The following is a 72,089-nucleotide window of genomic DNA, read 5'->3' as shown; positions in this document are numbered from 1 at the left end:
TCTTCCTAAGCCTGGCCCCCCAGGAATGTTTAACTCTCAAGCTAGTCTATGTTCTGCCCCCAGCAATTAGTCAAAAATACCATTAAATATTTCTACCAATTAATGGCTTGAATGACTTCTGCTTCAGGTCAGCTGATCTTGGCTGTGACATCTGTACTTGCAGGTCTCTCCAAATTACGAGATGGAAGTTTGCCCTGTGACTTCCATTCTTTGATGGATCTAAGAAAATTCATTGATTTTTGGTTTGTTCAACATTTTTCTTGTTGTAAAGATTGGAGTAACAGCTCTTTACATGTTGGAACTAAACCAGAAGTAAAGTATTGATAAAAATTCTCAGGGCCTCATGCTTTTTTTTTGTAGGGTAGTTTCTTGAAAACTTTCTTTCATTCTTTTATGAAAATGTGTCTGTTTAAGGTTTCTCTCTTACAGGGGTCAATATGGGAAAGAGTATTTTCCTAAGAAACTATCTGTGTTTTCTGGACTTCCAAATTTATTTGCATAGTTTTCAAGTTAGTGACATTTTTTAAAATTTCCTGTTTAATTTTTTATTTTATGTTTTCTCATTTTTTATTAGATCAACTAATGGTTTACCTATTTCATTTATTTTTTTAAGAACATGCATTATTAAATTGTTAGTTCTACTTATTTTATGTTTCTGACATTAATTTTTGTTTTTATCTTTACTGTTTTATTCCATCTGCTTTCTTTCAGCTAATGTTGTTAGATTTTTCTTAAGGTAACCTTTTCTACATCTTATGTGAATGCTCATGATCTCTCTATTCAAATCAATAGAGGGGACATTAGCAAATCTGTTATTGTGAAGTCCTTCTTATTCTATTCCTATGACTACCTTCTCACCCTGAAATAATTGCTATCTTGATTTTTAAATTCTATTTACCAAGGTATAATTTGTATGCAATAAAATTCAGCAACTTAAAGTGTGTAATTTGATGAGTTTTGACAAATGTGTACGGTAATCACCACCATAAACACGATATGAAGATTCCCATTACCCCAAATGTTCTCTCATGCATGCTTGCAGTCAATTCCCTCTCCCCAGTTTCAGCCTCTGATAACTGTTGATCTACTTTCCATCACTATAGTTTTGCCTTTTCTAATACTGCAAATAAATGAAATCATAAATTATTGTCTCTTATGTCTGATTTCTTTCACTTAACTTAATGCTTTTGAGCTTCATTGATGTTGAATGAATGAGTACTTTCATTGTTGAGAAGTATTCCACTGTACAGGTATATCAGCTTCGTCTGTTCTTTCACCAACTGATAGAAATCTGAGCTTCATATTTTGGGACATTATGAATAAACTTGATACGATATTGAGTGCAAGTCTTTGTGTGGACATTTGTTTTCATTTCTCCTGGGTACATATTAAGGAGTGAGAATTCTCAATGGTATATGTTTACCTTTATAGGAAACCATCAACTGTTTTCTAAAGTAGCCATACCATTTTGCATTCCACCCAGTGTGATTTTTCCAATTGTACCATGTTCTAGTCAGCACTTGGTATTGTCAATATTTTTAATGTGAGCCGTTCTTGTATATGTATAGTCGTATCTCATTGCTGTTTTAATGCATTTCCCTGGTGGCTAATGGTGTCGAACATCTTTTTATGTGCTTATTTGTCATTGTTATCTCTTCTTTGATAGTGGATCTGTTCAAATCTTTTGCTCATTTAAAAAAATTGACTGGTTTGTGTTCCTTTTTTGAGTTGTACAAGTTATTTTTATATATTCTGGGTACAAATCCTTTGTCAGATATATATTTTACAAATATTTTCTGACTTCAAGTACTTTAAAGGCCAAAAGTTTTAAAATTTTGATGAAGATTTTTTCACCAAGGTATTAGTTTATGTTTTATGCTTTTTATGACTTGTTACAAAAATGTTGCATAACTCAAGATATATTAACATTTAAACATCAATCAATATAATTTACCATATTTACAAACCAAATATGTAAATATATATGTATACACACATATATAATAATCTCAATAAACACAGAAAAAGTATTTGATAAAATTCTTGTTTTCTTTTAGCTTTTTCTCCTATGTTTTCTTCTAGAAATTTTATAAGTTTAACTCTTATATATGTCTATGATCCATTTCAAGTTAAATTTTGCATTTGATATGGTGTGAGGTAAAGGTTAAGCTTCCAATTGTTCTAGCAATATTTGTTGAAAAGACTACCTTTTCCCTCATTCAATTACTTTGGGCACCCTTACTGAAAGTCAACTGACTGTATATGTATAGATTTATTTCTAAACTCTCTGTTTTGCTTAATTGATCTATATACATCCATCTTCATTCCAATACCACATAGTCTTGACTACTTTAGCTTCAGAGTAAGCCTTGAAATCAGGTTGTTCATTTCTTCTACAAAATTGTTTTGACTATTCAGGGGCTTTTGCCTCTTCATATATACTTCAGAATCAACTTATTAAATTCTTAAAAAAAGAAAAAAAAAACCCAACTGGGATGTTGATTGGATTTGTGTTAAATCAATAGACCAATTTGAAGAGAACTGACATTTTAACACTCTTACAGCTTCCAGTTCTTGACCACAGAATAGCTCTCCATTCGCTTAGGTCCTCTTTAATTTCTCTCAGTAAAATTCTGTAATTTTCAGTGTACAAATATTTTACTAAATTTAATCCTAAGTAGTTCATATTTTAAATTATTGTAAATGGTATTTTTATTTTAATGTCCCCTTTTTCATTGCTAATATGTAGAAATACAATTGATTTTTTAAATTCCGATTTTTAAAAATCCCAAATGACTTTGTGTCCTGTAACTTTGTGAATCTTGCTTCTTGTTTCTAGTAGCTTTTTTGGTATTTCTTATGATTTTCTGCATAGATCAGCATATCATCTACAAATAAAAGTCTTAATTCCTCCTTTCCACTGGCTAGGACCTCTAGTACAAAGTTGAGTAGAACTGATGAGATTGGAAATCCTTGGCTTGTTCCTGATCTTAGGAGTTACACTCAGTTTTCAACCTTGAATATAACGTTAGCTATAGGTTTTTCTTAGCTGACAGGTAGGTCCAGGAAGTCTGCTTCTATTTCCAGTTTGTTAAGAGCTTTTACATGAATGGATATTGAATTTTATCAAATGATTGTTCTGATTTTTTTAATCATCAGATCTCTTTTAGTCCATAAATATAGTGAATTACACAAATTAACTTCCTAGTGTCACACCAACTTTGTATTTCCATTATAAATCCCATTTGGTCATGATGTATCATCCTTCGTATACACTGCTGGATTTGATTTGCAAAAATGTTTAAGGAATTTTTGTGTTTATGTTTATAAGAGATATTGGTTTATAGTTTTTTTTAATGTTTTGTCAAGTTTTGGTTCCAGGGTAATTCAAGCTTCATAAAATGAGTTTTTGGAAATAGGCCTGTAGATTTGTTACTATTTTTTTCTTAAGGGTTTGGTATAACTATCCAAATCAGAACCACATTATCAATACTGTTCCTATGTAGACCTTTCTTAGAACATTTGTCTGCCTCTCTTCCAATGTTGAAATAACTGCTTTCATGGTTGTTGCATTTATTTTTATTCTTTATACACACACACAGACAGACACATTCTTATTGCTTAATTTTGCTGTTATTTGATCTTTATAAAAAGGGCATAAAAACTATGGACATAGTTAAAAAAAAAAAAATCAGTGGTTGCCAGGGGTTGAGCAGAGGGGAGAAATTAATAGGTGGGGCACAGGACTTTCAGGGCAGTGAAAGTACTCTGCACAGCACTGTAGTGATGGATACATGGCATTATACATTCGTCCAAAGCCAGAGTGTACAGCGTCAGTGATGACTCCTAATGTAACCTGAGGACGTTAGGTGATTATGTGTTACTGTAAGATCATCAGTTGTACCACATGTACTGCTCTGGGATGCTGATGACGGGAAAGACTATGCATGAGGAGGGACAGGGGTATATGGAAAATCTCTGTAACTTTCCCTTATTTTTGCTGTAAACCTAAAACGTCCCTAAAGAATAAGTCTTTAATAAGAAAAAGAAAAAGTGATGGGAGGGGCATACATCTGGTGTTTGCTTTTGCTTAAATATCATCAAATTCTCTCATATTATTGTGTGGAGTTGCAGTGTTTATTTTTCACACTGTACAGTAGTCCATGGGGTGAAAACACTACAGTTTGCTTATTCATTTTCCCACCATAAAACATTTTGCCTATTACAAACAATACTGCTAGGAATGTTCTTGTAACATGGCCCCTGGTGCACAAGTGTTTCAGGGCATATCGCTAGGAATGGAATATCTGAGTCATAGGGTGTGAGAAACGGTTCCCAAAATGGTTGTATTGATTTTTTTAATTGAAGTAGTTGATTTCCAACATTGTGCTAGTTCCTGAGGTACAGCATAGTGATTGTCATGTATGTATATTCTTTTTCATACTCCTTTGCCTTCTAGGTTATTAAACTCCCACCAGAAGTATCTAAACTTTCTATTTGTCCTGTCAACACTTGGAATGAGTTTTTGCCCGTCTAGTAGGTGTAAACAGTACCTCATTGTTTTCTTAATTAACATTTATTTATTTGCCAATGATGGGGAACATATTGTCAGATTAGAAGCCTGCATTTTATTTTATGGAAATGCCAGTTCATGTCTGATACCCATTTTTCTATTGGGTTATATTTTTTATGTTGTTTTATTGTATATATTCTGGATTCTAACATTTTGCCATTTGGCTATGTTACAAATATCTTCACCCAGATTATATAACTTGTCTTTTCTTTTCCTTTATGATGTTTTCTGATAACAGATTTTTTTTTTTTTAATTTTAAGGTAACTAAATTTAGAAATTCTTTCTTTTCTGGTTAGCAGGTTTTGTGTTTTAAGAAATGTTTCTTTCCACTGAGTTCATAAAGATTCTTCTATATTTCTTCTAAAATTTTTCTGATTCTATGTTTCACTTTGAAATTTTTATGTGGATCCATATTTAAGTATTTAATCTACTAGGAATTGATTTTTTGTGTGTAGAGTATGTAGGAGCTCATACTCCATTATTTTCCATATGAGCAGCTAATCATTCCAATTTGTTTACTGAATAAGCCACCATCTCCCCTACAGTAAGAAAGACCTACTCTCTTATAAATCAAGAGTGTATATACTCATGGGTATTTCTTAGATTTCCATTACGATTTGTCTGTCTTCATAAAGAACAGACTATTTTAGCTATCTACTCTAATTTATACTAAGTATTGATATCTCATTGATATCTACCTTAGAGTGCTTTTCACAAGTGTTTTGGCATTTCTCTAACCTTTAATTTTCCATGTATATTTTAGAAGCCGCCTCCCACTGATCTTTGTGGAAAGAGATAATACAGCACAAAGACATCTGAGGGTGCATCTCCGATGACTGCAAAATCATGGACAGGAAATGGGCAGTTGAGGGGCAATGAAAATCATTTAAGCTCATATTCCAGTTGAAAGTAATGACCTTGGAAGAAAAAAATGACATATTAGAAGGGAACTGCTAATTTCAGAAACAAGTTGAAAAACAGGTTCTATTTTCCTGGACCATGGCTTATAATAATAGAGGGATGGATTCTTGGCAAGAGACAGAACAGGAAGGGAGAATTTGGCAGGTAGTTCAAAAACGGACCGAGAGGGTTTCACATTAACATTTGATGAGGAGGGAGAAAAAGATTCAGATAAAACTGACAACTCAACATGAAGGAGAAACTCAGGTGTTAAGACGGCACGAACAACAGCAGTGAAAGTTCCCAGCCGACCTCAGGAGGAAAAAGGGGAGAAAGATGTGGCAGCAAAACGTATGAGCTCGGATATGGGCTAAGCATAGATAATAAAGGAGGCCGAATATGATAATTTGTATCAAAAGGAAATCATGCTTTTAAAAAGAAGAATTTGGCTTTTTAAAAAATGACTCCAGGCTAGCATGTGCTCTCTGCCATTGTGAGGACGTGCGTCCTGTGACTGTGTCCACTGTCCAAAAGAAGGACTACTAATTGAAGGGTGGAAAAAATGCGACATATAGTAGAATTATTTACATCTTTGGGGACGTTTGTAAAGCAGAGCAGACGCTTTCAGATGAGGCTTAAAGAACAGAGAAATGGAACTATAACACTGTGAAAGCATTTAAGGATGTGCAGGACATTTTGCAAATACAGATTAGAAAACTAACACAATGAGATACTTAATAGCAGGGGAGAAAGAAATCTGTCTGCACAGCAGGAAGACTAACAGTCCAAAAGCAAAGAACCTGGTAAATTCTTTCCTTCCCAAAGAAGGGAAAAGAAGTAACTGGAGGAAATGACGCTCCAGGTGCAACCCTAGTGTACAAGGGTAGTGAGGATGGCAGTAGCTTACATTTATTGAGCCTTTAACATCTTTGGTGGAAGTAATAAAAGCTTTAATAAAAGTTACAAAAGTTAACATTTATTGAGCGCTCACTATTTGTCAAGCATTTCTTCCTTTAATCCTCTCACAATCCTATGAAACTACGCCCATTTTATAGATGAGGAAACTGAGGGTTAATGAGGTGAACGAGTTCAAGGTTACTTAGCTAGCAATAAAGGACCTGAGAACCCAACCTAGGCTGACTTTTCTCCAATGCCCGTATTGTTAACCAGGCCTCGTAAGGTTGGGGAAAGGTAACCATGCCATTTTAAAGACCATACAGTTAGGAAAGAAAATTCCAGGAAGAATCAGCCACAAACATGACACCTGAGGAAAGTGAGTCTCATAAAATAAACAGAAAAGAGCAAACGAGCCTGCAGCTAATGACTCCAGAAGACAGGACATCTCTCAAGGGACTTGGAAGATTATTTTAAAAAAATATTTTAATTAATGTGGTCATAACTCATTCAACTTGCTGTGCATGAGTGCACAAACATGCCAAAACTAATACAAGGAATTTAACGATTCGGCGGCTCAGGGAACTCGGCTGTGACACAGATGAGCAGGAGAGTTGGAACATAAGGCCCCCAAAGACCAGTGTCAGAAAAAGGTGAGATGGCAGGAGGCTTGAGGACAACAAAGGTCTTTATTTCATTTGTGTTCAGAGCAGGAAGAACGAGAAAACGCCTCGGCCGACTGCTTGCGGCAGGTGGTGTAATATTACTAGAAGCCAACGTGGGCTCATTAAGAACAAGTCTCATCGAACTCCCATTTGCTTTTTTGATGGGATTACCAAACAGGTACTGTAAGGTAGCTTGATCTGAGCAAAACATCTCATCTAAGCTCTCATGACACTCCCGTGGGCCAGATGGGGAAACCCAAGGTGGACCCCTAACTCACCCACAGGGCAACTAAGCCAAAGAACCTACGTCGGCTATGCCTGTCTGAAGGCCGGGTGTGCCTCAGTGTCCTGCCCTCTTAATACCTGAAGATGAAACTCGATCGGAGAGGGCACGTTATCACACTCACTGATAACCTGAAGCCAGCAGAGACGCCTGATTTGTTAAATAACCGATGCCAAGTAGCAGAATTATCGGGCAGGCTGAGGCTAGCAAGTCTGATTACAGCTGTGTAAATAGCTTGGGACTAGTTAGTACAGGAGGTGAGAGGTTTGACTTTACGGTCAAAGAGGACGGGGAATATTAATTCACAGAACAAGGAATGGATGAGAACAGAGCCCTCCAAAAGCCTGCGGGCGTTGGTTGTATTCATAGAAATAGAGTGTCGAAATTCAAGAAAAAAGTATTTTCACCCCATCGGTAGTGCCCATTCTATTTGGAGAATTTTTTTTTTTTTTTTTTTTTTTTTTTTTTTAGTTCAAAGAAACAAATATTAAAGGATTTTTAACAAATAAAAGGAATCGTTGAGAGCGAAAGTCAACTGTGAGATCTTGGGATCAGAAAACAGATTACATTAAAAAAAAAATGGTAAAAGAAGTGGAAATGATCAGCTCTGAAAAAGAGTAGGGATTCCGTTGCTGAAAAAGCTGAGTTCCTTGGAAAGTCCATCCTTCCGCTCTGTCGCATTGCCCTGTGTATCATCTTTGTAGTATTTATCACCAGCTGAAATCCCCCTGCTTCTTTACTGTCTGTTTCCCCTTCCTACGCTGGTAAAATTCACAAGACTGGGGCCCGTGCCTGATGGCTCACTGCTTCGTCTGCGGCACCTACATCAGCGCCTGACACGGGGTAGACGCCGAGAGAAGGGACAGAATCGTCTCGGAGGGTCTCCCTCAGGTCAGGTGTGTGGGGACAAACTGGTCTCTCAGGACTGTCCTTCGGCAGGGGCTGCGGGGAGGGGCAGTTCTTTAGAAGCAGCTCCAGGGATGAAGGCCCCAAACATCTCACTATATGCAGAGGGACATGTAGCTTGAGGCCAGAGTTTTGGCTGACACTGCCGAGGCTTTAGACCTGTCTGAACACGTCCAGGGAAACGGCGGGACACGCTGAATGGAAGTCAAATTTGTACTGTCTAAAAAGCCTGCTGGGAAACAAACAAATAAACAAACAACCTCAGGCGTGCCCCCACAGTGACTTTCAATTTGTCTGGGTGGATCTGGTGATTTGGTCGAGTAGTCAGTCAAAAGTCTACTTGTTCTTGAGAATTTGGAGAAACTGGATGCCCCCCACGTTGCCAGTGGCAGTGTACGGTGGTGCAGCCGTCCTAGAAAACCATTTGGCAGTTTCTTACAGCACTAAACCTGCACCTACCACACAACCTAGCCACCGCGCCACTGGGCGCTTGCCCCAGAGAAGGGAGATTTTATAGTCACATAAAAATCTATAAAGAGCAGTTTTGTTAGTAATAATCGAAAACTGGAAACATCCCAGATGTCCTCCAGCAGGTGACTGGATAAACAAACCGTGGCACATCTGTCCCATGGAATACGAAAGGAATGAAGTATTAATAAATAAAACGACTTTGATGAATCTCCAGATAACTGGGGCAGATGCCGAGTGAAAAAAGCCGATTCCAAAAGGGCACACACTGTATGAATCCATGTAGATAATATTCTCGAAATGACAAGGTTATAGACTTGAAGAACAGATTTATGATTGCTGGGGGTAGAGGATGTGGGAAGGAGGTGGAGGTAGCTACGAAGGAGCCATGTGAAGCATTCTTGTGGTGGAGGACACGGAATTGCGCTGTGCCCGGCTGTGTCCAGGACAGTGCTGGCTGGAATACTGCAATGCTGCTTTGCAAGATGGGGGCAACCGGGTAGGTGGTACACAGGATCTCTCAATACCATTTATGACAACTACACATGAATCTATAATCACCCCAGAATAAAAATTTAATTAAAAAATAGAAACGTTTATTTGCAGGTTGGGGAGGTGGGATGGTGGGGAGGGGAGTGGGAGGGAAGTGTGCAATCCTGCTAAGCCTCCCGGGAAAGAGCTCATCCTAGATATAAAGTAAGAACCTGGTGCTAGGATCCTGACCTTCCAGATGTGCGATCCAAGAGGGCGAGAACTGTGTCTGCCTTGCTTGTCACTGGACCGCTTGTGCCTGCAGCTCTATGACCTGACACGTCACAGGGCTTACGAGAGGGTTCCCCTCTCTCCTAATAAGAGCAATGAAGAGGGAGCACTGTTCCCTACTCGGCCGCAGAACCCCAAATATCCTTGACAACCCAAGGACTTGAAATGGATACTAATAGAAACTGCTGGGCCTGGTGGAGTCGCAAGAAAGAGCACTGCTCCAGAGGGGCAGTGACAGTATTGGGGTGGGTCCTGCTCCATGGCCCAGGATGCTGTTTCCTTCACAGGGCCCGGACAGAATGGGGACAGTCACCAGCAGTGAAACTTCTATAAGTGGCCTTGCTCCTGAACGCAAATGGAAAACCTCTCAGGGATTCACAGAGCTTATCAAGGTGGAATTTGCAAGACACTGAAGTCTCACATACACGGGTGGGAGCCAGAATCAGGTAACTTGGACTTTTTTTTAAAAAATGACATAACCTTATATCACATTGGTCCTGATTTGCACTAGGGAGCTGGATTTGGGATCAGAAGACCTCAACCCCAAGCTTCAGGTTTAATTTCTTAAACTGGCATACTAATGTCTGCTCTGCCTACTTTATAAATCTATTACTTTGAGAATTATATAAAACGATATATATGAGAAAGCTTTTAAAACTGTCAGGCACTGTATGCGTGCACTTTTTGGCATCATTATTTTAAGAGTGCCTCATCATCCCTTCCGTAACTTCTTAGCATCTCATCTTCTAGAGGCTGCAGAATTTCTTAGCCCCCTTTTCTGCCCCCTATAAAATACCGTGGTGTTTTAGGTCCTGTGTGACCTGGGACTATTTGAAGGGTGCATCTATGGTGCTCCTTGTCTTTCCGACATTATCTAAGAGTCTTCCCTGGACCAGACCTCCTGCACTTCCCTGCACCCCTGCCCAGGGCTCTGCTGAGGGTGTGGTCATGGACACTGGCTAAATGTGGAGGGAGAGGAGCTAATTACCCAGGGGCCAGGAATTAGGAAATGTGTTCCAGGATTAGGCTTCTGATTGTCTGATTTATTAAATTTTATGAGACTCCTAACCTGGAAATTAAGGGGTGGTTGTGAATCCTGGAAACCAGGGAGCTGAGAGCCGGGAAGTTAGAGTCCCTCTATCTGGCCCCACCCACTCAATGACCCGGAGTCCACTCCTTTCTGGGCTTCTGCTGTGGTTTGGACTGGTACCTTCTGCTCCAGCTGGGAGAACAGAGCCAGCTCCTCAGTCATGCTTAACGTAAACAGGGGAAGAGCAAAAAGAGATACCCGTGCCCTGTATTCCAGCAGCTCTGGGAAAGAGTTAGCTCCAAGGAAAATCGGAAGATGCACCGATTCAGTCATGGATTGACTCAACCACTTAGAAGCTGCGTGACTCTGGCTTCAAGCTCCTCTTTTGAAACAGGGATATCTTGATCAGTGGGAGCTTTTTGTTTGTTTGTTTAAAAAAAAAAAAAACCTGTTGTGAATTATGAAGCATACAAATGCAAAGATTTGTATAGCCGAGGGTCCGCCGACCCCCAGTAAGGGAGGATCAGCTATAACTGGCTACTGGGATGAACCTTCCACTTAGAAACTCTCACCTGAAAAAAGGTCTTGTTTGTTTCCATGTCAAGAGAACTTTCAGACACACATGGGAAGTCCTAAGCTTTTGTTTGTTGCACGGAAGCTTCTAAATTGGAGTGAAGGAAAATTATTGCAACACATGAAGAGACAGATCATTTTATAGACATTAAAAGAAGCATAAGTAATTATACTAAGGGAAGTAAGTCAGACAGAGAAAGGCAAATATCATGGCATCTAAAAAAATGAGACAAATGAACTTATTTACAAAACAGAAAGAGACTCACAGACATAGAAAACAAATTTATGGTTACCAACGGGGAAAGGAGGGGAGGGATAAATTAGGAATTTGGAATTAGCAGAAACAAACTACTCTATATATAAAATAGATAAACAACAAGGTCCTACTGTACAGCACAGGGAACTATGTTCAATAGCTTGTAATAACCTATTTAATGGAGAAGAATCTGACAAAGAATATTTGTATATGTGTATACATGTATGTATGACTGAATCACTATGCTGTACAGCAGAAACTAACACAACATTGTAAATCAAATATACTTCAATTTAGAAAAAAAGAAGAAGAAGAAAAGGGCAAACCAAGTAAAGGCAAACCTCAGTTTTCCAGACGCTGGGAGGAGGACGAGAACAGTGCAGTCCCCACAAGGCCAGGTGTGTGAGTGAACCATGGCAACCAGAAGCAGGAGGAAGAGAGCTGAGAACAGAATGCAAAGCACCCAGCGTCCCCAGGTAGCCTAGCTCCGCTGCAGGCTGGAGTTTCTCCATTCCTGCTTTATTTTTTTTTTTTAATTGAAGTATAGTCAGTTACAGTGTGTCAGTTTCTGCGGTGCAGCGTAATGTCCCAGTCATGCATGTACATCCATGTCCCAGTCATGCATGTACATCCATCGGATCGTTTTCATATTCTTCTTCATTAAAGGTTACTACAAGATACTGAATACAGTTCCCTGTGCCATACAGAAGAAATTTGTTTTTTTAATCTATTTTTATATATGGTGGTTAATATTTGCAAATCTCAAACTCCCAAATTTACCCTTTCCCATGCCTTTTCCCCCAGTAACCGTAAGATTGTTTACTATGTGTACAAGTCTGTTTCTGTTTTGTAGATGAGTTCATTAGTGTCCTTTTTTCTTTCTATCTTTTTTTTTTAAGATTCCACATATGAGCGATCTCATATGGCATTTTTCTTTCTCTTTCTGGCTTGCTTCACTTAGAATGACGATCTCCAGGTCCATGCATGTTGCTGCAAATGGCATTATTTCATTCTTCTTTTTTTTTTTTTAATCGCTGGGTAGTGTTCCATTGTATAAATATACCACGACTCATTCATTCGTTCTCCAGATGCCAGAAGTACAGACCTGAGTAAGACGAGGTCTCTGACCCTGAGGCGTTCCCAGCAAGACGGTGTCGCTACAGAGCAGTCTCGTGAGAAGCAGGGAGAGAGCCGCCCTGAAGAAGAGAGCGCATGTTCGCTGCAGGCTGGCCGAACCCTCTGCTCACGCGCTTCTCCGGCTGCCGGCTAGAATGGGTCCCACAAGGGAAACTGAATGTCCTAGGCAGGGCCTGCGATGACTCACCTGGACGCAAGGGCAGACATGCAGATTTGGGGGTTCCTAAATCACTGTTCCTTGAGAAACAGGCCACTGGGTCTTTGAGGCAGGGTCCCCCAACATATTAAGGAATCTGGAGGTCGTGACCCCTTGCCAAGGTGGAGAGCAGACGCCGGCTGGGACTTCTGAGGCCCCGCGTCAATTAGATGTTTTCTCTTCTGGGCTCCCACGGCCCTGGGCCCCCAGCTCTGCTCAGCATTTCTTACGCCGCATAGAAGCATCCTTACTGCATTGTGGGCTCCTCCAGGGAAGGAACAAATAGGGTGTGGTGGTTAGGCACCGGGGTTCACACCCAGACTGGGCCCCTTAAAGACTCTGATTTTGCCAGGAGGATGGAATTAGGTAACACCTGTAAAAAATTGGAGGTGATAAGAATGACTGACTGATTCACCCAAGAGATATTTTTTCTTTTTCCCTTTTTTGGCTTTTAATAGAGAATGAAAGAATGATCGAGAAAAACATGATCTCCAGCCCTCCGGCACCTGTGATGATGGCTTCCGGAGTGTCTTGCCTCTGCCGATAACCGCAGACACTCGTCCTCCCAGGAGCAGTTGGCGTTGCCCACGTCCAGGCACCCGATGACCGTGCAGGTTTGTAAACACCCGTCACGGGAAGTGCGTTCTCCGCTCTTTCTAGACACAAACTGCAGGCCGTGTGGGGCCTGGGAAGTCTGTTTCCTGGCACAGGTGCTGAGGTCTGAGAGAAGCGCCCAGGACCTGGACCGGCAGGGCTGCAGTCGCCATGCGGGAGTGAACACACACACACACACACACACACACACCATAAATATACGCACCGATGGACACACCACACCGCACACATACAGAGACATATGCACAGCCCCACACACAGAGATACCCCACAGACACGTACACACTGCAATCCACACACCACATATACAAACACATAGAGACACACACACACATCCACACCACACCCATCACAAAACCCTCCACACACCTCACCACCACACACAAACACAGAGACACTCACATACACCACACACACACACCATGTACACCACACATATGCACAGACACAAATATATATACCACAAATATATACACACCCAAATACACGTACCATACCACAGCATAAACATACACCACGTATACACACAGACACACACACAGATCACACAAGCTCTTATGTATAATACATACCCCACAGCACGCATGCACACACATGCACGGTGCACACACGTACCACATACGTATACGCATGCCTGGATATACTCGGCTTCTCGGTGAGCACCTCACTGAGGTATAGCCTTATCGTACAAGATTTAGAAGAACGGTTATTGGACTGAGCGTGGGAGGTATGTATACAAAACAGCATCGGGAATGGAAAAAAGTAGCGAAATCAGTATGTACGCCATCTGCTGAAATGCGTGCACGTTATTTATAAAGACGGGAAGACAATGTAATCAATGCAAATGATTGATGTTTGATAGCCTTTGGATCGTTTTCTGCGAAGGTTTTTAGTTGAAAAGTAAAACTTTTCCAGTGACTGCTGCTTAGCCGGACACGTTCACCATGTGGCCCCTGGCTTGTTTCCACGGGACAGGGTCTGCTAGGCTGCTGGCCCACATCCTTCTGTTTGGAATGTGCCAGTAGTTAGGAGGACAGCCCCCCAGGCCCCCTGCAGAGTCTGGTTGATAACCCGACACCCCCTCCCTCTTGTCCTTCCAGGCTCCCTCCCAGCCCCACCCTTCTCGCCTCAGACGACAAACAGGGAAGTTCAGGGATCTGGTGCTGACCTCGGGGAGACACCAGTTTCCCATAGTCCTGACCTCTTCCAGAGCTACAGTTTATCTCTGTGGGCCTAGGGGGCGCTGGGGCCCAGGAATTGAAAAACGTCAGCGGTTCCCTTCAGTATCTCTAAGACCCAGTTGGGAGGGGCTAGAAGGCAGTTAAGGGACTGCAGATGAGAAAGGTGGCTGAGGGCTGTCGAGGAGGAGGGGATGGGCTGGCTGTAAGTGTACCTCCAAGATCCATTGTCTCGTTGATGTTCGAATCTAAAAGGGATCATACAGACCACCAGGTATAATCCTTTCATTTCTCAGATGCAGAATCCAAGGCCAGAAGAGTGAGTGATACGTTTAAGAATTAAAACTAATTAGAAGTGACTCCATCATAACAACTGTAGAATTCTTCTCTGATGGAACAAATGGTTACGATTTCTTATCTTCCTGGTCCACAGCACTGTTCCACTGAGTCAATGTATGGGCCAAGATATTCTGAATATGAGATTTTATTAGAGAAGCTAACCAATTAAATATACTTTACTTTAGACTTTTCTTTTTTTTTAGATGAATGTAGCAGAAAATTATATAAAAGTCACACAAATCAGCTGTTTGGTGCAGACTTGCTTTAATATAGTTCAAAATACAAAAATCCAGATTCAAAAATAAAATGTGATGACATTCTCCAGGAGCATCCATGTTGCTGCAAATGGCGTTATGTTGTCGGTTTTTATGGCTAGAAAGAGAAAGAAAAATACCATATGAGATCGCTCATATGTGGAATCTAAAACAAACAAACAAAGCACAAATACAAAACAGAAGCAGACTCATAGACATAGAATACAAACTTGTGGTTGCCAAGGGGGCGGAGGGTGGGAAGGAATAGACAGGATTTCAACATTGTAGAATAGATAAACAAGATTATACCGTACAGCACAGGGAAATATACACAAGATCGTATGGTAGCTCACAGAGAAAAAAATGTGACAATGAATATACATATGTTCACGTATAACTGAAAAATTGTGCTCTACACTGGAATTTGACACAACATTGTAAAATGATTATGAATCAATAGAAATGTTAAAAAAATAAATAAAATGTGATTGCTTTATTACAAAATGTATCATTTAGTGTGTTTTGTTGTTGTTGTTGCTGAGTTTTTTTTTTTTTTTTTTTTTTAATTTTGTTTAGTTGAAGACTCACAGATGTAGAGAACAGATTCATGGTCACCAGAGGGTAAAGGGGGCGGGAAGGTATAAGTCGGGAGTTCAAACTTTGCACCTCTGGGGGAAGTGATGGAAATGTTAGTTATCTTGATTGTGGCTGTGGTTTCGTAGGTGTGTACATTTATCAAAATTCATCAAATTGTACATCTGAAATATGTGTAGTTTACTCTACAGAAATTATACCACAATAAAGTTGTTTAAGAAATTTTTGTTTAGTTGAAGTGTAGTCGGTTTAAGATGTTGTGTCAATTTCTTGTGTACAGCATAATATTTCAGTCATACATGTACACACATATATTCTTTTTCATATTATTTTTCGTTATAGATTACTACAAGATTTTTTTTTTTTTTTTTGGATAGGAAGTTTCCACTACATATCTCAACACTAAAGTTTTCCAGGAAAAAAGAGATGTAACTCAAGAAGAATGATGATTAATTTATGTGCAGTTTTGGCATCCTATCCTGATAATTCTCAAGGGTGTGTTTTTACTAGTTTGCAGAACAACAAGAAACAGAGAAGATAGTGGAGAGGTGATAGGGCCAGAGGTCTAATCCTGCCACTGATCCCAAGGCCTTGCATGAGGCTCTGAGCCTTTGTGAGCTCCAAGCACCCCCAGCAAAACAACAGGCTGGGACCAGACGAACTCTGTGGGTTCTTCTTAGGCTGCAAAGCAGAGCACGAGTGTGGTCAGACTAAGAGTCAAACCACCTGGGGCTGGTTCATCTCGCTACCTTCTCCAGACTGCAGTTCTCCTTAGAGTATAAAATGCCTGCAACCCACCACGTGAGGCTGTTTGAAGGTTGAATGAGAAGACACACACAGAGTACTTACACGCTGCCTACCACATTACGGGTGCTCAGCAACTTCCGTGTTATCCTCACCTCCAACTTAGCCTCTCTGTCATTGGATAACCATATTAATTTTACAAAGAATTCACGGCATCTATCTGCCCTAGGGTAACAGCTTAGGGATGTGGTAGTGGAGGACGTGACCTTGTTCTTCCACAGAATGCCTTCTGCTATCAGTGTGGGAGGGACGGAATCCAGATGGATGGAGGGGACCCTGCACCCACTCCCTTGCACTGTGGCAGCATCTTGGAGCAGGTTTTTTTGCCAAACTGTGGTTTGGCTTGATTTGTTTTGCCTTCTCCTCATTGAATTTTGATCATCTGCTCTTTACAGATGGGTTCTTTTTTTTTCTTATTTTTTGAGATTCATTTTTTTCATCTGCCATTTCACTTGCGCTATTATTTCCTGATTAGGTCATTTCCCCAAACTCCCCTCTCTTTCATCCGGCTAATCCTCCAGGGCTCAGCTTTTCCTCCAGGGCTCAGCTTTCTTCATGGAAATTTTTCTGAACCATCACCACCCCTGCTATTTGCTTTCATAGCCCCCTGTGCTGCTTCTTCCTGACCCCAAGATTACAGTTACATAATTTATTTGTGTCATACTAGTCTGTCTCCCTTACCAGGCTCCAAGCACCAAGGAAGCAGCAACCTGCTCTATTTTATTCCCTGATCTGTCCCCACCAGTGTAGTGCTTAGCATAGAGCAAAGTTTCCATGAATGTGTACCGCGTGGACGGATGGATGAATGAAGGAGTGAATGAATCCCTGAAGCCAGCTCTTGTGACCAGCTCACTAGTGTCAGTCCTGCCCTTTGCTTTTTCCATATTTAGTTTCATCTTCGCTCTTTGCAGGATTGCTTCACAGCTTCTCCTACACTTAAAAAAAGAATTGATTTACTACTACTACAAAAAAAAAAAAAATCAACCAGAAAGCCCCAATGGATCATGATTTTAAAGAAATGTAATCTTGCTCAGGTTGTAGCTTAAACACACATCTACAAGACCCCCCATGTTCTCTAGCTGGGCATTTAAATCTACTCTGAGATGTCCATGTAATTATCAAGAGAAGCAGAAGGGCTGAAGGACCTTACTGATGACAGAGCCCATTTTAGATTCCACTGTGACAATTTTTCCAGCCCAACCATTTGCTACTAAAGATTCCAGGTGTGCCATCTTGGGCGCCTCGCCTTCGTCTCTGGCATTTCCAACTCTCATCAGGCCCCCAGGCAATCAAATGAGCAGGTGAGCAGGTAGGAGCTCCATAAAGGTAGGTGTGTATTTGAGTCAACTCAGTATTTCCTCCTGATGACCATGACCCTCAGGGCTACAAGGACGCTTGAGTCACGGAGAGTGAAGTCAAGGTGGGGGCAGAGTAGGGAGGCCAAATAGTGGGCTCTTCCTGAGACGTGACTCACTCCGCTATTCTTAATTTTCTCTTTCTGTTTCTCCCCTTAACGCAACAGCGACACGCAGGAGTCGCCTTCCTCTCCCAGTCCGGCTGAGTCAAAATTGGGTTGAGCAACCCCAGGCGGCTGTCGGGGAAGAAGCATTTTCCACCATAACTTTCTGGAGTGCTGCTGTGTTGGGGTCAGCCCTCAGGCTTCCTGACAATGCAGCTTTGTTCCCGTTTCCTCCCCATCCCTGATCCAGCGCTGGGACGATTGTGCTGCACAGCGGAGAGGCCCCCAGCTCAAACTCCCAGAGGTAAGCTGTCATTATGAGGGAAACAATAGGCCAGGCTGTGCTGGGGAGGCTGCATATTCAAGGACGCCATGTTTAATGTCCCTGCTTCCATGAATAGTCTTCGAGATGAATAGCTTCAAGATTCCCAGGATTTCTATTTCTTTTTTTGTTTCTTTAAATAACATACAGGGTCCCCCTCCCTCCCCACTTCAGCCTAAATAGTGCCCATTTCAAGGATTCAGACCTGCCTGGGTGTGTGTCACAGAAGGGTGGGCAGGGGGCACTTTGGGAGGGATTCATGTGGCAGGGGTGGGGATGGGTATCTCAGACATCAGCTGGTCCCTCCTCTGGCTCCAGGGAATGAGAAGCCACAAGCTGAAGCTACAACGGCCAGTTTCCAAAATTGGAGGTGATGTGAAAAGCATGATTTTGAGGCCAGGGTAACGAAGGGTAACAGACAGTGGGAGGGAGGAGCATTCTGCTTGCTTGCTTCTGGGATGACACCGTGGCGTTTCAGTCACACTGAGGTCTTCTCAGACTGTAACAGCTCACTGGTCTACACGGCTTTGGGGGGCACTGGGTTGCGGGCCGGGAGCAGCACCTGCACAGAATCGGCAGTCATGCCAGGGCACTGGGAACTGTGGTGCTGAGGGGTCCTCCAGGGGTTTCTCCGGCACCGAACGTCTGTAAGAGTACATGTGAGAAGAGGAGGCGGCCACCAGATCGGGTGTGGGAGCACGTGCGCACATGCAAAAGATGCCTGGGGGTTCCAGAAATAAACCTGGGGGGAGAGACCTAGCTCACAGAGGGGATGGAGGGAGGAGTCAGTGAAACAGCAATGAGTATGGTGGTTATGACCTGTTTGGTTTTTTGTTTGTTTTTTATTAAAGTATAGTTGATGTACAATATTATATTAGTTTCAGGTGGACAACATGGTGATTTAACATTTTTGTAGATTATACTCCATTTAAAGTTATTACGGAGGGGGAGGTATAGCTCAGTGGCAGAGTGCTATGCTTAGCATGCACGAGGTCCTGGGTTCAATCCCAGTACCACCGTTAAAGCAATAAATAAGCAAGTAAACCTAATTACCTGCCCCCCTAAAAAGACTGTTAAAAATAATAAAATTATTACAAAATATCTTCTGTAGTATTTTACCTTATCCTGCCCGTCCCCTCTTCCCCCCCTCTGGTAACCACTACTTTGTTCTCCGTGAGTCTGTTTCTCTTTTGTTATATTCACTAGTTTGCTTTATTTTTTAGATTCTACATATAAGTGATATCATACAGTATTTGTCTTTCTTTGTCTGACTTATTTCACTTAGCATGATACCCTCCAACTCCATCAATGTTGTTGCAAATGGCAAGATTTCATTTTTTATGGCTGAGTAGTATTCCATTGTGTGTGTGCATGCGTGCGTGTGTGTGTGTGTGTGTGTGTGTGTGTATGCTATGTCTTCTTTATCCATTAATTTGTTGATGAACACTTAGGTTGCTTCCATATCTTAGCTATTGTAAATAGTGCTGCTGTGAACACTGGGGTGTATGTATCTTTTCAAATAGTATTTTGATTTTCTTTAGATATATACCCAGGAGTGGAATTGGTGGATCATATGGTAGTTCTATTTTCAGTTTTTTGAGGAACCTCCATACTGTTTTCCATAGTAGCTGCACCAATTTACAGTCCCATCGACAGTGTACAAAGGTTCGCTTTTCTCCACATCCTCAACAACATTTGTTATTTGTGGTCTTTTCGGCAATAACCATTCTGACAAGTGTGAGGTGACATCTCATTGTTGTTTTGATTTGCATGTCCCTGGTGATTAGCAATGTTGAGCATCTTTCCATGTGCCTGTTGGCCATCTGTGTGACCCTATTTAGACTCATAGTTGGATATAGCATAGCATGGGGAGAGCACAGGTTACAACAGAATTATAAATGTCAGTGCTGGGAAGAATCTTAGAGATTGGCCAAAAATTCATCATGATATCATAAATGGCAAGAGATCACCTTTTTACAGCTGTGTCGTGTCCCACTGTATATATACACAGAGGACACTGAGGGTATTGGGCTAAGTGAAATAAGTCAGATGGAGAAAAACCAATACTATATTATTTCACTTACATGTGGAATACAAAAAACAAATAGAAAAAAAATGAACAAACCAAACAAAAACAAACACATAGATACAGAGAACAGAGTGGTGGTTACCAGGGGGTCAGGGGGGAGACAGGCAAAATAGATAAAGGAGATCAACTGTATGGTGATGGATGGACACTAAATTTTTGGTGGTGAGCACGCTGTAGGGTATAACGAAGTAGACATATAATGTTCTACACTTGAAACTTATGTGATGTTATAAACCAACATTGCATCAATAAAATAAATAAATAAACCAGAAGAAGTTGGGGGGCAACATGAGGAGCCTTTGTGGTGATGGCAATGTTCTGTGCCTGGACTGTATCCATGTCAATATCCTGGTTGTGAAATTTTACGACAGTTTTACAAGGCGTTGCCATTGGGGGAAGCTGGGTGGAGGGTACGTAGGATCCACTATATCATTTCTTGCAACTGCATGTGAATCTACAATCATCCCAAAATAAAAAATTTAACTTACAAAAAAAGTAAAAGTCCTCATGACACAGGTGATGAAAATGAGGCCCAGAGAGGTTAAGCTACTTGCCCTTGTTGCACAGCCAGTTAACAGGGCAGCCAGGGGCAGACCTAGTCCTCCCAAGTCCCAGCCCATGACACTCGAGGGACTCTTGACATTCGAGAAATGTGTGTAGGGTATTGAGGGCTGTTGCTCTGCCTACAGGAAGGAAGTGTGTTTTGGTTACTTTGAGAAAACTCCAGGGTGCCTTTGGTCAGTGGAACTTGTGGTGAAGGATTCTGTGTGGGAGCACATGTTTCCAAAAGCCCTGCGGGGTGGAGTTCTGCTAGCACTTAGGACAAAAAGGTGCTGTCTCGACTGTGGCTTGGGAAGGTCAGAAGGAAAAAGGTGTAGCCTCGTAGAAACAGAACATAAGCTGCATCTCAGGGTGCTCAGTCTGTTCATCTAACTATACCCACATCCTTGAGGACAGATGTTTTCCTGTTCAATACCAGATCAGCCTACAGGGTCTAGATCCACCCACTAGGGCAATAAGACAGTATTTTGCATCAGTGAGGGTTTTGTTTTTTTATATCAAAATTCTCTCTTCCGCGGTTTCAGGCCATTTACTTTTGATTTGTCCTGAGCAGATCAGGAGCAATGGTACTGCTGTTCTGTATTTCTCTGTGAAATCCGGTCCCCCCTCAGTCTGCCCGAGGTGAAACAGGCTAACTCCTTTATCCACTGGCTCTTTGGAACGTGGGACGAAGTGAGTCTCTGGTTATGGAATGTTCCAGAAGCTGAGAAGAAGATTCAACTTTCTACACCTCACAGCGTTCATTTTCAGTGGTTCACCTACCTTACAGTATTAAGAGAGTCTGCTAAATTTAGCTCACCCAGAGCCCTCAGGAGGTGTATTCTGACTTAGCAAAGGTGTATGTTACACTGCTGGGTAATTTAAAACTTAATTTTAAAAAATGCACGCACACCTTTAACTTAAAAATACACATATGATATATTTTAAAAAACCCACAAAATTAAAGCATAGCTCTTTCCTCTGGATGGGGAAATTTCGATGTAGAGTAAACAAACGGCCATCTGAGCCAATTTTAGGGTTATGCAGACGCCCTGTCTCTCTGTTCCTTTCAGCATTCTTGTGAATGAGCCCCAGTTGTCCCCGACACAGTTATATTCTCTTTCTTTCCCTGCCACTCCATCGATGCACCCCTTAGTCCCCACACCTCCCTTCTCCTTTTGCCATCACAAGTGCTCATAATAGAACCGCACAGAGTCATTCTAGTGACTCCTTCGTCACGGCCTCACACCAAGGCTGCGTCTGCAAAGTCAGAGCAGTCTGCTGCGAGAGGCGGGTGCTGTATGCGGGAGACCCACTCTTCGGAGTCATCATTTGATTGTGCATTGAGCCAGCAGTGCTTAAGGGAAGAATGAACCTTCACTGGGTTTCTGGTCCAGCTCCATCCCCCACCCAGTGCAGCCCGTGACACTCTGGGATCCACTCACATACAAATCATTCTCTTGGGCCTGTCTATACATTCCAAGACTCCTGCTTAATCTCCCTAGCAAAAGAGTCAATCTGAAGAATGTCTATGTCTTCCCCCAAAACTCCCGTAAGAAATCTTGCTCTAAAGGAAGTTCCAGATACCAATGGCTATAACACGCAGGGTGAGATGAAGCCAGCAAGACGAAATGTAATAGAGTTTGGGGAAGTCTCCGGAGATTTAAAACAACAAAAACAACAGCTCTGATAAAGGCATCATGAAAAGATTGAGGGTCAAGTGTTGTGATGAAGGCAGATGGGGTGGTACCTGCCCAGGGTCCCACAGCAAGTTGTAAGAGATCTCACAACCACCCCGTGTCTTTCTAAAGAGCAGGATTGTCAGCAGCAGGGCACAGTTATGTCACTGATCAAGTTCCACAAGGCTGGGATGACCCAATGGACATGACCCCATGGCCATTCCCTGCTCTAGGCTAATCCAGGGAGATAGCTCACGGCTTGGGAGAGGGACAGATTTATGGATCTTTTACCTCTGGACTCCTTTCCTGATCCTGAACTGAGATCTTGTCCTCTACACAGTTTTTTGGTCAAAAATACATCAACCAGTAGCAGGTAGATGGAATGACTCTCTGTTAGAGAAAGAAGATTTCAACTGCCAGAATAAGGAATCCAAAAGATGTGGATTCCAAAAGTACCAAGACAAGAATGATGACATTTTTTTGTCTCTCATTTGGAGGGAAAAAAAGTGAACCTCACTGGAAGGTTAACAAATCTCTCACATTTATTTTGTTTTTATTCCAGTTTTCCCAATTTGTCCCCAGTCCGATTCCTCCATGAAGTCTGTATCTTCCAATTAAAATGGAATTGTAGCAGCCTGCTCTGAGAACCTGCGGTACTTCTGTGTACTTTATAATGCTTTACTATGTCAGCCTGCTCCACCAAAGTGGAAGCTTCTGTGTCACTGTCTCAAGAGCGTTCAGCCATTAGAAGACCAGTCAGTGGGAGATACGGGCAAGTAATTCATGAAACTTCCTGGGGACGAGTAGGCAAGTCTTCCTCACTGTCCTGCCCTTTCTGTTTTACACTCGGCGCTTTGACCACTGCTAACGCCCGTCCTGTGGTCCAGAAAGTGGAACCCACTGAGGTTGCGTAGGAGGAGGGCTCTGTTGAACAAGAGATGTACATAACAAAACCTCAAGTGAACTGTCTAGAAAGAAGCACGCTGGGGAAGAAGACCCAATGAAGAGTACCAGGAAGCTTTTTGGGATTTCTCATATTTTTTCAGGATGCGGCAGAGTTTTAGAACTATAAGGCATCAGTCCTAGGTTTCCCTCTACATGACTTACCCTTTTTCCAGAGGCCACCCTGTCTCCTTTAGTACATCTACTATTCGAATGGGGACCAATGGTTCTTGTCCTTACCTATTTATTCAAGGTTAACAGATTGGTCTGCACCGCTGTCATTAACACCCTCATCTCTGTAACTAGCACTGTGATCACCACCACCCGCGAACGTCTGGGGCCTCACAGTCTACAACGTGTCTGCCTGTTCACGCTCATTCCGTGCTCACAGCAGCCCTCCGAGAACAGGTCTGCTGCTGGCGTCGTCAGCACTGAAGTCACCGCCTTTTCCTTAGGCCTTGAAGTGGGTGTTTTCATAGTATAAGAGCAGAAACAAGGTCATAAAAAAGTACTGTTGTCTAACCGGGGAGAGAAGGACCCTTTAGATACTTGTGTCTTTGAGGCCATTTTGCTGGGGTCATCTATTTGACTCGTCTCCTGGTTTTTTGCTGCAAAGATAATGATGCTAACAAACAAACAAACAAACAAACAGGACATTGGTTAAGAAGGATTATAATGAAAAGAATAATTTTCCAAACTGTCCTTTTATAAAACAAGACTAAGACCCACTGGGTCAAGTCACGTGTGGAATGATAACATGTAATAATAAAAATCATGCAGAATAACACTGATATTACATACAAATGCTCAGTTCTTTATAAGTGCCTTTATCTAAGTTAGCCTCGTGGGTACCTTTCAAATTATTAAAATAATCATTATTATCTCCATTTTACAGATGAAAAAGGATCTCGGTTAAATAACCCCCGTATCTTGGTGTCAGAAACAGACCAAGACCCACGTCACCTAGCTCCTGGACCACCGCTCCTCCTTACCCTGGGCTGCCACCATGCAGTTGTGCATCGGAGGCCGGGCTGTCCCAGAAACCCTCTGCGAGAGAAGCCACAGAACGGTAGACTTCTTCTGACTGGCACCTCCCATTTACAGAACTCAAATTGAAGACACTGTAAAACAGTAAGCTTATATTTTATGCTCTAATTTATTAACAAACAATTTGATATTAACACACGAAATGTAGATTTAATATACTAGGGTGTTTTGAAAGGTTCACAGGATCTTTGTGGAATACAGAGACCGATGGGTTGTCATTTAGGAATGGTCTTTGGTTTGCCCGGTGTCTGTAAGGCTCTTTTCCATGGTTCTTTCAGGCCTCCCTCTCATGTCTCCTTCTGTGGGAGTGGAAATCACCTGGTACTAGGGTTCGGTCAAGGTCTAGTTTGTTGTTTTCCCGCCCAGGCTGCACCTTAAATCGCCCGGAAGCTTTTGCTCCCCTCCCCAGGACAACTGCATCCGAGCCGCAGGGAATAGAGCCTAGGCATCTTTTAGGGACTCCCCAAATGTTTCTTTGCTAAAGTAAAGGTTGAAGATAATAGTTTAACTTTATTATTTAAAATATTATCACTTCGATTAGCATCATTATTCCTGCGTGTTTACAAGCCAGTTTGACTCTGTAAGAGTGTGCAGCAACCGGAGTGTCACCCTCTGGGCCCCTCTGCCCTTTTTGGCTCTGCTTTCCTGGGTTTGGGGGGACATTGTGGTAGCGGCAGAACCAGAAGCGGACAAGGGCCAAGCCTCCTCTAAGCCAATCTTTCTTTCCACGGTAAAGAAATGGTACTTGTTGGTTAAATAAGTTGGAAATGGAAAATCTCAGCCTAGTTTTTCATTCTCTTCTATCTGCTTGTGGACAAATTACAATCTGAACTATTTAAGTTACATCACCAATCAAAAGGCTAATTGAAAAATAATCTCCTCCTTCCCCCTCCCCTGAAAGGCTAGTATAAATGCAACTTTAAGTGTACTTTCCATGTATCCCTAAGTATGTTTACATTAGAGCTGTATTATTCTTAGCTGACTCTGGTACAGTGAAGGGCACGGCCTTGTTCAGGCTTCACAGAAGTCTGTGTCAGGAGGGGCCCTAACCCAAAGCTAGGGACAGAGTTTCAGGAGTTCTTTGTTTCTGACATGTTGTCTATGCAGGACGAGTAGCTCCTCAAAAGGAGAGACTGGGCCTGCTAAGCCTATGAGGGACCCTCTGAGTTTGGGGGAGGTGCCCAGAGAGGAGCCAGGTCAGTCCTGGGGCAAAGGGAGGCTCCCCTCAAAGGAAGGAAGCATCTTTGGAAAAGAGAATTCCAACCGCTCACTTGGAAGGCTGGGTGAGACATTAGGGGTCATTCCTGCTAGAATTAGACTCCAGTGCATTGGTCCATACGTAATCTAACCGCTGGCCCCTTCCCTTCCCACAGGGTGGGTGACTGTGGGCACCGCCCAAAGCTCCTGTTCATTGGGAGCACCTTCTCCTGCCTCTGTCTTTTGCAAGGCCAGGCCTGAACGAGACCGTGCGGCAGCTGTCATCCACGTTCAACTTTCACACAAATACCAAGCCAACCCATCCCTGATGCAAGCTTGCAAGTTCTGATCTTTTTTCGGCTGGTGTTAAGAATTGCCAGTGGGTGTGAGCTGAGGGAGGGGCATGGTGGATGCTACAGTGAAGGCTGCCAAGGCGTCTGAGCTCCCTGGCATGCAGCTGGCTTGTCCTCAATCCCAGAGGCACCGCTTCTTTTTCATAATGAGTTATTTGGGGGCCAACTTGGCCTTATGCCTCCGTGGATATGGCAGGACTCAGCTCGAGATGAATAGTCCTGAACTCACCGGCACTTGATCTCCTGTGGTCAGGCATTCTGCTTCCATCAGGGCTCAGTACCACACCTGGACTTATTTTTTCCAAAAGTCATGTAATTTATCTACTGCAAAGTGCATGGCCTTGATCCACGTGACTCTCTTTCTAGGGCTTTCTACACATTCCACACGACACCTTTCTGTACCACTGGTGCCTCTGACACCACTGGGTCTGCTGGATCACATGGTCCAAGTGGCAGGAATACTTGCATTGTTTCCTGGACCTGCCGCCAAGCATCTGTCTGCTCTGAGCCTCACTCGAATCTGACAGCCTTTCGTGTCCTCCATTCGTGGGAGTGGAATATGCCGCCTCCAGAACCCCAAAAGGCCCACTGGGGGTCAAGCTTCCTTTTTGTAGTAGGAGGCCTGTGACTTCGGAGGCCTGTGATGCAATGAGTTGCATTTCATTTTGAAGGGGGTGTCCCAGCATCCTCCTAACCACTAGACCTCCAAAAATTAGTCAGAAGCGACAGGCCCCCAAATCTATGTAGGGTTAATTTTCTACCCTCTGGAGCTCACGTGTGCCAGCCACCTGCTGTACATCAGGCCCAATGAACACAGTGTCATCAATACAGTGGATCAATGTGATGTCCTAGAGAAGGTCCGGACAGTCCAGCTCTCTTTGGACTTTGTTAGGACAGAAGGAGCAACACATAAACAGCTTCTGACCCTCTTTTTCAACTGAGATAAAAATCAATGGTGATACACCATGAACCTGAGGCCACGTGAGCCTGTTCTGGCAAAAATACTTAATCTAGAAGCAACTGCCATCAGGCTACTGATGTGAGCTCGTTATCATCTCCAGTCACCCTTCAGGGTTCATCTTGTTTTGTAGTGGCCAGACTGCTGACTCAGATAGAGATAAGATAGGAACCACCACTCCTGAATCCTCTGGACCCTTAAGGATGACCCTAATCTCTGGCATCCCCTCAGTCCCCCCTGGAATGTAACAGTGGTTTGGTTTTCTTTTGTTTTATTTGCCATCTTGTGCAGGGGCGGTTTCAGGAGCTTCCACTTGTCCTTCTCCACCATGATAGCTCTTACCCTATAAGCTAAGGACCCAACATGGGAATCGGACCCGGTATGTCCATCCTAATTATACATTCAAGGGCCAAGGAAGTGACAGTGGGTGGGTATGCACACGCAGGGGGACCTTATGAGCAGAACTTTGGCTGGAACTCCATTGACAAGCCGGCCTCGGGTGCCCTCCGGGAAGGCCGTGTGTGTACTTCAGGTCTCTAGACAGCAGCGTCAGTTCAGACCTGGTGCCCACCATGCAGCTACCCAAACAAATAGCTGGAGGTCCTTTGGGGAAAGGACTAGAGAAATAGCCTGTTCACCTGTCATGGTGTTGCAGGACCCTCCTGATTGTTGCCTGGAGATCCAGCCACTTCATCAGATAGTGTGTTCCAGGTCTGAAAACCAGCTCATCCCTAGGGGCTGTGCAAAGGCTGGTGTCTTGGTATCAGGCTGACCACCCTTCTCTCATACCCAATCTCCCAGTCACCCATGCTAATTTTTCTGCTCATACAAGCTGAGTAGTACCCTGGTCAGCTTCCCATCTCTCTTCTCCTAGGAACCCTAGGTCCTATTAACTGTTGCCACAACTCTCTCTGTGGATCAGGCCTTCTTGGCTGCCACTCTGACCACACCAGTCTTTTTAATAATTACAAACACTTGACTTTGGCAGTTAAATGCTGTCTCCTGGCCTTTATTATTTCAGGGTCCTATCATCCCTATCTCTATAAGCAAGCCAAGGTCTGTAACACTTGCTGCTACCATCAGCCCTTGGCCTTCAGAGGAGAGCCCCTATTTCACTCTCCCCTAGCACATCCCAATAGCCATGTTGGATGGTGTGCCCTTGGGGCATTCCTGTGGACTGTAAGCTTTTGGTGGATCACCCAGCCGAAGCTACTATGCTCACTGCCACATGACCACCCAACCCCATGGCCCTTGGAGCCCTCTCCCTACCATCTTCCACTGCAATTCTGGCACTTCAGCTTTTCTCAGTGTGGACCACCCCCTTTTTTTTTTTTTTAATGTTTCTAGGACCCGTCTTAGTAGCAAGTTCACACTGTCTCCTGGGCTCCTTGCCAGGGTGTTAAGCCTTGTATCTCAGGAGGCTTCCCCCAATCGCACAGACCCTTCTATACCTATGTATTTGTTTCATCTCCCTTGATCAGAACCTCAGAACTTAACTACATGTGTGGTCCCTCGGCTTCTGCCAGCACATTCTGCTCAGTTCTTCCAGCTCCTTTGAGGTGTAGGCACCCTCCTTCCTCATAAGGCCTGGTACTTTTCCAGATGTGCCTCAAATCCAGAGGCCACGAGAGAGGTCCTGTGAAGGGCGAGTCAACCCAAATGTCCCCATGCGATGTGCTAGGGTCTCAGGTCTTTCCAGTCAGAGCCCTGAACTTGGCAGATCAGATCTACCTTGACTGGGCATTTAAGTTGAGTCACTCTTCAGCCATGGGCTTCATCCTTGACTTTCCCCATTCTTCCTCTGCAGGGCGTGAGGGTAAGTGTCAAAGAAGCGCTCTGGCTTCCACACCTGGCTTTCAACTGCCTGTGACTCTTCCTCATCCCGTCTTCGTCTTCCTGCAGGGCACCAGTGGTGCTTGCCAGGAGCCGTCCACCACCATCACCCTTCCCTCCACACACTGCAAACACCCGGCGTATCCGCATGGGTTAGTGCATTCCCTGCCACCAGTACACCCTCCTGATTCACAGAAGTTCAAGTTTTAACAACTGAGTAACTGCCTTGTGCAGGGGGCTGTCTGTGCTCCACTCTCCACCAGGACAGGGGCCCACTTGCCAGCTGGGCCACGAGGGGTCCAGCGAGTGAAACCCCATTTCACCCCTTGCTTTTTTGGCAAATGTACTCACAGGCTGGGTTCTTTGGAAGACGTCAAGATGAAGTTTAGGGGGTAGATTCTTTTAGCTGTCAACTATGAATGGATGGGATGCAGAAGCGGAGCGGGACAGAGGAAGCAGTCAACCTGCAAGGCAGATCCGACAGAGGCCAGGCCGACCTGGTGGGGAGACCTAGAGCGAGGGTTGCCCACCCTGGGCTGAAATGCTGGGCCTTTTTACCCCTTTGCACTCAGTCACCCCCGAGACGGGGGTGACTCCAATGAGTTAGCTTTTGGCCACTGGGGCAGCCTTGAAGGAGATGACAGTGAGGGGGTGCCTGCTGGGCAACCACACACCCCTCAGCTGCTCCTTCCTTGGCAGAAGAAGTCTGGGAGGTGTATCGCCACGTCTGCCACTCCTCTACGCTGCAAAGTAGGGATGCTGAGGTCGGACTGGGTAACACAAGGCAAGTGACAGTGTCATACAGCGCCAACATTTGGGTGGGAATATTGTCACTTTAGATGTTACTTAGAAATATATTGGCCACGGCTAGGGACATGAAATGTTTAAAATTTTATTCTGAACTTTTTATGATCATGGTACAACTTTTAAGAGGATTTTACCTTAAAACACCAAAAAGGCAACTTTTAATAACGGCCCTAGGGATAAGAGGTGCTGATTACAGACTATCTGGTCAGCCCAGAAGCAGCCTCTGTGCCAAGGTGTCTTGTGCGCTTTTATGTTTGGGGTGCTGGTGGCAGGGGGTCGGAGAGTAGGTAGTTAGTATTTCCCCAGGAGAAGCAGTGACTAAAAAACCCTGCACCCCTCTCCCCTGCCCTGCAGCAGCTGAGCAGCCCTGTCTCATCTTAAATAATTTTATTATCAGCGTTATACATCTAGTGAAGACATGCGCACTTTTAGAGCATGATTGTAGATTTGAAAAATGGTCAGGATGGTGCAAACCACCAAGTCAGCTCTGTGCAGTGGGGAGGTAGGAGGACAAAATCCATCTTAAAATAATCGTATCTGGGTTTGGGAAGACAAAGGCAGTATTTTGAGCATCTGTATCATCAATTGCATTTTACAAATTAGTTCTTTAATACTTTCCATCCAAATTAGGAGCAGTCTAGGAACCTCTCACTCCTGCCACGACCAGGTCGGGGACCTTAGCAGCAGGGCCAGTGGGGGAATCAGATGAGAGCCTTCACCTGACCACAGGGGTGGGACCCCAGTCCTGGTCTCCTGACTCTCCAGGCCCTGTTCCAGGCTGTCATACACCCAGCCTCTGAGAGTACCCAGCTCTGCTGTTCACATTTTCAGCCTAGAGAGGAGTTCCCCTTCAGGGCAAGAGGAGGACCAGAGCGGGGTTTTAGAATCTTAGGCTGGTGATGGTTGGTCCAGGACCCATCTCTGGTCTCTGGCCGTATTTTGACTGGCTTCTCATTCTTCCTCCAAATTAGGTGGACCTGCCAGTCTTGCTTGAAGGAGTCGTCCATTGGGTTCATTAGACGCTTTCTCTAAGGGAGCCGCTGTGCCTAGCCCAGTGGTTTTGGTGTAGGTAAGATAGAGGCAAACGCTCCCAGAATTTCCAGCTCTCAAGGTGTGGACCAGAGGAGCCTGAAAACAAAATAAAGGGTGCGGAAGTTGGGTGTGTGCCTGCGTGGACTGAGATGGGTCAGAGCACTCGGCCTGGGGCCAGTCTTTCTGTGCTGGCTTTAACGAGGTGCTTTCAGTAAACCCTGGCAGTGAAGCCCGGCCGTTTCTAAGAATGGAACTTGCTGTATCAGGAAACAACACTTGCCAAAGACAGGGCAGGGAAAGCGTCTTTCTTTTCTTTCTTTCTTTATCTCTGTCTGTCTTGTTCTCTCTCCCTCTTTCTCCTTTTCTCTCCCTTTTCCTTAATAACTAGTGATGAAACTTTCAGAACTTTGGGGCTTGGGGCCAGCATCTTCCTCCCAGAGCTCACATTTGTGTGTGATCAGTTGGCGAAATTGCCCAGAAAAGTACAAGACCGGTCTCAGGGCTCCATCCTGAGTCTCCCGCAGAGGTTGGCTCTGATCTGTGACCCAGACCGCTCCCCCTTGCCCTTGGAAGCAGCTACCTTGCTGCCTGAACAAAACAGGCCACCACGCCTCCCCTCTCCCCCCAGAACTCCACAGCAGGTCCCATCACAAGCGGGCGCATGCTAGCACTTGCCGAGAAAGCCTTGCTCATGCCTTTCACTGCCAGTTCTAACTGCTGGGCTTCCTGGGTGCGCAGCGCTGTTAGAATCAAAAGTGCCTCAGCCTTCAGCAGCAGCATCGCAGGCTGTGGCTGGAGCCTAACAGTTGTGCCCTGCGGTTATTTTGCCAGTTATGGGTGAACCTCAAACAGTTGAGAACTGGGACTCCGTTCCAGCTACGTCGCCAGTGACTTGGGCGCTTCTCTTTCCCTCATGAGTCTGCAGAAGAAGACGGGCAAGTGTTCAAGAACAGGCCCTCTCATGAGATTTCCTGTGCTTCCTGCTGCGGCGGCTGCTGCCCAGGCCACGTGTCCCCCAGAAAGCCTTTCTCTTGACAGGTCAGCACTTCTGCTGCCAGCTGTGGCAGAGGCCAGATGTCAGGAGAAACATGAAAAGCCAAAAATGAAGGAGAAATGTACCCTCTACTTTTTCTCGGGGGGTAGGGGAGGGTCTGAGGGAAAGAGGGGATGACTTGAAAAATTTACATGCAAGCTCATGGAAAGTTTGCAAAGAGGACTAACTACTGTATACAAAGTAGGTAAACAACAAGGTCCCACTGTAGAGCACAGGGAAATGCATTCAATACCTTGTAATAACCTATAATGAAAAAGAATATGAAAAGGAATATATATGTCTATATATGTGTATAACTGAATCACTATGCCGTACACCAGAAATTAACACGACATTGTAAACTGACTCTACTTCAGTAAAAAAAAAAAAAGTGCGCAAGGAAGGCTCACAGTGCGTTTTAAGTGGCCCCAGGCATCGTGGAATTAGCCACATGGGCGTGCATCTCTCTCAACCAGACATTTACGTGGTAGAGTACTGCAAGAATGAATATTCAAGTTCTTTCTCTGCTTTCCCCCAGCTCCTCCTTCATGAAGTCCCTGTACAGTTCATTGAGTATGACTGTGTGATATTCAAGAGGGAATCACCAAGTTCAAGGTGGTAGAGAACACTGACTGGTCACCACAGGAATCATGTGCTTCCAGACCATCTTGGAGCATAAGATGCTTGTGATGTCAGTGGTGTATCTCCGTGCCCAGGAAAGTGCCTGGTAGCTAACCAGCACTCAAGCAATATTTATGGACCAGTGAATGGAGGCAATTTTGGCTCAGGTGAGCATTAGATTTAGAGAAAGATAGCTATTTTAAAGCAAAGCAGATACGCTATTTTGTTGCCTGTAGAATGATCGCTGGCCTTTTTCTTTGACCCCTATCCTAGAGAGAACCCAGAAGTGAATCTCCTCTGCCCCACCCGCAATCACACAGCCACTCCGAGAGCTTACCTTTCCTTTTTTTTTTAGATGATAGTTTGGACAGGGAGGAACAGGGTGGTTCCCACAACACGACAAGGTCCTTGATCTGTGTATCTCCTCAAAACCTCAAGTCTGGTTCAGCCAAGAGCTAGAGATGACCAGGGGACTGTGGGTGGCAGCTTGGGGTGACTCTGCCACACTTGGAGTCGCCCCTGAGCCAAGGGCCTAGGCAGCCCGCCACACTCTGAGATGTCCCCAGCAATTCCAGATAACTTCTGAGGGAAATTCCTCACATTTCCAGTTCTTTTTGACACTTCACTCCAGAGAGTTTGTGGAATAAATGTACATTTCCTTAGAATTCTAAGACTGGTCTGTGGCCTCTTAGCCATCTGGGACATAGGGTACACCCCCCATTTTCATCTGGACCCATCTCGTACCTCCTGAGGTGGCCCCAGGCTCAAACTCCTGGTGACACCCCTCTCTCTCTCCTTTCCTTCCTAGAGAAGTGGTTAGTGAATTATCGCAGAAGAGCTAAGACCGTCCCTCAGGCTCCATAAATACTTAACTGAGCTCTTACTCTGCCCGAGGCCTCCTTTGAGGCTTACGGGACATAGGAAGTTTTATGTCCCTTAGAATGCGGACTAGTGGTAAGAAAAATACAGACCAAAAAATGAATGTAAAGGAAAACATGTTAAATTCCACTAGGAAGCGAAGCGCTGTGGGGGTTTGGCGATCGGGAAACTCCATCTATTGTGGGAGAATGAGGAGATGTGTCATTAATCCTGGGTACAATTTTAAATAATTGAGATAGAAAGGTCTGTCTAGTAGAAAGTATAAGAAAGTAATGGTATGGGGTTAGAAAATTTAAGTGTGCTTTGAAAACACCAGGGAAGACACTTTGCTTACAGGATATGAGCACATTTAGAAGAGTCGTGATTGGTAAGACTAGAAAAAGCATCTGGGGTCACTTTGAGAAGAGCTGCAAATGGAGGTAGATGAGTTTGAAGTCAGAGATGTTTGAATTTGAATTAGTAGATCAGGGAGTCCAGAGGTTTTTGAGTAAAGGATTCTTTCAGGAAGAATTTGGCTTGAAGGGCATTGAGGCTAGAGGTGGAGAAAAATGTTAGACGTCTGTGGCAATAGGTCTGGAGACCTTTCATGAAGGGAGAGCATTAATGAGATGGTGTCTGTGGGCACAGAAAGCCAGAAGGAGATTCAAGGGGAAGAACAGAGAGAACGCGCCTGGCAGTGGAGTCGAGGGCAAGGGGCACCAGGGATGACCGGACTGAGACCGACACCTGGGAGAGTGGTGGAAACCACAGATGTAGGCCGAGGGGGGATCAGGAAGAGCAAACCGTCTGCTGAGCCCGCTTCTTGCTTCCTGTTGCTCTGCCCCAGCCCGTCTGGGCAGCCGTCTCGGGGCCAGTTCTTTGTGAGGTCCTGACTCTCGCGAGAGCAAGGACCTGTCTGTGTAAGAGGCTGGATTTTTTTTTTACTCTCCTCTTGACCACAGTGCTTCAAGGAATTTCTTATCCAACAGGCCACTCTGATCATACCTTGTGCTTCCTTAACTTCCGTAGGAAAAACTCTCGAGGAGCAAGTTTTCAGATCCATCTGCCAAGTGTTCCCAATAGAGGCTCTTTGTTCCAAATAGCGAGAATAATCTGCATGTGCCAGTGCCGCAGGGTCTGCCCGCTCAGCTTGTGTATAAACTTGAACTATAAATTGCATTTTTCATATTGGGGTAAATATGCCTCAAAGATTACCTGAAGTTCTCATTAACCCAGAAAACAAATAAAGAGCTCGCAGTCTCTTTTGGGGGTGTGGTGGGGTGGGGACTAGGTTCACTTTTTTATTTATTTATTTTAGAGGAGGTACCGGGGATTGGACCCAGGACCTTGTGCGTGCTAGGCATGCACTCTACCAGTTAAGCTATATCCTCCCCCGAAGAGTTCTCTGTCTTGCTGACATATATCACAAAACTGGGATTACTCTGGTCTGCTTTAAAGGTAACAAGATTTTTCTTCAATACAGTCAATCTTATTATTCATGGATTTTGTACTTGCAAAATTGCCTACTTTATAAAATTTGTTTGTTACCCCCAAATCAGTACTAAAGGCACTGTTCCAGTCATTCACAGACCTGTGCAGAGTGGAGAAAAGTTTGAGTCTCTTGATGTACAAGTTCACAGCTAAGGCCAAACTAGGTTATGTCTCACTTTCTTACTTCAGCCCTATACTGTGGGCAAGAATCCTTTTTTGTGGTTATTTTGTGCCATATTTTTTTCACAGTTTTGTGCTTTTGTCAATGATTTCACTGTTTAAAATGGTCCCCAAGCATAGTGCTGAGGTGCTGTCTAAAATTCCTAAGCACAAGAAGGCTGTGTTACACCCAACGTTGAAAATACATGCGTTAGATAAGCTTCGTTCAGGCGTGAGTTATAGCGCTGCTGGCTGTGAGTTCAATGGTAATGAATCAACAGTATGTCTTAAATAAGGTGTCTTTAAACAGAAATGCACATAAAACAAGTATGTATTGATTGGTTAATAAAAAAAGTTGTGTAAGACCAGAGATGCCTACATCCTAACCTGGTTATCCCCTCTGGGCAATGGTTCAATACTGCTCTGTTGAGTGTTTGAGCCTTTATTGAGCCGTAACTACTACAAATAACAAGAATCAACTGCAGTCCCTTCCAAAGCCGTAGCCTCGTGCTGAACCCCAAGGAGCAGAAAGTCAAAGACAGGGCAGCCAGCCCCCAAGTTCAGCTGGATGGATAAAAATCCATCCTGTTCTGAAGACACCATCATGGAGACATCGCTACCCCATCCCTCCACTTACGCATTGTGCACCTATCCTCATTCAGAAGAAGCCAAGAAGCGACTTACCTGAAAGACAACATAAACCAGAACTGGCTACAACAAGAAGTATTAGAGAGAAAGAAAAAGGACACACAGAGTTGGACACAAGATGGTGCCAGGAATGAAGTTAAGACACAACGCAGGCTCGGAGGCACTTATCAAAGGTCACGAATCTAGCTCAGAACAGTTGAGCAGGAGATGAGAAAGGGAAGCGGGTTAAGATATCTGTTCACGGGGCCCCCAGATCAACATGGCAGAGCAGCCCCGGTGTGTTCTCAGCTCCAGAAGCTGCCCCTCCCCTAGAAAGCCTGATGCGCGGGTCCTTCAGGGCTTCGGTCTCAGCAGCTCACAAGCCCCTGCTCCCTCCACACTGGCTCCCTTGCTGTGACTAGACCGTGTCAGGCTTGCTCCTGCCTCAGGACCTTTGCTCTTGCTGTTCTCTCTGTCGGGGAAGCTCTTCCTCAGACAACCGCGTGGCTCGCTCCCTCAGTTCCTTCAGCACTTTCTCAAAGTCCCTTTCTCGTGGAGCCTTCCCTGGCCATTCTATCTAAAATGTCAGCCCTACCCTGGCGTCTCACGTACTTCTTGCCGACTTTATCTTTTATCCTATCCCCTATCACTATCAACCTCCCAAGTCCATCTCAGAATGTAGGAAGAGAAAGATGCCAAAAATAAACAAACAAACAAGCAAACAAACAAGACACACAGGACTGAGCATTCTGCTCTATCGCTAACAAAAGAGGCTGACCTTCTGGCTGAAGTTACAGTAAGCCTAGTAAGAACCAGGAAGAAGATGACGCAAGAGGTACTCATTTCTATGAAAAAATGGGGTTTTAACCAGCATTTGAAGACTGAGGAGATATCCCCAGCTGCAAGTACAGAGCCAGATTCTATAAAAGACTGTTAAGAGTTCCAAAGAAAGACCACAGAGAGAAAGGCTGAGAAGAGGGCCCACGTGCAGCCGGCCCTTGGCCCACCTTAGGTTCTGCATTGTGGATTCAGCCAAGAGCAAATTGAAAATATTCAGGAAAACAATTCCAGAAAATTACAAAAAGCTAAGCTTGAATATGCCACGAGCTGGCAGCTATTCACATAGAATTTACCCTGCATTGGGTATCATAAGTAATCTGGTGGTGATTCAAAGTATCCAGGAGGATGTGCCTGGGTAACATGCAAATACTACCCCATTTTATGCAAGGGGCTTGAGCATCTTCGGATTTTGGCATCCACAGGGGTCCTGCAACCAACCTTCTGTGGATAATGAGAGATGACTGTAGTAGACTTCAGTAGTAATACCAGAGTTTAAGTAACAAAATAAACTGGAAATTTCCATATAAGATTGGAAATACAGACTTAGGATTTTCTAGAGACTTAGTGGACAGTGTCTGGTAATTGCAACATGGCCCTATGCTTTTGCAGATTTGCTGGACCTAGCGGACACAGCACATCTTGAACATCCAGGAACTCAAAGACGAAAGCCCGAGGGGACCGTTTAGGGGAAAGACAAGGAAAACCGGTGGTAATGACACGGCTGGACTGAGATGGACCTGATGAGGGACTGCTTTCAGTTATCTGGAAATCTACTGCAAGTATCTTTTTTTCCCCCTAAAAGCCGAAGTCCTCTAAATTCTTCTCCTGCACACAGAATTGAGGAAGCCATAAAGAATCTGCTATTCTAGACTTAATTTTGATCAACAAGGAAGGAGTCATCAGGATTGTAGAGATGGGGAAAATTTTAGGGAAAAATCACCATGAATAGCTAAAAAAGGAAATGATGAGTGGAATAGTCCCAACTTCCAGAGAGCCAATTAAAGTTCAGAGAAAAAAGATCATTGGTCCCATGGTCAGAAATGCATACAACAAAACTGACTTGAGAATTGCTAGGCATTATACCACGGCTAGAACACAGCACTGAATGAAGCACATTTCTGGTTCTCCTGGAACTTTCAGTGTAGTTAAAGGAGAGAGGGACAAAAAAGCAAATATACAAATAAGTATGTAATTTCAAAAAATAGTGCTAAGTGGTATTATAACATTGAGTAAGCTCTTTGGAGAAATGGCTGATCGTAGAACTAGGGCCGGAAATACACAAGATAAGCTTGAACTATCTCATAGGGGCAGAAAGCAAGGAAGTGCTCGAAAACAAAACACAAAAACCCCCACACTCATGGGAGCATGTCAAAGGGACATGGGAGCAAACTGAAAGCACTCCCAATGGCCAGAACTGGAATAAACTGAGCAACAAAGTTAAGTAGTACTGAATTATAACCCACGTTGTAACATAAATATCTCTGAGTCCATACTGGCATAAATAAATGATTGAATAAATACATGGAAAAGAGGCAAATCTCCCATGAAGAAGAATTCCAAATAATTTAAGTAAATAATCCTGCCTCAAGGAGGTGGGCGATAGCTCCCACCCCTTAAGTGTGGGCTCTGCATCGTGACTTCCTCCAAAGGCAAACAGTGCACGTGCCGTCTCCCTCCGGCCTGCCCAAGTCTCCTCCCGGCTCCTCCAGATAATAGCTGTGTGACCTTGGAGAAGTCACTTAAACTCTCTCAGATAGAAAGTCTTCATCTATACGATGCAGATCGTACTAGAAGCTGCCTCTGGTGGTGGTGGGGGTTAAGTGAGTTAATACACATAAAGCAGTAACATCCTTGGCATATGAGAAGGGCTGCGTAAGTAAGTGTTTAACCCCTTGGAGGTGCTGAGCAGAATGGCGCTAATGGCTTAAATTAGTTCTTGAAGGGACTGCTCTGCGTTTTCTGTGGAGAACAGTCTAGGGTGGCAAGCACAGGACTAAGAGGTCAGGTGGGAGGCCAGAGATCATGGCGGAGGCCAGCGTGACGGGAACGCAGACCAAGGTGGTCATGGTAGGGGTGGTAAGAAATAGTCAGCTTCGGGATAAATTTTAAAAGCAAAATTGGTAAGATCTGCTAATGAACTGGACATAAAGTATAAGTGAAGGGGAGGAGCAAAAACATCTACAAAAATTTTAGTTTGAGTAATTGAATGTTGGTACCACTTCACTGATATAATCAGGACACTGTTATAGGGAGGAGGGAGGGGTTTTTTTTGGTTTTTGTCTTTGGTTAGGGGAGGTATTAAGAAAGTGTTTAAAAAGGGAAGTGAAATGAGAAGCTCTAAAAAATTCAACTCTGACAATTTAATCATAAACTATCCCAATGGAGGAGAAAGAGGATGGCGTTTGAAGAAATTTACATAGTAACAGAATTTGTTATTTAATGAACTCAGATTTTTAAAGTCAAAAAGTAGACAGGCATGACTGGGACATTATGCTGTACACCAGAAGTTGACACATTATAACTGACTGTACTTCAATTAAAAAAAAAAAAAGTAGAAAGGATGGCAAAGAACCATGCCCACCCGTGGAACCAATGCCAATTTCCTGGTTTTGCTATTGTATTATAGTTAAGTAAGAAGTGACCATTGGGAGAAACTGGAGGAATAGGAACTTGGGATCTCTTTGCATTATCCTGAGAATCCATCGTTGTTTCAAAATAGAAAGTTTAAAAAACTACTCTTGTTCAGGAGAAAGAAACAACAGAAGATATTTTACAGGTTCTGGCTGACTCCGAGATGTTGTGAATCAAAACTGCGATGTGGTTGACGAACTAACCCTGATGTGGCCAGGATTAATGGAAGTATAAAATTCCAAGGAGGGACTGTAGAAGTACCGCTTTATTTTGTTCAGGTCAATCCACATCTGAAGTGGCAAGTTCAACTCTGGGTGCCACGCTTCCAGATTAACAGCTGCACTGAATGACAACGAGACAGAATATCCAGACTAGGGCAGCCCTGTTGTGTAAGAAATTGTTGAAGGAGGCTACAATAGTTAGCCAAGAAAATTACAGACTTCCATGAGCCATAACAGCTCAAACACTCAACAGACTGTCATCTGGTGATCAAATTTAGGTGAGTCTTTGACATCCCTTTAGCTACAATAAACTTACACTTTCTCTTCACAAAATGCCAGGAGTATTTTTAAAGAACATTTAGGAAAACCGCTTCAGCTGCGTTGAAATCTATGATTTTTTACAACAATTGAAGCAGAATAAACCTGGGACATCAGAATGTTCTCCCAACTGAATCTTAACGGTTATTTCACTCTATTTGAAAATGGCATTAATTTTAAGGAGTCTCCACTTTGTTACCACCACCTTCAACCACTTCGTCCTGAAACTGTCTCAAGAGCTATTAAGATAAAAGATCTATGACTCAGAGGTCTGTCAGCCTTTCAGATGGAGCCAAGACGTTTTTATTAAATATTTGCCTTGACTAGCAAGGATGGGAGCATAGCACCTGACCTAAGGATGGAAAGGAAGATGGATTTAAGACTGCAAGGTTAATATTGCTACCTGTTAATATTAGTTTATATTATACACTGCAATGAAGTTTAGACCAAAGTTTAAAAAGAAATCACTAGCACTTTGCTTTAAGCAAAGGCTATAAAAAGTATGAAAATGAAATGCAATGAAAAGAATCTTGCAGACACTGGTTTTCATATCCTGATCATGATGGAGGCCTTAACTGAGCAGTCTCACTGTTGTGTGTCTTTTCAGGCTGCTGATGAATTTTTCCATTTCTGACCCAGCAGAGAGCTTGAAAATCAATGTACTGCTTTGGTCCAAAAAGTCAAACAAAAGTGCTGAACATCACCATGAACCAGAAACACAACAGAAAACATTACTCTTCCTTTGAACAAAGCCAGACTCTTGTTGCACCTGGCGTGGAGAGCGCTTGTGGCTCTGGACAGCGGCCGTCTGTACAAACTCACAAGGGAAGTTGGCTGGAGAAAAGGATGAAGCCACGAAGGGACTTTGCACACTTAGGATGTGCCAGCTTTTTACCCGAGGGGATTGTGCTAAGGGAACTCTGTGTGCATACGAAGGCTCACAGCCACCTTATTCAGCGGGGAATACTGCTGTTCTCCTCATTTTACAGATGAAGAAACTGGAACTTAAAGAGTTTAAGTCACTCCCAAGGAGACCCAGCTGGAAAGCGACAGAGGTGGGATTCCAACCCACATCTGCCTTGAGCCCAAAGCCCACACTCTTAACTACCATGTCCTACTTCATGATCACTGAACATTAGAACAGCACCCATTCTCCCCATCCCCATCTGGAAGATCAAAGGCTCAGAAAGTTGAGGAGACTTTCCCAAAGCTGGCTGGTAGCAGAGCTGAGGTTTGAACCACGATCTTCTGACTCCCAGGCCAGGATCTTCCTGCTGTGCATGGGACCACTCTGTCTGGAAGGCTAAAAGCTGAGAGTGAGTGACACCAAACTCTAGGAGATTCCAAAGGCTAAGGAGAGAATAAACTTAGACTCTTCCAAAACCCAATAGTATAAAAACACTCGGACTAGGACGTGTTCTGGAAGCTTGAGAGAGATGCATTTAGAACAAGAAAGGGAAGTGCTATTGTGTTCACATGGCAATGAACTTACAAAACTTACGGCCCCTGAAAAGCAGCAGAGGCTGAGAACAGAGATCCAGACAAGATGTTAGCTTTTATTTTTATTTTTTTTTAACATACTATGTGTTAAGCACTGTTCTAGGTGCTTTTATTGGCTGAACCATGTTCCCTCTGAATTTTTCTCTTAAAGCTTTAAGCCCCATAACCTCAGAATGTAACTGCATGGGTGATAGGACCTTGAAAGGGGTGGTCAAGTTCAAATGAGATCATCAGGGCGAACCCTAATCCGGTCTGACTGGTGTCCTTATGAAAAGAGATTAGGACACACAAAAAGACACCAGGGGTGTGTGTGCACAGAGGAAAGGCCACGTGAGGACAAAGCAAGAAGTTACCACCTGCAAGCCAAAGAGAGAGACATGAGAAGAAAGCAGTCCTGCTGACACCCTGATCTTGGGTTCTACCCCCTGGAACCGTGAGGAAGAAGTTTCTGTTGTCTAAGCGCCGGTTTGAGGACCTTCGCTACGGCAGCCCTAGCAAGCCGGGACAGGGCTTTACAGCCACGCGTCCGTCAGTCCCTACTGCAGCCTTTTGCTGTAGGAACTACTACCATGATTGCCATACTACAAATGAGGACCCGAGGCTTAGAGAGGTTAATTAACGACGTCAGTGTCACTTCACTAGCAAGTGGCAGGGAAGGGATAAATTCACGAATGACAGACCTAACAGATTATCAAAGGAGTCTGGGTCCTGCCCCCAGCCTTAGCAGGCGGACTTTGAGATAAAGACGAACCCATCTCATACACCATTTTGCTCTGGACCAGGTGGATGGGGGCCATGAGCTAGCGTGACAATCTGTGTTGGTATATGAAACGTTGAGGAAGGCACCTCTGAATAACACACAGAACATCTGGGGTCAAATCCAGTCTCCAGGGCTCTTCTAATCCCCAGGTATTCTTTGTTTGTTTGTTTGTTTAATTTGGGGGGGGTAATTAGTTTTATTTATTTGCTTATTTGTTTAATGGAAATGCTGGGGATTGAACCCAGGACCTCATGCATGCTGGGCGCTCACTCTGATGAGCTATACCCTCCCCCCAACCCCCAGGTATTCCTGAGCAACGTAATCTCCAAATCTGTTTTCTAATCTGCGGAAAGGGAATAATCTCTGCCTACTGCTTTGGGGTGTTGCTTTAGTGACATTAACGTTTCACAGCTCTCGCCGGGCTGTATTAGAGCTGGCTTTAATATCACTCACCCTTAGCACAGGTTCCTTGCATGTGATTGGCTCTCCAAAAACGCACAAGGGATGAAGATGGAAGTTCTCAGCGTATTGTGTAAAGAGAAGACTCTCTGGCTGACACAGAGGAAGACCATTTTATCGTGTTTCCCTTTTTTCAACCCTGGTCCCGAAAGGGTAGAAAGTTGATGAGTCTAGAAGCAAAGCCCAGGGCCCAGGTAGCCCCAAGGGAGATCGCAGAGGAGAGGGCTGTCATCTGCTCCGTTTGCATGATGCTCGCATCCTTCACCATCTGCACGTGTCTGAGTGCGTGACAGTTCTTCCCATGTCGCCTTCATCAGTAATCTATTGCCTCTGCCCAGAGGTCCTTAATATCCACCAATCTGTACAAAGGAGCAGGAGGGAGCTCTACAAATGGAAATGGAAGCCTTTGTTCATTTCCTTCCCTAGAATCAGTTCCAAATCCCTTTTCCAAAAGCCGTAATGGGTCCCTAGGAGTAAAGAGTCTACCTTGCCTTCCTGGCCCATGTCAGCAAGGGAGGAGAGGTGTTAACACCCAGAATAAACACTCAACAAACACTTTCTCACTGATGCAGAGGGTGTGGGTGAGCCTCTGTGGTCCAGCCATTCTGCTCCAAAAAAATAGCAGAGTCAGTTGGGGAAGGTATCACTCAGTGGTAGAGTGCGTGCTTAGCTTGCATGAGGTCCTGGGTTCAATCCCCAGCACCTCCATTTAAAAATACATAAATACATAAATAAACTTAATTACCCCCCCCAAAAAAGCAGTCATGCACCCACTTATTTGTTTATTCATCAATGTAATCATTCATTAAACGTGTATTGAGTGTGCTCTATGTGCCAAACACTGTTCCAGGTGCCGGGCTGCAGCAGAGGACAAGACAGGCAAAAGTCCCTCCTCCTGTGCCACGTGCCTGCTCCGTGGGAAGAGGCAATAAGCAAAATCAACGTAACTTGTGAGGCGAGTAAGTCTTATGGAGAAAAATGGACCAAGAAAGGAGATGAGAAAATGCTGAGATCAAGGCCTAAAGCTGAGAGAGTAGGGTAAGCAAGAATTAAGGGAAGAGCACTTCAGGAAGAGTCTTGGGGGTGGACCTGGCGTCTCCCAGAGCAGAGTCAGCAAAGCAACAGCGTGACAAGTCACAGGGAGAGCCTGGCAGGCCACTGTGAGGGCTGTGGCTTCTATTCTGCATGAGAAGGGCAGCTGTTGGGGATTTGAACAGCAAGATTGACCTGATCTAAACTACAGTTTTCAGGGAGGAGGGTATAGCTCAGTGGTAGAACACCTCCTTAGCACGCGAAGTTCCTGGGTTCAATCCCTGCTACCTCCATTAAGTAAATAAATAAATAAATAAGTAAGTAAATCTAATTACCCTTCCCCCTCAAAATTTTTTTTAATTAAAAAAGAATGATAATAAACTACAGTTTTATAGGACGGCTCTGACTGCTATGGTGAGAAGAGGCAGCCAGGCTGGGAGGGGAGCACTCAGCGGGAAGCAGAGGGGTCAGGAGGCTGCTGTAGTAATCCAGATAAGAGCTCATGATGGCTTGGAGGGCGACTGTGCTCAAAGTGGGGAGAAGTCACTGGGTTCTGGATTTCATTTGGAAGGTAAAAATCAAACAGCATTCGCCACCAGTCTTGTTGTGGGATGTGGGAGTCACAGGAGAGCCTGGGAAGGATGAAGTCACCATGAACTGGGAAGAGGAAGACTCTGGAAGAACAAGTTGGGAAGATGGAGGACATTGGAACGTCATCTGGGGGATGCTTGGCGGGCGATGCCCTCAGATACCGGATGGGTGATGACAAGCGGGCAGTCGGCTACGTGAGGCTGCGATGCAGGGGCCAGGTCTGAGCTAGAAGTGTAAACGGGGGGTGGGCATGAATGGTCACTGGACTGGATGGAAACACTCAGAGCGAGGCTAGATGGAGGGGGGACGAGGCTCCCCGCCTGAGCTCTGGGGCGTGGCAGCGCCCAGCAGCAGAGGAGGAGGAGGAACTCGAGGCCGGGGCTTCCCCTGTCCCCTTGCTGCTTGCTTTCTCCCCAGCTCTCACTCTCCTTCTTCACTCTCCGCCACTCTCAGCCTCGCTCTTAGGTAAACAAAAATGTTTTCTGTCAAAGTGCGTGAGCCAAAACAGATATTGACTAGGTAAACACTAGCCTTTTAATTGGGTGACTCTTTTAAAAAGGTACACAGACCTGTCTTCAGGGCATTCCTTGCAGCGTGTGGATCAGCCGGAGCATCAACTCTGTGGGTTCTGTGGCCCCGCCTGCCAACTGGCGTTGAAGATTTCCTCATTAGTGTTGCTGCTCTTATTGCTCAGGGAGGCTTCAGCCCCCGCCGCACCCCTCCCTCCTTCCTTCTCCCCCTCCACCCCCTGAGCCAGAGGGCAATGAATGCTCACATCATTTCACTTCGGTCCAGCTGCCAGGCTGGGGAACAGATGTTGTATTGTTAACACCAAGAAGAAAACAAACAGCCCCGCTCCTCTGTGTTCTCGCACCTCCCCGCTCCCCTGGTGAGAATGGGCAAACAGTGCTGGGGAGAGGAGAGGCTGGGGCTCCAGTGAGCGATGCCATCCTCCCCGGCCAGGGCTGAGCCCTGACCGGAGGTGCACAGAGCGTTCTCCCGGGGCCCTGTTTACAGCAGACACGGGTTCTGTCAGCTGAGCAGCTGGCTCGTGGCTGGTGACATGAAGATGCTCGCACTGAGCGGGGCATTGAGAGAAAGAAGACAATGGGCCTCTTCTGCATGTGGCCCCGGGAATGCATTTACCTGCGTTTGATGAACAAAAGCTAGGACCAAAAGACAATTTCAAAGGCAAAAGGAAATGGTTCCTTGGCCGAGGTCCATTGCTGTGTGTCTGACTCTTCCTCCTTTGGAAACTTGTCAGAGGCAGAGTAGGGGGATGTTTCTTTCTTTTCTGGTGACCAGGGGTTTAAATGCTTCTGACTTTTTTTTTCCCCACTTCTCACGCGGGCCTGAGCGTCTGGGGGCTCGGGGGAGGGGAGTAAGCAGGGACAGCCCAGAGCGAAGGCTAGGATGAAGCAGCGTGTGGCGCGGGGGAGGCCGGGTCGGGGGGGAGCAGTGTGCGCGGGACCGTGGCGGCGAGGCTCAGTAGCTGGACTTCCCTTCCAGGTGCTAAGTGGCAATGGAAAAGTTTTAGGCAGGAGAGTGACATACAGGAAGCAGATACTCAGCTCTGTGACGGGCGGCGGGGAGGGGGAGCTTGTGAAGAGGCTGCTGTCACAATCTGGGGAACAGGCAGAAAAAGCTGTAAGATTCCGTTAGAGCTGGCTCACCTGTTGTCAATGAGGCAAAATCAAAAGGTCTTAGGGACCAACTGGGTGTGAAGAGGGGGTGGCTGGGGATGACCAGGGCTATAGTAAGAGCTTATTACTGGTTCTAAGCCCTGAAAAAGTGCCCACCCACCACCCTGTATACATCACTCAGAATAAAATAGGTGTGAGGAATTCCAAAAAGCCTCCTTTTTATCCTAGGGATGGCTACATAGATACTTTTTTTAAAAACACTAAACTCTTCCCAAATAATTTTTTGGCACCCTGGTTCTGTTTTCTTGGTGTTTCAAGCACATCCCTTTTCATGCTTATTGGCAGCCCGGCACTGGGAGGGAGCTGTGAAATCGGTGTGCGGGCCGCTAGGTGGATGGCACGCTTCGCACAAAGAACAGAGATGCAGGGAGAGAGGAAGCAGCGGGCGGAGTGGGGATGATGAGCTCAGCCCTGGACGTGTGGGTCTGAAGTATCAATGGAGACAGACACTGCTGGAAGCCAGCTGACCAGATGCGCCTGGAGCGGAGGTGGCGGGGCTGGGCGTCGTCGGCATCGTCGGGCATCACGGGGTGGTCGGGGGGGAGAGTGATGGGAGAGCGTGAGGTCATCCAGGGTGACTGTGTGGAGGGAAAGGGAGAGGGCCTGGAACAAACCCTCCAGAAAACTGGCATTTTTAGGAACTGGATAGGAAAAAGAGTCTGAGGATGAGTCTCCAGGAAGATGGAAGTAGATTCAGGAGGCAGGAGAGCCCCCAAAAAAGGAATAAAGGAGTTTCAAGGAGGAAATAATCAACGGCATCAAATGTGACAAGTCAGGTAAGAGGGTGGGAAGGGCTGATGAGCACCATCGCACGTAACATCACAGAGGTCACTGTTGGCTTATTACTGAGAGTGAGTCCTCAGGACCAGGATATGTGGAAGGATGCGGGAGAAGCCAGCGAGATGATAAAAAAAAGAGGCAGGGAGTTTACTGTGCTATTAGCAGTCGCTGTAGAAGAATGGAAGGGTGAAGCTGAGAGAGAGTTTTATGTAAAGATGGCAGAGAACACATTCATATTTCATTTACACTTGCCAGACAAATACATCAAGAACCACCAGATTTGGGGGCAGAGTGGGGAGCTTTCAATACGTAAGTGATTTTTAGGGGACGATTTCCCTTTGTACCATCTGTAGGCTACAGAGAGTCAGCTGAGGCAATAATTTTGTTTGCCTTGGATGTGGTGTTCTGCAAAGTTGGAAATCATCTGTCAAGCACCTGTTAGGCATGCTGGTTAATGCATGAGCTGCTGTAGGGAATTCAGAAACAGTGAGCTCAAGGAGCTTGTCACCTCCTGGAGAGAGAAAACTTGCATCAAAGACTACAAATCTACAGTATGAAACACTCATTTTGTTTGTCCTACATAGTGTCTTTGTGATCATGTTAAAAGGTCACATACAAAGCTGGGTATCTGGTTTCTTATGAAAAACTAGAAGATATAGGACCTTTGACCTGCATTACTGCCAGGCAGCAATTGACTAGGGTGAAGGTGTGACTGCCCATTGGAGCTCCAATTTACTCCAGTCCCCAGAGCTCTCTGTTAGCTGACTCACTGAAAAGACCTCATTTACATTATCTGCCTAGCCCTTGGGGGTCATTTGTATTGGTGACTGCACCCGAGGACAAGCTAAGTCATGATGTACTGTTTCCTAGAACGCATAATGCCAATAGCTATGATGCAGGTGCTCAGGGAAAGGAGAAATCTGCAGAATTAAATAGTTGAGCAAATCTTCTTAGACTTGGTCCTGACAAATAGGGAGGATAAGGATAGGTGGTTGGATGGATAAATAAATGGACAGACGGAAGAGAGGAAAGCATTTCCTTAGGGTTCTGGGATGGACTCGCTGCATTTGCATGGCAGGCCATGGCTGAAATTGTGGGAGCACAGATATGGCACTTTTCCTTTGAAATCTGAAAACTTGTTTTCAAAGCTGGGAGAAGAAATTTCAACTTATTTAAAGACAGTGGTATCTGTAATTTTTCTATTCCCACATAACTACCATTTTGCAGACAGCTTCCCAAGTTAACAGCAGTAATCAGATAGCAATATTGCAAGAAGCTGCTCCTTTGAAAGTCAAACACAAAAATCATGTAACAGTAGGGCTTTATATTATATAATAGCTCTACTCTTGCTTGGTACAACTGCATTAATCCCAATTCCCTGGGTAGTCAGAATGTCTAAGTAATCTTTCTTTTCATTTTTTCCAGCTGGTTGTTGGTGCCCGCCCCCCCAAAGAGGATGCTCCTCAAGCTTAAAGGGTTGCAGTTCCAACCTCGCATCCAATTTCAAGTTTTAGACTACATCTGAAATGACCTCAAAGGGATAATCATCTATTAACCCCTTTGATTATTTCCAAAGTTCAAGAATGAAACAAAAGAAAAGCCACCCTAAATGAAAGGAAAAAACACTGAACTTTTACCACACGAATTCATTGATCCCTGTTTCTAGGACTTTACAGAGTGGCCTTTGCACTGCATTTTCTGTCTTCTGAATGTGACCAGCTGTGAGTGAAAAAGCCCACTTGCCATCTGATGACTCCAAAATGCAGCCTACCAGTCGGCAAACTTAACTCTTAAGTAAGAGCAGACAGCCAGAAAACTTCAGATGCTTAGGGAATCCCTTCAGCATGAAAGATGGAGATGATAACAAACAGTGATAAAGCAAACTGGAGGAGGCAGAGGCAATTCAGAAAGTAGAAAACTACCAATGAATATATGGTTAGTCTCATCAGTGTCTTCAGAGAGGTGGGAGCAATATTGTATCATGAAACAAGAATAAGATGCAAAAACAACAACAAAAGGAACCATGAAAATTAAGAAAAAGTGCTTGAGAACTAAAGATACAATAAACTCAGTGGAAGATGTAAAAAATAAAGTTGAAGGACTCTTCCAAAAGATCGGAGAAAATGTGTAAAGTGATAGATAAGAAGACAAAAAAAAAATAGGGAATCAATCCAGGGAGTTATTTTTCTGACCAATGATAATTCCAGAAAGAAAAAGAAAATAAAAATAATAGAGAAGAAATTATTAAAGAAGTAATACAAGAAACTGAATAAGACAAGGTCCCAGACAGAAAAGGCCCATCAAATACACAACATAATGAATTTTAAAAAGATTCACACTAAGGTATAAAATCGCTGAATTTCAATACACTAGGGATAAACAAAAGCTTCTGGGGGGAAAGTAGGTTACAGATCAAGAAATGGGAAATATGAATAGCAGGAGAGGTGGGAGGGTACATCTCAGTGGTACAGTGTGTCCTTAGCATGCACAAGGTCCTGGGTTCAATCCCCAGTACTTCCATTAAAATAAATAAATAAACTTAATTACCTCTTTTCTCACCTCAAACAGAAAACAGAATAGCAGCAAGCTTCTCAACATTGTCACTTAAACTAAGCTAGTAGACAAAAAGGAAATTTTGAAGGAAAGTTATTTTCAACTATTCCCTAAAGTTCCTAAGTAAACGTGAGCATAGAATAGACATTTTCATATAAGCAAGATTTCAAAATGCTTACTTCAGAGTCGGGGGAGGATATGGCTCACGTGATAGAGTGCATGCTTAGCCTACACAGGTCCTGGGTTCAGTCCCCAGTCCCTCCTCCAAAAATGAATCAATACGTAAACCTAGCTACTTCCTTCCCTCCAAAAAATAAAAAATACTTACTGCCTATGTACGCTTTCTCAGGAATTCTTGGAGAACATGCCCCACCAAAATGAGGATGTAAACTGAGAAAGGGGAAGACAGAGGATCCAGGAAATAGGAGAGGCAACGTAAGAGAAAGATGAGGGAGATTCTTGGGATGACAATGAAGGGAACTGTAGTCAGATTTTCAGTGAGCCTGGAGAGCAAGCCCAAAGTGGGGCTGGAGGACAGAGGCTCCTGGAGGAATATCTACAGAAAAAAAAAAAAAAAAAAAAAAAAAAAATGAAGCTGGACACAGAGCAGGCTTCAAGCTGAATGAGAAATTATCTCCATCCCCCACCGACACCTGATTTGACCACGTGGAAATTTATACAGAGGGGATGTTGAATGGTGTAGTTTAGCCATAGATACAGAGATAATTGATACAAAGATAACTGATGAAAAAGAAGAAGGGGCAGGGGGAGGAGGAGGAAGCAGGCCATCATGAATCACCTGAAAATAAAAACCAAAGGGTGAAATCATAGTCCTTAGGCTTAGCACGAACAATCTTTCAGTGATCACAATGATCTAACACACTGAATATTGTTTTAAATTCTCTGTTGGAGGAGTTGGAAGCATTAAAGAAAGAAAAGAGGGTGTAAGAGATCTAATACCTCATTTACAGTAAAGTTTTTAAAATAATGTCAGATCATTAATCAAGCAGCAGGATGAGCATATTACTTAAAAATATAGTTAAAAAAAAAAAGTACACATTGCAAGGAAGGACTGAAAGGCTTGAATGCAGTTGCCTCTAGCGATCAGGATGTGGGGGAGGTGGTCAGGAAGACACTGGGCTGCTGTGTTGATAAGTATTTTTAGCACATTTGACTTGTTTCAACCCAGGGCCTATGTCACTTTGATTAAAATTTAAACTAGTTTACTATCAGAAATAAATAGTAGCCCCTAAGCAGTTTTAGAATAACTATGCACCTGCCGAGGTGAACTCTCAGAACGGTAACAGCTCACTTAGATGCGCCATTTATGCATCTGGCATTTTATCAAGCAATTACCAACCCGGACTTCCAGCTCCTTCATGCACAGTCACCCGTGCGGACAAACACTTGCCCATAAGCTCAGGCAACAGCTGCTTCTGCCAGTCCTGTTTCGGGAAGAAGGAAAGTGGATGAGTTTGGCAAAAATAGGTGTCTGTGTGGGATGAGGTATTTTTACCTTCATCTTTAAGCCTGCTACGTGTTCACCTACTATGACAGAAGCCCGAATTTTGAACAGTGTTGAAACCAACAACAAGTTCTCAGCCTCCTTCAGAGGGGTCTAGGCAAAGCTATAGAGAAATGGAATGGAACTGGCCAAATTGCTGAGATTTATAGTATTCCCTCCCAGAAAAACTATCAGCTTGTTAGAAGAAAGCATCCCACCCAGAGATGCTAGAATGCTTCACACTGAAAGGGGAGTGTTAGAAAGGACCTGAGACATCATGCAACTCAACCGTCTCTGGAGGCCCAGAAACGCAAAGGGACTGGCCCCAAACTCCCCCGCTGACTTGCATCAGGACCAGATCTAGAACCCTGGTTGGGACTCCATACTGCCCATTTCAGTCCATGGATGGGTAAATAGATATAAATGTTAGAGCAGGATTAGGATCTGAGTGCAGTTGTAATTCTGAAACTTGTGGTCCTTCCAACACTCCAAAATGCCTCACAAAGCAACAACATTAAAAGAGGAGTGATAAAATCCAAAAAGTAAGAGGCTTACCTCTGCCTGAGAGGCCAACCTTTGGGGTTTAGACAATCCATGCGTTCAACAATGACTTAATGAGCATCCACTGTGTCCTGAGGGGTTTCCAGACAGAGGTGCCTAGTGGACAGAGGGGTGCTGGGGTCTGGGACCCCAGAGATTTCAGAGTCACCGACATACAGGTGGGGATCACTGTAATACTGAAGAATGAGATTGCCCAGGGAGAATGAGTACACTGAGAAGATCCCCCAGCAAAACCCTAAGGAGCATCAGCCTTAACAGGAGGAGTCGAGAACAAGGGAGTACCTGACACCTACACCTGTCTCTGGATAACTGTCTTCTATGTCTTGAACTGCAGCATGAGATCCCCATTGCTTGTTTTTCTCCTGAGTGTTAAACATGTGTTACAAGTATGTGTGGCCAATGCTTGAAGGGATGGAAGGAAGGAAGTGAGAGGATTTAAGGGTGAGCAAAGGCATTTGAGGTTCATCCTGGAGAAGCTGGCAGAACGGTTTTTGGACTTCCTGTGGAGCAGTAATCTACTGCCCACTCTTCCCCCATCTTAGAACTTTTGCCACTAGCATGGGTCCCAGGGAAACCTGGGGAGGACAGGTGTTTCCTGGAAGGGTTAGTGTCAGGCCATCCACCCTTGCGCTAAATAGACCCAGTCCAGATCAGAGCATGTGCTGCTCAGGGCCACGTAGCGCAAAGGTTGGGTAAACATGCCCTTTCTCTGTGCTGAGGACAACGACCGAGGAGACTGGAGATGACCAGAAAGGTTATCATACGCTAAAAGCAAAGGGAAAAAAGGAAATGACATTCACCTTCTACCTAGTTAAGTGTATTTCTCAAGGAAATGTTATTTTAGGAAAAACTAGAAATTCTAAGTAGGAAAATGTTGAGCTGGCCCAGGAGGAGTTGGTTGATTGTTAATTTTTGACTGGCCTGAGATGCAGGAGGTTTTATGAGCAAGGAGTTTCATGTTAATTTTTGACTGGCCCGAGATCCAGGAGGTTTTATGAGCAAGGAGTTCCAGATCTCTCCTCCATGTCCTAGTTACACTAGGCCCTTCCTGGAGGCTCTCCTTGGCTGGGACTTCATACCCAAAGGGAGCAGAGAGAGCTGGGAAACACTGCGGTAGAGAAGAAAGAGCCCAGGCTTTGGAGGCAGGCAGCCCAAGTTTGATCCCTGCCTTTCATCATTAATCCATGTGGCCTTGTGAGAGTTTTGTAAACTCCATAAGTCTTGGTTTCTTCACCTGTAACATGGGGATGACACTTACCTCAAAGGATTGAATGAGGTAGTATTTACTAAAAGGTACCAATAGGTACTCGACCAGGGCTCCCTCACCTCCCACTTCCTCCTGCTCACCTTACCCTTGAGATTCACCCATTATGTCACCAAGCTATCGCACCCTGGGCCTTGCACGCTCCAGTCATTGGGAATGAGTGGACATGCTTTTGTAACTCTCAGCTGTTCACCCGGTTCTTTGAGAAAACATTGCATGTCTCTCTCATTAGAGGTAGTGGAAGCTTGATGAGTTTCCTGGTTTTCGATCATCTCAAAATCCCCAGGATGGCTCAAGTGCCCCCGTTAAGGACAACCCCTCCCACCCCCCACCCCACCCCGCCCCACCCCCGACACACAGCAGCTAAGCAGCTGCTGCTGGTCAGCATTGATGAGATTTCCCACTTTTGCTGCTGTGATTCACCAGCCATGGGCCCCGTCTTGTCTGGTCTCTCTCCCTGGCATATGAGTGGTTCCTCATTTGCACTTCTTTCCCTGAAATTCATGCCCTCAAGCTCCTCCCGGAACCTGGATAAATTTAGCCCCTTTCAGGGACTTTTGCTAACTTGGTTCCATGACTAATGAAGATTTGGCTGCTCCCCAGAGAGAGTTTGGGGCTGGTTCCCCTCACTTGGAGATCTCATCTGGTTCCGATGCCTGCTTTGTCCCTTGCATAATTGGTCGTTTGAGTCACCTCGGGCCATGGTATGCACTTTGAGAATCAACCAGTTTGTGTTCCTGGAAGCTGAAGTCCTGCATTCCCACTTCTGAGCCCTTGGAACTCCTTCCCGATTTTTGTCCTGCCCTGAACAGCCTATGGCTACCGCTCTCAGCCATCACGGTCATTTCTCATTAGGGCTGAGAAGGCAACTAATAAAGGCTTCTTGACTCTTTTCTCCAGGAGCAGGGCCTCAGGTGCCATTACCAGGATCCAGCACAAGGAAGCGCACTTAACAGATGCTCATTTGATGTTTACTAATTTGACTTGGTCTCACTCAACATGAGAGGCTAGAGTCAGACTCCCTCAGTCAGCAACTAAATGAAAGAGAAATGCATGCAGAGGCCATTGTGTGTTTAGACATGTTCATGTTCAAGGATCCAAATTAAGGCTCATGCATCCTGGTGAGTAGGTTTGTGCTGGACCTTGAAGGATGGGAAGGATTTGAATAGATACAGAGGAAACGGAAGGACCTATCAGGAGAAAAGACCGGCATGAGCTCAGGGAAGTAGACCAGAGGCAAGAACTCGTACGAGGTGCATGTGTGTATGCGACTTGGGGGTGTCTGTAAAAAGCTGGCCCTACTCCAGTGCATAACGGGAGGAGGATAGTCACCATTTGCTGGGCCTTAAGAGTTAGGCTGTGACCCAATCAACCAACCAGCTACAGACTCCCCTTGCCTCCCAATGGCACGAGCAGGCTCCAGTTGGGGAGGGGAGATTTTGCCCTTGTTCTTATGGGAACAACCAGGTATGACCTCTTTCCAGTCCCATATTCACTCACACCCCAGCTTAGCTGCCCTTGACTCATAGAAAATCAAGTTTAAAAATGTTTGTAGAGCCAAAGTAATCCACTCCAGAAACCACTCATGTGCATGCCCCACTGCGAGGGTCTCCAGCAGTGTCTGGGGCGGCAGACACTCGCCTGAGGGCTCTACCCCTCGGCGGTGGGCAGGGCTACCAAAGGCTACAGCTTAAGAGGCAGTGACATGAACAAACAGCTGTGCCCTGCATAGACAAGGGGCCACCCACTCCTGACTGCCCATTGTCCTGGCATGTGAATGGACCAATGGCCCAGGTGTCACTGCGGCCATCCTGGCTGATCCACAGGGAAGTGAGTCAGGTCTATTTTAAGAATCTGTTCGACTGGTCACATGGAGAAATTGCCATCCCAAAACAGCTGTTTCCAGGAAAGTAAAGCTCCTGCAAAACGAAAGGTTAGTATACTGTCTCCAGTAACTCTTTAAACCAAAGCAAACACCCAGGCGGGCCACGTTTGCTCTGCAGCCCTGCTTTCTGCCCTGGGTCATCTGATTCCCAAGGTTCCTGGTTGGTCTCCTCCTTGGGAATAAGCTGACAACAGGCAACAGGAAATATCAAGGGACGGGGGTCTCTTGAGGGTGAGGAGGTTGGGGCCCTGTTACAGTTCTCTTGTTAAATGATGGGACTTCGGTTGGTTTTTCCAGGAAAGTCAAAGAGTTCGACCAGGCAAAACCCAAAAGAATCTAGAATGTTTAAGACCCTGTATCAAAAAAGTGTCCCCTCCACTTATATCTGAAGATTCTGTATTATTGGACAGGAAATGGTCCACAGAGATATTGCTCAGACTAGAAGACCAAACCATCCAGGCAACGCCAAGAGCATTAAGATCGATGTTGAAGAGACTACAAATGTGCTGACTGTGGCACCTGGGCAGTGGCTGGGACTTACTACAAGTCGCCACAACAGTATGATTTCAGCTTCTCTGTGGGTGTCCCTGAGCCTTCTTTACCTCTCAGCTCCCAACCGAGTCATCTCAGGTTAGGAAATCGTTATGTGGCCTGTCCTCTGAAATTTACAGTCTTGCTTAGGGCACAGTGTGACACATATATGCAACAGAGAAAATAATACAAGGCAATATACAAATACTTGAGAATAAGTGGCATTAAGAAATTCAAGGTGTGGGTGGGGACAGATCAGTGTGCATGTGGGGGGACAGATCAGGTACTGCGGCCTAGAGCACACGATGAAAAAGACACTGTCTATAATGGACATTGAGGTCCCTAGCCTGATTCCTGGTGCTTTCCATAATCTGGCCTCAACCTGCCTCTTAGCCTCACCTCCCAGGACCCCCCTCCTACAATCCAACCAGACCGTACCCTAAGCTCACCCTGCGGCATGGGTGGTTTTGGACCACTTGGCACAACTCTTCCTTTCCTCTCCTTCTCCAAATGCACACTGTGTTTGACACCTGGCTCATGTTCTCCTGATCCTTGACACCATTCCAGCCACCACCCCCAGCCCTCAGTGACCTCACCCTGCCGTGTCCACCAGCACTTCACTCATAGCAGCCCTCACTGTCTGCATGCTCGTTCATTCATCAGTCCGCAGGCAGCCTTCAGATGGCTCTGGGCTAATTATCTCAGACTTTTGCCCAGCCCTTGACTTTGCCTGTCATCCTCCAGCTGTACCATTCTCTCTTCGGGAGTTCCCGTCTTGGGTGGCTTGCATCACTCAGCATAGGACCTAACACATAATAGGTGGTCGATAACTATTTGTAAAATGAATGACAATACAGACAGCCTTCTGATGCACAGCTGTATTTCCTAACTTACTCAGCCTGAGCAGGTAAGAGAAGAGGCTATGTTTAGTGAGGGTCTCTCGTGCGCTTGTTTGGCACTTTATGAACATCCTATCATTTAAATTTCACATCAGTCTGAGAGGTAAGAACATTATCTTCAAAGACACACTATGAAAATAAAGATCAAAGATGTAAGACAACTTGTTCAACATCAGTCAGCTGTAATGAGAGAGAACAGAGAGGCAGACTCCAGGGGGCCTGACTTGGAATGCCACGCTCGTTCAGTGGTGCCACGCTCTTCCCCACCTGAACATCCATGGAAAGGTTGCTGAGTTTCCTCTTGTGGGTCTTTCGGATGCCCTACCCGTGACTTTTCACTTCATCACTCCATGCATTGCCTCTCCCTTCAAGTTACCTCCCTGGAACTGCTTCTCCTGGAACCCATTACATGCTTTTGTACTTCTATGTAACTCCTTTACAATTCCCTCAGCCTGAAAAACATCCTTCCATCTTTTCTACCAGTGAAATCTTACTTACCCTTGAAGGTCCACCTGAAATGAGTATTGTCTCCATGAAATTTTCTGTAACCCTACACGATTATAAAAGTAAACACCCTTACTTCTACATCCTCACAATCCACTGCCTCTTCCACAATTTAGAACTCACTTGATTCTGCTTCAAGCTCCAATCAGTTGTTTACCTTCCTGCTTCTTCTCCTAGGCTGTGACCCAAGGGCAGGGAATGCATCCTCTTCATCTCTGTAACTCACCACTCGCAGGGCAGCAGCCTGGTCTCCCAAGAGTCTTTGATGGTAAAGGCAGCTGACGGTGCAGGGCATTGACTCAGCGGCATCACACGGACCTTCAGTGATTCTGCCCAGGTCATGAGCCATTGGACACCAATCAGAGCCAAGGGTCAGAAGCTCCGAGTAGATTTCCCATGTCTGTTTCCAGCTCTCAACCTTGAGGGATTTCCCTTGAAGCTATCTAGTCCCCAGTTTTAAGTGATTCAGGAATGGTTTTACCTCCCTTCCTAATCTGGTCTAAGGTCCAACTGTTTTCCAAGGTAGTTAATGCCACAGGGAGAGGCTGCCACAACAGCTTTCCTTGTGTTTTAAAGTGCTGCAGAAAAGAAATGTTTATATATATATATATCTCCTTATTAACCTTGCCTTTAGGAATAAGGTGTAACCTCAAGGTTTGAAAAGTAAATGAATGAACAAACAAATGAATAAATGAATGAGCATGCCAGACCCTGAATAAAGATATGACATTTGTTTAATTTTCCTTAGAGAGTTAACACCCCTCCCCAAGGTTCTAGGACACAGTCTAAGACTGGGTTTCCTCCCAAAGAATGAGCAGCCACAAAGGGATGGTAGTTAGGGAGCCAGCCCAGTGAATATGATCAGCAGATTATCTGGAGCCGGGAACTCTGTGCTCCGCATGGGACCATCTGAGTAATCCGAACAACGAAGGTCTTTAGAAGCAGTTACTAGGGCAGGGGTGTAGAGAACAAATTTTCTGTGGCATGCTATCCCTTGAGGGCACAGCTTGAAAGTTTTAATCCTGTGTTCCCAGCTATTAGCACAGAGCCTACAACGGAGCTGACACTTAATACATACTTGTAAATGGATGGCATCCTTGCTTCCTTTCTCTCCTTTTATCCTCCCAGCTTTCTCTTTTCCCTCCTTTCCCTTCTCCTCCCTGCCCATTAGGACCTATTGAGGCCCTAAGAACTGAAAATAATTAGGGCCCTAGTTACCTTCCCCTTCTCCACCGTACCCCAACCCCCAGGCAATACATGAACTTTTTTTATGAAGCACAGTCAGTTGACAATGTTGTGTCAGTTTCTGGTGTGCAGCACAGTGCTTCAGTCATACGTGAACATAGTTCCCTTGTGTTTTGAATGCCCAAGTGAGATAATCTGCGACTTGGGGATCCAGTCCTGCTCCGATTCCTTCACCTTTATGCTCATTTTTCCTCTCACATCTTTCTTACCTCCAGTGACGTCGAATCCCGCGCAGACCATCCTCCAAGCTGAGAAGCTTGGCCCCGGAAGCCAATCCTTGGGAACTCTCCTTTGCAGCTTGTGGCAGGTTTCTTTCAGGTGTGCTCATGGCTGCTATTGCCCATTCTTCCCACCTACACCCCATTCTCTTGCCCTGTGCTAGCCCCAAAGAACCCAAAATAGTGCCAAGGACTGCATCCTAGGGGACTAGACGCATAGGCTGCGCCGGGGGCCTTTTGGGCTGTGCCGGCAGCCATCTCCACCGAAAGGAGTTCTGGAGTGTGTGCCAGGTGAAGGGCAACCCTGGGCGGCAGGGAAGTAAACCACCAAGATGCAGGGATTGTCAGCACTCACAGGAAAACAGGTAAAATTCCCTTGTCTGATCCAGTTTGATTTTGGCAGAGTTTGTGTGGAATCATTTTGCTTGCTTGAGCATTGAAATGTACGCCCGCATAGTTTTGAGCCCTGGTCCCAGCACACAACGTTCAAGACGAAGTTCTCTGGTCAAGGGTGGGAGGTGGGGACTTCAAGAGCAGAAATGAGCACCTATGAACAATCCCCTTTTGCCTACCTCCCCCTCTACCCCTGGCCCTGAGCTTCCACCCCACCCCAAGCCCACAAATCCCATCTGGAGAGCCTGCCCCTCCTGGGGAGGAGTATTTGATCCTCCTGACCTCCTGATAAACTTTAAGACAGCAGAACTGATAAATAAATAAACAAATAAATAAGACAAATGAATTTATATGTAAAACAGAAACAGACTCATGGACACAGAATACAGACTTGTGGTTGCCGGGGGGAGGTGGGTGGGAAGGGATAAACTGGGAGTTCAAGATTTGTGGATACTGACTGGTATATATAAAATAGATAAACAAGTTCATACTGTATAGCACAGGGAGATATTTTCAATACCTTGCAGTAGCTCACAGTGAAAAAGAATATGAATATGAATGTATGTGTGTTCATGTATGACTGAAGCATTGTGCTGCACACCAGAAATTGACACAGCATTGTAAACTGACTATAACTCAATTTAAAAAAAAAATAATAATTCAAAATGAATCCCTGGATAAGAACACTATCTAGTCTTGGAAGGCCAATACCTATTTATTAAACATCAGTCAGTGTTTTGGAAGAATTTTTAATGGGGAAATGATCAAAAAAGAAAGCCAGCAGAGAAAGAAACATGCTATCAAGTGGTAGACACCATGCCTTCCAGGCAGAGGTAGAGGCGGACAGGCACTGAACAGAGACCACAAGGAAGTACATCAAAATGTCACACATTTTCACAAGGTTGCAGAATTATGGGTGATTTTGCTTTCTTTTTTTTTTCCGTGTGTTTCTGTGCTGTCCAGCTTCTTTACCCTGAGCAAATGCGACTCTAGGAATGGTGGATGGGAAGGATATGTTTTTTATTTTGCTTTTCAGATACAGATGCCTAGCCTTGGCCCAGTCTCACTAAGAAGCCTGGATAAGAGCTGAGTGAGTCCACAGGCTCCAGATCTTCCTGTCTCAGGGCCTGGCCCTTCTCCCTGTTGTCCAGTGCAGTGTCCAGCAAAGGCCATTACCCTATCTGAGGGTAGAGGGGGAGTTGAAAGCTACACAAAAGAGGTAGTTCAGGCACATCGTTCTACAAGAACCAAGTTCAGAGACCCCAAGAGGCTCCCAGTGGCTCTGGAGCTGTGCCCCTACCCTTACCACACCCCCAGAGCTCGCTCCAAAAAGACTGGTTAGCAAAATGGGAAAGGGAGGAGGTCAGGAGTAGGAAGCAAATGAGGAAAGGGCGCCAACAAAGTGATTTCTAGTAAAGAATTGAGACTGCCCTGTTCGGCAGCTGGCAAATTTCCCAGGGCCTCTTAGGGTGGGAAGAGAAGGGCCGGGAGAAAATCAGGGAGAGGAGGCAACGTTCAAGTCAGCTCAGGGCCACCCGCCTCCTCCGCTGGCTCCAACCTCGCTGACCATTGTCAGGTCTCCTAAATTCCCTTTCGTGTTTAATTCCCTTTTGTGTTTCTCTCATCTCCCTCACCCGACCTCTAGCTCCCACCCCTGCCCTCAGCTTCATTCCATCCCCACTGGGCGTCTGAGCTTCTTTCTTCAGGGCCCGCAGCTCCCGCTGTGGGAATGACAGTCACACCCCAGATCTTGCAGAGGGAAGTAGCTGGTGAGGTCAGGGAGGAAGTGGGGGGTGGGGCAGGGTGGAGAGGAGGACAAAAAACTTGAAGCAGACTTCTCAAAAGTGTAGAGAGGGTAGCAGAGGGCACCCAGCCCCGCTCCACCCCCGCCTCCAAGGCACTGTTACTGTGGTCCGCCCTTGAGCTGCCCTCAGTGGTGAGTTCCAAGTGGGTAAGTGTCCAGGGAAGAGAAACTACAGATGCAGAGGGCAGGAAAGAGCAGGCACTGCTGGGCAGTGCCCACCTTTGCACTCACCTGGCAGGACCCACTGGAGGTAGCAGCAATAGGTACTAATGCCAAATAGATTGCTGGACAGCAGCTTAACATCTAAGAATTGTGTGTGGCCAGGCAGGGGGTTAGTGGAGGATAGTGAGAGGCCATGAGGGGAGGGTCTTTTTGGAGAGTGAGATGATGACCTCTGCAGCCCTCCAAACTTCTGGGGGAAAGATAACAAGTTTAGAAAAGTTATTAAGTCTTGAGGGATTCTGAGCCAGTCCCCACAGCCGGATATGACTCCATCTGTGCTTCCGTCCTCTTTGTCCCCAGTTTTTCTTCTGGAAACTTGACCTCTTTTTGGTAAAAAAAAAAAAAAAAAAAAAGCCTGTGTTCTTGAAAAACAGAGCCCATCACATGTGATTTCCATGGCAATGATCCTCTGGCGCAGGAGGCAGTGTGATGCCGAGGTTAGGATATGCACCTCAGAACCACACACACCTTCAAAAGCCTGACTCTGGCAATCATGAGCTGGGTGACCAGTCTGAGCACCTGTAAACCAGGGATGATCCCAGGTGTTGTAAGAAATAAATGAGAGAACACATGTACTGCTCTGAAGCACAGAGCCCGGCACTTGGTGAGTGAAGCAGCTACGTACGATCAGGGGTAGCTGCCTGTGGCCCGAGGATCAGTCCTGCCTCCTGCTTACTTTTGTACAGATGGAGAGCTAAGATTGGCTTTCCATTTTTAAACGGTCGGAGAAAACAAAAATTCAAAAGAAGAATAATTACAGCATATGAAAAGTACATGAAATTCACACGGCAGCGTCCAGGAGGGAAGTTTTTCTGAGCACAGTCACGCTCATTTGCTCATATGGCTTCTACGGCTGCTTTTGCACAGGACTCACAAAACCTAAAACACTTACTCTCTGGCTCTTTTCAATAAAAAAGCCGGTCAGCCCTGCCTTAGAGGTTCAATAGCCCAATTCCCACCACTCTTCCCACCTCCCAGATAGAGATAACACCTTCCCCTCTGTCACCATAAACATGCCCACCAGCAGACACACACACCGTTTGGCTCATTCACCGTGTTGCTGCTCACACCAGCTGGCCTCCGGTTTGCAAAGTGTAAAACAGGCCCTGGCTTTAAAGCGTTTCTGTTATTTTCTGAGCAAGCACTTGGGGGTGGTGCAATCCTCGTCACCCCTTCTGCAAAGACTCAATGTGTCCTTTGTTTCCGCAGCCCTTGATCTTCCACTCTGAGCACTGTTTCTCAGGCCTGCTGTGTCCATTAGCACTGACTCAGCTGGGAAACATGAGTTGGTCTTTGTCTACACCTTTAATCAGTTCACTGGAAAGAGTCGGAAACAAAAAAGGGAAGGAGCGCTAAAACATACCCGTTATTGAACGCTTACCATATGCCAGGCACTTTGGGGCTTATGGCGAGAAATAAGGAAAGATCCCTGAGAGAGAATGGGAGGAGCACTAAGGCAGACAGTCAGAAAGCAATGCAAGAGCGGCTGTAATAGGGGCATACACAAAGTCCTGAGGGAGCAAAGAAAGTGATGTATCCAATTTGGGGTACTAAAGAGAAGCAGCAGGAAAAGTCACAGGAGGTGACAGCTCTGAAGAATGGAGAAGAGTTTGTCAGATGTGAAGAAAGGGTGGAGGTACAGGGGAACAGCACGGGCAGAGGCAGAGGGAGGGCACCAAGGGCGTGTTCGAGCAGAGCAGGTGTGCGGGGCAGACCTTGGGATAAAAGCTGGGACCAGAGTGTGGCTGACCCCATGTGCCGTAGTTGGGGACTAACACTTCATTCTGGAGAGAGTGGGCAGCCTTCAGAGATTTCAGAGACTTAAACGAGGGGAGAGAGATCATCAGATGTGAGCTTTGAAAGTGACCCAGTGACCACTTACCAATGTAGCAACAGGGAGGGAAGCGCCCGCATAGGTTAAAAACAGGTCATGGGTGATGAGAAGTGTGGCAGGAAGATAGATCTTGGTTGTAGAAGTAACAGGACTTCGTGACACACTGAGCTCTTAGGTAAGGGAGAGAAAGGAGTTGAAGAATGAATCTCAGGATTCTGGAGAGATATCTGGACAGATTTTAGCGCCATTAACTAAAACAGAAAATGCTGGGGGAACAGCAGCTCTCCTTGGGATGAGGGAGATACTTGGGCATAATTAATTTGCAGAAGATGCCAAGATTTTAGGTCATGCAGGTGAAAAATCCAGTAGGCAGTTATTGGCACTGTAAATCAAGAGCCCAGAAGATGTAGGGGCTAGAAATATGTGTTTAAGAACCATCAGCCAATGATGCATTGGTGTAGAGGACATTATTCAACAAACATGTAAGGAAAAAAAACTACAATTAAAACCCTGGGGAGTACTAGCATTTAATGGGGGTGCCAGCAAGAGAAGCCAACTAGAGATGAGAAAACAAAAGGAGAAAGCAGAATCACCAAAGCCATGGAGAAGAGAACTTAGAAAGTTTTCTCCTCCACAGGAGAGGAAAGTCAACAGAATGAAAGCACAAAGAGCAAAAACCCCTCAAATGATGGGTTCCCATAAAGCCCAGCCGGGATTCTGTGAAACACTAAGTGTCAGCACAGAGAGTTCTAAAACTCGATCCGTCTGTTTCCAGGACCCAGTGCCCAAGGCTGGTGATTTGAAAAGCAGGGGTATTTTTCAGGACAGACGACTGGTTTTTGATGAGCACCAAAAAGAAGCTGCTGGATTTACAAAAAAGATGTCATGGATGCATATGACAGGAGCAGTTTCCATAGGTTGGTAGGAACAGAAAGCAAATTCCCACGGGTTCAGGGGTCAGTGGGTCTGAAGAACGACGGGCAAGGAGCAGAGAGTGAGCTTTCAAGAAGTGAGATCTCTATAACTCTTCTTTCCCCTCCCTGCCTCAGAAAAATAATTGTCTGTCCTGGAAAACCCCTCTGCTTTCTGATTCACTCACCCTGGGCACTGCGCACGGGAAGGAGACCAAGTGATTTTTACAGCCCTCCTAGACGGCATTTACCCGCTCACAGACTTCCAAGTGGCCCTGATGGAAATCCATTGTCTGAGGGATTTTAGTTCCTGTCTAAAAAGTGTTCTGACATAAAAATCAATGAAAAGGATTAAAAAGTCTTGCTGTGAGGGTAAGCCTTTGTAGATGGCTCCACTGTGAGTCCACGCGAGAAGTCAGCCCTCCTCTCTCTCTCGCCTCTGGCATGCTACCAGTAAAGAAGGTAGAGGGCTCAGCTGGGCTCTTAAGTGTCGCTTCCCACCCAAGTTCCCACCTTTCTCACTTTAGTCCGAGACCAACAAACAGCAGAGAATTTAGGGTGTTGGGACCAGGCCCCTGGAGAGCTGAGTGCTGGTTCTAGCTCTGCTTCTTAGCCACAGATCTTACCAAAAGGAGACAGCTGTCCCCATTCCATTTTGATTTTCTTAAAATATAAATATGGTTAGTGTACTTCCTTAAAACCTCAAGGGGCCTCACCTCGCCCTAGGTTAAAGTGCAGTATTTTAATAGGGCAAGCAGGGCCCTCCGCATCTAATGGCCCCCAGATATCTCCTCAAATGCTCTTGTCCAACCCATTGAACCTTGTTTTTCCCTTCCACAGCAACGTGCTGCTCCGTATTCTTGTAGCTCTGGAATGTGCTAACCCTCTGCCCAAATGACCTTCATAGGCCCACTTTTTCTAGCGACCTTAAACTCATCTCAGCATATGGGTCTGGTGCTTCAGGGAACCCTTTGCAGTCCCCTAGGCTAGGTTAGCCCTCCTAGATTAGACGAGATGACCCTTTCCTCGCATGACCAGGCCTCTACTTGCGTAAGGTCAGTCCCTCCTCCTAGAATATTAGGCGCCCATCAGGGCAGAGAGCTGGTCTGACTTTTTACTACTATGACCCTTGTACTGAGCACAGAAACATGAGTGGTGTGCTCTTTTGTTCATATATTCATTCATTCATTCATTCATTCATTCATTGAACATGTTGTAAGTAGCAGATCACATAATACATGGAAAAGCTCTTTGAAAAGTGTAACACAAGATCCAAGTATTTGGGATGTTCTACGCAGAAAAATGCAAAGTCAGTTTGAATCCAGTCAACGCTTCTGAAAAGAAACTCAAAATATGCTACATAGTACAGGGCTTTATAATCAAAGGACAATGCTGCTCTTATACATACCTCAGGCAAGTCTTTATGTCTACTAGCATTTATAATCAAAGGATAAAATGCTGGTACTACACGTGATCACAGAGAATTTATTATATCCTAGGGCCAGAGGGATTGTAGAGGTCTTCCAACTCTATTCCTTATATTTTCTGGGGTGATAGCAAATTTAAATATCCCAGCCCTCATAGATCATTGACATTTCACAGAAACTCTAACATTCCTTCAAATACCTAAATGAATCCATCAGTAAATATTACAATGACTGAGTAAGCTGCATTCTTCAGACATACAAATACAGTCAAAATAATGTTCTTTCAACTTCTGTTGTCAGTGAATGGTAAATGCAAATATTTTATTAACTAACGCGTTTTTCTTAACTTTTTATATTGAAGTAAAATGCTCAAATCTTTGAGTGACACTGGATCAATTTTTACAAACATATGCACCTTAAAGCTGCCAGATCAAGCACTAGTATATTATCCGCACCCCAGAGGCCTCCTTCTCCCCGCTTCTAATCAACCCCCGCCCCACTCCCACCAAAGATAACCAATATCCTGACTTTTTTCACCAGAAATTGGGTTTTCCTGTTCTTGAGCTTCCTATCAATGCAGTTATGCAGTAGTCCTCCTTTACGTCTGGCTATGTTTTCTCAATATTACACGGGTGAGATTCATATATGTTTTTGGATGGAGTAATAGCCCGCTCTTTTTCATTTCTGTATAATATTCCATTGACTATATATGCTACATGCATTTATCCATTCTGCTATGGACAGACATGTGGATTGTTTCCAATCTGGAGCTCTGCTGTGAGTAGTTTTGTGTTTTGATGCACATAAGTTTCTGTTGCGTATGAACCTAGGTATGAAATTATTAAATCATAGGGTAAGCTTATATTCAGCTTTAGTAGATATTGACCAAAAGTTTTCCAATGTGATTGTACTAATTTACTGTATCAATTTACTCATCCATCAGGAGAGTAAGCATTCCAGTTGCTCTACATCCTCTTTTATATATATATATATATATATATATATATGCCATTTAATTTGTATATGAATAAATACTATACATAAATATATTAAAACATTATACCTAAGTATATACTATGCATATAGACTTCTTAAACAAAACAAGAAAGACTGTCCATAAAGGAAGAGAGTGATGTAGACTCCCTTAAAATTTAAATATTCTGCTCATCAAAGGACACCATTAAAAGAAAGAAAAAGCAAGTCACTGAATAAGAAAATATATTTGCAATTTTAGCCAGAATTCTTAAAGAACTCTCAGAAATCAGTAAGAAAAAAACAGACAACTGAATGCAAAAGTGGGCAAAAGACTTGAAACAAATCTTCTTTATTGTGAAATATTACAAACATTAAAACATTATTGAATGTACTTTTTTCTTTTATGTAGTTATAGTCTTTAATAAAGACAGTTCATTCGATGCAATTTCATTTTTTAATATCTTTTCGTGAACTTTTACATAAATAAAATCAACAATCAGAATTTAAACAATTTTTTGTACCACAATTTGTCCTATTGGTTTTGAAACTTTGGTCACAGTGATTACTTCATCTAGTCCAGCTCCACACCCACCATGAGCCCTCATCTGCTGAATGAGCTCCCTATTCTCAGGACTTCCAAATGCTCAACCAAAACATGGGGAAACATGACTGCCCCTCCGCCTTGTAGGGATCAGGTTCAGATAAAGCTCGCCAAGCCCTTCGGGAAACTGTCCAACCTCATCTTTCTTCATCTCTCCTGTGATTGTCTCAGAAAGATGGATTTTCCCCCCAAGCTACATACAAACTCCCCTTCTCCCCACACCACCACCATTACCACCACATTCTTGGAAAACCTTCACAGTGCCCAGGAATGGACAGAGAGGGCAGTAAAAGCAGGAAGGGATCTCTGCAGGGAGGGAGGTGGACCAGCGGGAAAGACCAGGGTAGGCGCCAAAGCTCTCTTATCTACAAACATAACATCTCCCTGCAGTCCCTTGGGGGCTGGACCACAGCCCAGGGTTAAGAAATATCTATAAGTAAATGCAAATATCTTTTTCCCCCTTTTCTTCCCATCTTACTCAGTTTTTAAAAAGAGAAAAAAAAAATTGAACTGAGAACGTGAAATGGCAAAGCCAACACTGGAAAAAAAGAGAAAGATGTGTCAATTCCCAGTACCTCCTCTCAAATCTAAGTAAATAAGTAAGTAAACCTAATTACCACCCTCCCCAAATAAATGAATAAATAAATAAATAAAATTAAAAAAAAAAAAGAAAGAAAGATATGGACCCAAATATTTACTGAATGCCTACCAGACGCCAGGCAGTATACTAAATGTTTAATAAATCACCACCTTCATGGCATTTGCAGTCTAGTATGGATGAGCAGTTTTAACAGCCAGAATAGCAGTGATGTTTATTTAGTGCTTACACTATACAAAGGATTGTACAAAGCACTTTAATATATATTTAGTATGTTTTGATAGAGAATACATAAAAATATATGTAATATAAAATAATATATTGTAATATATAATATATTTAACATATGTTGTACAATATACTAGTGTTTCAAATGCCTTGAATCCTCATAGCACATTTGAGAGGTAGGTATTTTTACCCCCTCTTATAGATGAGTAAGTTGAGATAACAGTAGGTTAACTAACTTGCCTGAGGTCAAGTAATTAGGAAGAAGCAAGGTTAGGAGTTGAACCTAACACAATTAGAAGGCAATAACTGCAAGTGCATAGAATTAAAAAGTATATGAAGAAGAATATATATAAATATGTGTATAACTGAATCGCTATGCTGTACACCGGAAATTAATGCAACATTGTAAACTCACTATACTTCTATTTTTAAAAAAAAGAAAAAAAAGAACTGCACAGATAGTAAAATATATGTAAAGTATGCTGGGAGCACAAAAGAGGGGTCTTTAGACCAGCCTGGGGAAGCCAGGCAAGGCTTCCTGGAGGAAGTGATATGTGTACCATACAGAAGGGTAGGCGTGAGATTAGGAAGGCAAGTGAAGGGAAAGCATTCTGGGCAGGTTTTCAACAGCTGGGAAGATACGGAGGTGTAGGGCAGCGGACCATGCAGTGTGACAGAGCCAAAGAGGGTGGGCAGAGCCCTCATCTGGAAGGGCTTTGTGTGTCAGCAAAGGAGAACTGGGCTTTAAACTGAAGGCAATGACTATCCAGAGGAGGATTTTAAGTAGGGAACTGATGAGGTCAGATATGGACGGGGTTTAAGATGCTTTGCTGAGACCAGGAGAGTAGTAGGGAAGCTGGTTAGGAGGGCATAGGAAGCCGAGAGAGAGAACTCTTATGGAAGGAAAAATCTTCTGACTTCAGAACAGGACACTGCCCAGAGGTGCGGACTTCCTAGAGGAAGCAAGACCCAGCCCACCACCAGCTGTGGCTAAGGCCGCTTCCTTCGCGTTCCTGACCCTGCCAACGGGCACAGAGGCCATCTCCCATCCTTGCCCAACCCACCACGGCCAGGCTCCTTCAGCCTGCACTGTGTTCTCGGCTCCACGAGGTAAGGAGGTTTAGCAGTAAGCACATGCAGCAGGAGGGGTGACAGAGGGCCTAGGCTTTGGAGTCAGAGAGTCCTGGGTGTGAATTTCAGCTCAGCCGTACCAAGTATGTCACCCTTGGGTTCCTTGCTGCAGCGTGTGAATGACAACACAGGGCAGATTGAGCACTAGTGGTCTTGCAGGTAAAGTGTGCTTTGTTAATCGTAGCTATTATTGTTAAACAGACCCCTTATGAGTGGGGGCCTACCTGCTCCGGGTTCACCTCCTGCCAAGCACCCCCTTACCCTGCACTTTACGCACTGTCAATATCACTGTGCTCATGTTTTCTCAGATATGCTATTTGCTTTCACACACTCATGCCTTTTACACACTATTCTCAATGCCTAAAATACCACTTCTCTCTTGCCTGCCATGGGGATTCTATTTCCACTGTTTTTCAAAGCCCATCGCAGGTGTCATCTCCTCAAGGAAGCCTTCCTTCATATTCCGTCTCCCAGTCACATGCTTTCTTTGTCTTGCATCTTGAATGTGCTTCTATTCTTGCATTTCTCCCTCTGATGATGTCCCGCACTGTACGAATCTGATTGTTCACCTGTCTCCAAGGGCCCAGTCCCTGGTGGACAGCAGTTGTGTCATATTTATCTCTGTACCCTTTAGCACAGGGCCCAGTGCCTAGGATCTAGAAAGGGATCAACGCGTTGAATGAATGAAATGACATGGAGCGTGAGTCTAGACAGCCCATAGGTTTTTGGTTCTGCCAGCCCCCAAGACAAGGGTAACAGGAGAATAATTGGTTTAGGGGTTAAGTTCATCCAGTAAAGGTCTAGCAGGCAGTTTAAGATGTGAGACGATAGACAAGGACCTGATACAGTTTTGAGAGCTCAGTCCATGTCTATGTGGTAGCCAAAGCTATGATTTTGGTTATTGATACCCAAGAACAGTGAGAAATGGAGAAATGGAGAAACTGAGTGAGAAGTGGAGAAAGCCAAGAACTCCTGAGGAGCTTTCATTTCAAAAGTCAGCCAAAGGAGGAGATAGAGATTAAAAGACGAACAGCTGGAAATGTAGGAGAACCAAGGAAAAGAGGTGTCCGCCAGAACAAAGGAAGACAGAACTGCAAGAGATGTCAGTACTCCACGGATGGCGGCGGCTATGGATCTGGCAAAATGAAGATCACTGGGAAATTCAGTGGAAATGCTTTTAGCAGACAGCAGAGGGATGGAGTGGTTGGGACTGCAGATTACTAGGGAGAAGGGATAAAAGGAGGAAGTGGCGGCTCCACCTACCTGGTGACTCAGATGAAGCACTTTCTCACCTGCGTAAATATCTTACGGCAGTATCTGTATTTCTCGAAGAATGGTTAACAACTCTAGACGTCCAAGTTCAATATTTGTGGAATGCATGAATGAATGAGTGGAACTGAAGGAAGGAAGTCTGGAGTGAAAGACTCAGATCTGTGAAGGGAGCAACATCTCATGCCTTCCCACTCTCTCCCACCTGTTCCTCTAGCCAAGGAACCAGGGCAGGGTATCTGGCTTCAAAACTTTTTTAACTTTCCATACTTCAGATTTTGTTGGATAGGATTGTGACCTGGGCTCCCCAGGGGATTAGTGAGATAAACCCAGCTGATCAGTTAGCCAAGAGTTTTCACTCCACCCTAACTTGAAGCTTTAATCCCCTTTTGTCTCCAGAAGTTGGTAAAAGGAGAGCTGAAAAAAATCAGTAGGGCTTTTCCAATCCCCACTGTTATTTCCCTTCCCCCACTCCCCTTTGACCTTCCAAATTCTTCAGTTCCTCCCACCACGCAAGCAGAAAGGCATAGCAGGGAGGGCATAGCTCAAGTGGTAGAGCGCATGCTTAGCATGCATGAGGTCCTGGGTTCAGTCCCCAGTACCTCCTCTAAGAATAAATAAACCTAATTTATTTATCCTCATTAAAAGAAAAAAAAAAGAAAGACCTGTTTTCAGGTGGGCCAGTGAATGAGGGGACTTCTCTGCCAGTCCCTCGGTTTACAGGATACAGGAGAGTTGCTCCAGGACTGGCTGAGACTAGGTTCCAGTGACCTTCTGCCTCGTTGACTTGATTTATTGCTGTGTCAAGATGAGCCTGGGACAATTGCTTATGTCACCTCCCAGGCCTAAGGGAAGACCTCTGGCTGCTGAAACTGCTCACCCCATCCGGCCACTGTCCTGGGCTACCCGCTTGCTCCCTAGTCTCAGCTTGCCTTCCTTGGCTTGCTGCTGGGGGCTAAACGTCTCAGGGGGTTTCATCTGTGGCTGGTGCTGTTGTTAGTGCTGAGTTTTGTTTTGTCTTTCTCCTAATGGGGAACAGATGGACCGAGGAAATGAGAACCAGTTGACAATTCTCGAAGCCACTTATCTTTGGTAAATTTCAAAGGGACAGTGGGAGCAAATAGACAACCATTCAGTAAACAAGTATTTAACGCACACTGAGAGACTTATGGTGATCCACATTAGTCCCGGCCAACAGAAATAGAACGTGAGCCATGAATGCAATTAAAAGGTTTTAGTAGCCACATTAAAAAGGTTAAAAAAAGTGATACTAATTTTTATAATATATTTTATTTAGCCTACGATATCCAAAATATTATCATTTCAACATGTAATCAGTATCAATTTACCCATATGATATTTCACACTAAATCTTCAAAATCTGGTGTGTGTTTTAGACCTCAAGCACATCTCAGTTCAGACTTAGCCGCGTCTCAGGTTCCCAGGAGCCACATACGGGTCTAGTGGCTACCTTACCAGACAGCACAGATTTTGATAGAAATCTCTCTTACCATCATACCAGTGGGAAAGTTAGAAAATTAATAAGTAAGGAGATTAATAAAGATGATTGTAGATTGTGAGAAATGCTAGAAGTGAAATAACGGTGACGGGCCCGCAACTGAGGGGCAGGGAGGAGGTGTACTGCTACTTCAGGTGAGGAACTCACCTTGGGCCTCTCACAGGAAGAATCTGAGTGAGTATCTGCAACGTAACAACGAACCAGCCAGGTGAAGAGGTGGGCAGGAGCATTCCAGGCAGAGAGCACTGGCAGCGCCAAGGCCCTGAGGCAGCCCATGCTCAGCTGGTAGGTTTCCCCTAGAGAGCGCTGACCATGGGGGAGAACGGAGCCAGAGGACCTGGAAGAGGTGAGTGAACATCAGAGCACCTGGGGCTTGTAGGACTTGGAGGAGAGCTGGATATAATTCTAGAAATGACAGGGAGCCCAGAGGGATTTAAACAGGGAAGTGATGTGATCTGATTTCTACTTGTGAACAAGTTCTCTGCCTTCCGCGTGGAGAGTTAGTTAGAAGTCAGCAAGAGAGATGCACATAAGTTAGTTGGAAGAGGTCATCGGGTGGACTAGGTGAGAGACATCAGAGTCTCAGCAAAGGTGATGACAGGATAAAACAGAAATGACTGCGGGACATGCTTTGAAGGTGAGACTGAGGGACTTGCTAATAGGCTGGTTACAAGGGGTGAGAAGGAGAGAAAAATCAAGAATGTCTCCTACGATTTCGTCTCGAGCATGAGGCTTCCTTCCCCTTCATCATCCGTAGCCCCGGCTTTTATAACCCACATCCCTGGAATTTCCCATCTCCCCGTGATTTTAGCCAGAAAATCGGCTTTCCTGGGCACTGAACAGGAATCTGTCTCCAGAGTTGCAAGCCAGCATACGCACGCCTCTCTCTGCTGGCCTGTGCTCATGCACTCCCGAAACCTTCAAGGAATTCCAAGCTCCCACGCCAGGACTACATTCCTGAGCAGAGAGTGTCAAAGCAATGGGGCTGGTGAAGTGCGGGGAAGACGGCCCCACTCAAATCACTCGCACTGCTGAACAGGTGAGCCAGCCTGAGCTGGCAGGTGAATCAGTCCCAACGATTGCCAGGAAGGGTAGGAACTTCTTCTACGGGGCGAGTGTCAACCAATAACGCGTTCAAAATAAGGGGCTGGAAAGGCAAGCCCGTGTGCCCGGCGCTTTGTAATAACCAAAGGTGCTGGTCTAGTTTAAGACACAAATAAGATCCTAGGAAATGAATTTCCCGGCAGCACGTCCTTGTTTAGCCTAGGCAAATGCGGGGCCTTAAGACACTTGATATGACGCTCACAGAAGCATTTAAATTGTGTCATGGCTTGAAAACTAAGGGAGGGTTTGGCTGTGCATGAGTGGGGTCAAGGGAACGAGGGGTGTGACAGTGAGCTGGGATAGCAGGCAGAACATAAAAAAAGAGGGTGACCTGGACGATGGCGAATGCCTGACCCCTACCCTTGTCCCCTGCCGCCTGGGCCCAGGGTGGTAGGAGGCACGCCACAGGGCAGCTACGCCAAAGCAGAACTAGTAGCATTTTTGCTGCCCAGCAATCAGTACCCAGGAGCATCCAGTTTCCCAGGAGAACCGAACCGGAGACATGATGGGTCTGAGCTTAAATCCTGGAACTGGCTGAGCCACAGTAACTATGGAGGAAGGTCCCTGTTCAGTTTATCTTGCAGTCTTTCCTAGTGCCA

The 72,089-nt window shown here is 44.8% G+C and overlaps 1 long non-coding RNA gene across 6 annotated transcripts; it reads left to right on the top strand.

Moving 5' to 3' along the window:
- Positions 1-17,787: 17,787 nt before the first annotated feature.
- LOC106730744 lies at positions 17,788-49,482 on the top strand. Of its 6 annotated transcripts, none has more exons than XR_004313836.1 (5): positions 17,788-18,191; positions 24,355-24,590; positions 40,093-41,894; positions 43,055-43,163; positions 47,736-49,482. It is a non-coding gene; the product is annotated as an uncharacterized LOC106730744 (long non-coding RNA). The 6 variants fall into 6 exon arrangements; XR_004313835.1 differs by having other exon boundaries at positions 43,055-43,242; XR_001367207.2 differs by lacking the exon at positions 40,093-41,894.
- Positions 49,483-72,089: the final 22,607 nt, after the last annotated feature.

Source organism: Camelus ferus, chromosome 21 (genome assembly GCF_009834535.1).
Source record: "Camelus ferus isolate YT-003-E chromosome 21, BCGSAC_Cfer_1.0, whole genome shotgun sequence".
In the NCBI taxonomy this organism is placed as follows: Eukaryota; Metazoa; Chordata; class Mammalia; order Artiodactyla; family Camelidae; genus Camelus; species Camelus ferus.
Note: the sequence above shows the minus strand (reverse complement) of the source record. Positions and strands in the feature narration are given on the sequence as shown.